Source organism: Myodes glareolus, chromosome X, assembly GCF_982192425.1.
Source record: "Myodes glareolus chromosome X, mMyoGla1.1, whole genome shotgun sequence".
Taxonomy (NCBI): domain Eukaryota; kingdom Metazoa; phylum Chordata; class Mammalia; order Rodentia; family Cricetidae; genus Myodes; species Myodes glareolus.
This window is the reverse complement of record NC_142053.1, coordinates 60,270,026-60,342,114: the sequence shown is the minus strand read 5'-3', so window position 1 is coordinate 60,342,114 and position 72,089 is coordinate 60,270,026. Positions and strand designations below refer to the sequence as shown.

General features: G+C 36.9%; 2 pseudogenes; both read left to right on the top strand.

Moving 5' to 3' along the window:
- The first annotated feature begins 19,508 nt into the window (after nt 1–19,508).
- LOC125389474 (6-pyruvoyl tetrahydrobiopterin synthase pseudogene) lies at nt 19,509–19,880 on the top strand (annotated as a pseudogene).
- An 18,579-nt stretch (nt 19,881–38,459) lies between these two features.
- LOC125389260 (SH2B adapter protein 1 pseudogene) lies at nt 38,460–57,717 on the top strand (annotated as a pseudogene).
- Nucleotides 57,718–72,089: the final 14,372 nt, after the last annotated feature.

Below are 72,089 nucleotides of genomic sequence, written 5' to 3'. Positions count from 1 at the left end.
TCCACTTTTAGCCTGGTGATCTAGCTGTAGTCTTTGTTAAACCTTTGGAATGGTAATTTCCCACCTGCCCAGAAGAGTTCCCACGGCGCCTAATCCCCTCTCAACTGTTTGTGCTGCCCTCTGCCCACCACCTCCTACCTGAGAGGAATTTCTCACACAGCGCCAGACTGTTCATGCCTGGCTTCCCCATCTGGCTGGGAGGGGTCCTCCTTTACTGGGGCAAAGTATATTAACCTTGCAGAAGCTAAATAAAATTGGCATTCGGCTCTTGGCGAATGACCCAGGTTTCTTTGTATGTATGTCTCTGTTCAATCCCCAAGCCTTCACCCAAGCTCGTGGGAGGTACGGAAGGCGCACAATCCGTACCGGGAGAGGGAGGTACAGATTCGGGTGAAACAAGGAAGCACAGCTAACTCAGGAAATTAAGGTATTTCAGAAAAGGCTGAAGTGCTGTAAGGTGAAGGATTCCTTATGTGTTCCATTAGCCCCATCTGCTTATAATGAGGATTGGGGAAAAAGGGAGTCATGTTGGGGACTAACAGATGACTGGGAGGCTGAAGAGGGCTCAGAAAGAAGAGGAGGTGTCTGTTTTTAGTCCTGGCACACAGTTGCTCTGGTTATAGAGGTGCCTGATCTTAACAATCCAGGACAGATGCAGAGACAACATGTGACCTTGAGCTTTAAGAAGATGAAGCAATTGAAAGAGGCCATGGCAGCATACGGCTCTCAGGCCCTGTTTACTCTTGCCACAGTAGAGTCTTTTGCAGCATTGAATCTTACACCTAGCAATTGGCAGCAGCTATGCCATGTGGTACTATCGGGAAGAGATTACTTATTGCGGAGGGGAGAATAGCAAAAAAATTGTTTACAAATGGCTAGGTTAAATGCACAAGCAGGACAGGCACTGCAAAATCTAGACATGCTAACTGGAGCAGGAGCTTATGCTGACTTGGTCAATCAAATTGTGCTTGATCCTGCCATATATCTCCAAATGGTGGCTGCAGCTACCAAAGCTTGAAAAGCCCTGCCAAACAAGGCCACAGGGGATAAGCTGTCAAAAGTTTTACAAGGGCCTTCAGAACCATTTCAGAACTATGTGGATACGATATTGCAGTTGGCAGGAAGAATGTTTGGTGATGTGACCACAGCTTTGCCCATAGTTAAGCAGCTGGCATTTGAGAATGCAAATAAATACAATAAGGAAACCTTGCAGCCACATAAGGCAAAAAGCTTAAATGAATGCATCTGGATCTACCAGGATATTGACAGGCACTTCATTCAGGGCCAGGTGATTGCTGCTGCCATCAGGCCTGGGTGAGGATCCTGGACAACTGGGAATAAAACCTTCTTTAACTGTGGTGCTCCTGGACATTTTAAAAAGGAATGTCCACAACTCACTCGGGGAACTACTGCCAGACCAGGAAAGTGCCCACGATGAAAAATGGGGGCCCATTGGGCAAATGATTGCAGATCTAAGACAAATATAGATGGAAGGCCTCTGCCTATCCAAGGCCAACAGCAGAGAAACTGGCGGAGGGCCCCACTCCAGGGCCCCAAATCCTCAGTGTATGGAGCAATGACACCAGGAGTCAGGGGTGGTCCCACCCGGGCAGTGGCCGTATCCAGTTTGTTCCACAGAGCAATCCTTTTGCATTGCAGACCTTACCCATGCCACCCCAGGAAGTGTAGGACTGAACCTCAGTACCTCTTCCCGAGCAGTCTTGACAGCCCAAATGGGGGTTCAAGCTTTACCCACTAACGTTTTTGGGCCACTCCCTAGAGGGACCTTGGGGTTTATCTTAGGAAGAAGCAGTACCATCTTGAGGGGAATTCAAATTCATGCTGGGGTTGTTGATGCAGATTATCAAGGAGAAATAAAAATTATGACATCAGTTACTAAAGGAGTTACAGTAATTCCTCAGGGGGATCATATTGTCCAATTGGTCTTGGTACCCTTAGTTAACACCTCCAACCCCATGGCCAGGTCGAGTTAGGGTACTAAGGGTTTTGGGTCATCTTGCACTGCAGCCTTTTGGATAGCTCATATGAAAGAAAGGCCGCGATTGGGATTGATTATTGATGGGAAGTCATTTAATGGGATTTTAGACTCTGGAGCTGACATCTCTGTCCTGTCCTTAGAATTCTGTCGTAAGAAGTAGCCATTAGAAAGTAGTACTGCCTCCCTTCAAGGAATAGGTCAAGCAAATTCCAAGAAGAGTGTAAAATTATCAAAATGGCAGGATAATGAAAGCCATGAGGGTTACTTTCAGCCATATGTCCTCCCAGGACTATCTGTTTATCTCTGGAAAAGAGATGTCCTGAGTGAGATGGGAGATATCTTGACCACTCAGCCCACACCACCATCACCAGTGTCCCAAATTATACAGCAACTGGGATGAAGACCAGGACAGGGGCTGGGAAAAAATCTGCAGGGCCAGTTGTAACCAATGACACCAGATAAACAAATTACCAGACTGCTGAGAGACCAAAGCAGTCTAGGCCATTTTTAGTTAGGTTTACTGTTCCCAAGCCTGCCCCAATTCCTACAACTTGGAAATCTGACGATCTAGTTTGGGTGGAGCAGTAGCCTTTGACTCAAGAGAAATTGCATTCTGCTCATTTCTTGGTCCAAGATCAGCTGCAGGCTGGGCAAATTGTCCCCTTTTTCCCCTTGGAATACACCAATATTTATCATTAAAAAAATCTGGAAATGGAGACTATTACAGGACCTCAGGGCTGTCAATGAGGTGATGCAGCCTATGGGTCCTCTTCAGCAGGAATTGCCCTTCCCTTCAGCCATACACCAGGCTGACATATAATTATAGTACATTTAAAGGATTGCTTTTTTACTATTCCTCTATCCAAACAGGATAGCCCTCGTTTTGCTTTTAGCCTCTCTTCAGTTAATTTTAAGGAACCATTAAGGATTCCATTGGATTGTACTCCCACAGGAAATGGCAAATAGTCCTACCATATGTCAAATTTTTGTTGCTGCTGCCTTGGAGCCTATCTGCTGTCAGTTTCCATAGTTATATATTGTTCATTATATGGATGATTTATTAATAGCAGGGCCTGATAAAGATCAACTGCTCAAGGTTTATACTCAAATGTGACAGGATTTAGAGAAGGTGGGGCTGATCATAGTTCCTGAGAAGGTCCTAATGCAAGCCTCATATTCCTACCTTGAGTACCAATTGGCCTTGGATAGAATTAAACAAAGAAAAATTAACTATTGACACCTCTCAACTTAAAACCTTACATGATTGGCAGCAGTTACTTGGAGACGTACAGTGGATACGACCCTCCCTTGCAATCAAAACAGGTTACTTTGGAAAGCTAAGAAGGTTGCTGCCCAGATTTTTGGGAAGTATGCTGACAAGATTATAACACCTTATACTAAAGACCAGCTAGCACATTTACAGTAGTACCATGATGAGTGGACCCTTTCTCTCACCTCCTTTTCTGGAAGTTTTGATTTTCATTATACTCAACATCCATTAATGGTCCTATTAAAAAATCATCTTGTTCTATTCCTTCGAGTGATTATAGGATCTTCCATACCCTCAGCTCATGCTGTCTCTACAGATGCTTCCCCTAAAAGTAATGCAGTAGTGTTTTCTGGAGGAAAAGTATGGAAACATCCTGTGTGGGATGTATCCAACAAAGCTGCAGAGGTAACAGCCTGCCTCATTGCACTCCAGCTCTTCCCTGGGGAACCTGTAAACTTGTAAACTGATAGTCTGTATATGACCCACATCTTTAAGCCATTGGAGACATACGCATATATATCACCTACTTCTAAGGTTCATCATTTGCTCAGCTGTGTTCAGCATTTGATTTGGCAACAGACTAAGCTTTTGTTTGTTGGACATACACACAGTCCTATTGGGCTGCCTGGGCCATTGTCAGCAAGTAATGATTTAGCTGATAAATATACATATGTTTGCTTTACTTCTGATCACGCCCAAGAAATACTGACCAATTTTACCTTAATGTGCACTCCCTTCGGCATCATACTCCATGCACACGAGAAGGAGCACAAGCCATTACTTCTTCTTGTCCTCAGTGTGCTCCTTTCCTAAGCAGCCCAAATTTAAGAGTTAACCCACAAGGGTTATGACCAAATCATTTATGGCAGATGGATATTACACACCTGCATGCCGCAGGGAATCTTAAGTTTGTCTGTGTATCAGTAGACACCTTTTCAGGAGTAATTTTCACATCCTTGCATTCAGGAGAATGAGCAAAAGATGCCATTGCACACTGCCAATCTGATTTGCCTATATGGGCAAACCTGAGGTTATTAAGACATATAATGGCCCAGCATATATCAGGAAAAATTTTTATCCTTTTGTTCATTCTATGTAATTTCCCAGAAAACAGGCATCCCATACAACCCAATGGGTCAAGCAATTGTGGAAAGAGTCAGTGAGACCCTGAAGCAATATTTTTCAAAAAAATACAAAGGATGGGAGTTCATATTCTCCCAGCAACTCAATTATCCACTATACTCTTTATTTTAAATTTTTTGACTATGGATGCTGAAGGGCACTTGCCTATGGAGCACCATACACAAGTAAGGGCTCAGAGCCTAGGATGGGTTCATTTGAAAGATCTGCAAACAAGAAGATGGATGGAACCAGCCCCCTTGTTGGCAAAGGTGAGGAAGGCTGTATGTGTTTTTCCCTCAGGAGTTGATAAACCAATTTGGGTTCCAGAGTGGTGCATAAGTTCAGTGACCCAGGATGAAGACTGCAACATTCCTTCTGCTTTAGTTGATGACTTTGATAACAACAACAGAATTATGAGTGATGGGGAGTCTGGTGAGAAACCTCCCACTTTTAATGCCAGTTAGTATTGCATAATACCTGTGGTCCCAAACCTGTTCCTCAGTGTTGGGATGCTGATAGAGATTTTAATCTCCACCCCCACAGTTATGTGGGGAGAATGTATCACTCAAGAGCCTGATTTGTTATACTGCTGGATGCAATATGACTATTCAATCCTCCATGTGCGTTCCTGCCCCATTTTTCTTTGTATTGTGGAATGGCACTTTGTAGGGTGATATTCTTAATTGATTTTCCAGGATCTGCAAGCTGAATAATTGCTGGTACGGTTCTGATGGAGATTTTATCATTCAAGTGCCTGCTGTGATTCCTGTGCCGGTGATGGTATCGCAAGAACATCAGGAGATTATCCTTTATCAACAGCGGGTGAACAGCTGCAATTCTTGCTGCTATTGCTGTTGCTGCCACTGCAGCTACAGTTGCTGGAGTTGCAAATTCACAGACAGCTGTGACTACAGAGACTGTGGATCAGCTGTCTGGAAGAGTTAGCGAGTCCCTGCAAACACAGAGTGCTCTGGACTCTCATATTGGACTTGGACTTTTAAATTTAAATCAAGAAGCTGAACTTTTGCAAGAATATGTAGATTCCATTTGACTCTTGCAACAACTGTCTTGTATGTTACACCTGCTAATGTTGTAAATGCTTCTGATGTGGTTGAACAGTTGAATGCATGTTTGGATGGCCCTTGGAATTCCTCCTTTTTGAATTTCACCCTGCAGACAGCTCATCATATTGTTAATGTTAACAGCATATGGGTCCCTCCTGTGTCTGGATCCAGTCAGTAGAATGCCATGGCCCAGCTTGGGGGCTGGGTCCAGCGATTGTCTAGAATGCTCACTTGTACTGATATTGCTATTGGGGTTATCTGGTTTTGGATTCTCTGCCACTTTATGTGGCAATCCCACATACAGCACACTGTCACTCAACAAATATTGCTCGGGCTGTCTTCCAATAATCAGGAAGTATCCCCAAATCTGGCTGCAGATGCTGCAGAAGTCATGAGGGATCCCTAAGATGGGCAACTGTCCTAGTATAGAGAGTTCACCTAAGACAGAGATTAAGGCCTCCCGTAGACAGGTAAGAGCCTCTATCAAGGAGTCTGCTAAGACTGGGGCTCTCATGCTTTTAAAATAAAAAGGGTGGAATTGTTGGGTCCATAGAGGATAGGCCTTCACACCCCCACTAGATCTGTTTTGTATTTATGCACTTGGTTGAAAACAGGAACAATCTGTTGTTTTCAGCAATGTTCCTAAGGATGTCTACCCCTAAACCATTGAGTTACGGTGATGAGCTTCCTGCTTTTGCTGTCTTGGCCTCTCCTGTTGAGGGTCATATATACTGTGTGAGAAAGTGGAATAAAGGCTTGTCTGCAGAACCTGAAGTTGTGTTGTGTGTTAATCCCGACGTCCCTCACTCAGAAGAATGACAGTTGCATGCTGGCATGGCAATTAGGGTAACTGTACCATCATCAAAAGCATTTGACAATGTTCCTTCTGTTTCTATTGTGTGAAACAATTTGAAGAATACTGCTATAGCTTTTGTTTAAAATTCTGGTAGAATTCTGCACTAAAACAATCCTGCCCTGTGTTCTTTTTTTTTTAGACTGCCTGGAGGTTTTAATGACTGCTTCTATTTCCTTAGTGGTTATAGGGCTATTTAAATTGTTAATCTGGCCTTGATTTAATTTTGGCATGTGTTACATATCAAGAACCTTGTCCATTTATTTTAGATTTTCCAATCTTGTGGAGTACAGGTTTTTGAGGTATAATTTAATGATTCTCTGGATTTCCTCAGTGTCTGTTATATCCCCATTTTGTTTATGATTTTGTTAATTTGGATATTTTCTTTCTGTCTTTTAGTTAGTTTGAATAAGAGTTGCTCTCTTTTGTTGATTTTCTCAAAGAACTAACTCTGTTTCATTGATTCTTTGAATTTTTCTCTTTGTATTATTTTATTCCTTCCAGCCTGAGTTGATTATTTCCTTCTATCTTCTCCTCCTGAATGTGTTTGCTTTTTTTAATTCTAGAGCTTTCAGGTGTGCTGTTAAGTTACTAGTGTGAGATTTCCCCGAATGCTTTATATAGACACTTAGTGTTATGATCTTTTCTCTTAGCATTGCTTCCATTTTGTCCCATAATTCTGGGTATATTATATATTCATTTTCATTGAATTTTAGAAAGTCTCTAATTTCCTTATTTCTTCCTTGATCCAGTGACAATTCAGTTGAGAATTGTTCAGTTTCCATGAGTTTGTAGTCTTTCTGTAGTTTGTGGTTTTGTTGAACTCTAACTTTAACCCTTCATGATCCAATAAGATACATTTGTATCTGTTGAGATTTGCATTGTGATGGAATATGTAGTCAATTTTAGAAAAGGTTCCATGAGGTTCTGAGAATGTATTTTCTTTTGTGTTTGTAAGAAATGTTATAGGGATGTCTGTTAATTCCATTTGAGTCATAACATCTGTTAATTCTCTAATTCTTTGATTAGTTTCTGTCTAGCAGGCCTGTACATTGGTGAGAGTGGGGTGTTGAAGTCTCCCACTGTTGATGTATGGGGTTTTATGTGCGATTTACAATTTAGTGATGTTTCTTTTACAAATGTGGATGCCCTTTCAACTTGATAGGTTTTTTCTTTCATAAATAGGAAATATCCTTCTCCTTCTTTTTTTAGTTAAGTTTAGCTTGAAATCTATTTTGTTAGGTATTAGGATAGCTATACCCGCTTGTTTCTTAGGTCAATTTGATTGAAAAATCTCTTCCCAACTCTTTACTATGAGGTAATGTCTGTTTTTGTGTATATTCTGTTAACCTGTGTCATTATTGGTGAGATGAATCCACTGATATTAAGAAATATTAATGACTAGTGCTTGTTAATTCTTGCTATTTTGGGGTTTTGGTGATGGTGGTCATAGTGTGTGTGTGTGTGTGTGTGTGTGTGTGTGTGTGTGTTTCCCTTCTTTAGGTTTTGTTGTTGTGAGATTATTTATTGACTCTGTTTTTGTGGAACAGCTAACTTCCTTGTCTTGGAATTTTTGTTCTAGCGTTTTCTGTAGGGCTTGATTTGCGGATAAGTGTTGTTTAAATATGGTTTTATCACAAAATAAATTGTTTCCTCCATTTATGATGATTGAAATTTTGCTGGGTATTGTAATTGTCAGTGTGGGCTGACATCCGTGGTCTGAAAAATATTTGTCCTGGTTCTTCTAGCTTTTAGAGTCTCCATTGAGATATCAGGTGTAATTTTGACAGGTCTACCTTTATATGTTACTTGGATTTTCTCCTTTGTATCTCTTAATATTCTTTCTTTATTTTGTATGTTTAGTGTTTTGGTTATCAGGTGGCAAGGGGATTTTTCTCATTTTTGGTCCAACCTACTTAGTGCTTTGTAAGTTTCTTGTATCTTTATAGGTATGTCCTTCTTTAGATTGGGAATGTTTTTTCTATGGTTTTGTTAAATACATTTTCTATGACTTTAAGCTAGAATTCTTCTCTTCCTATTCCTATTATTGTTAGGTTCAGATTTTTCATGGTGTTTCAGATTTCCTAGATGCTATATGTTAGAAAATTTTTTGAGTTGAACATTTTCTTTGACCACTGAATTTATTTTCTCTATTGTATCTTTAATGCCTGAGATTCTCTCTTCCATCTTTTGTATTCTATGGGTCATGTTTTCATCTGTTGTTCCTGTTCACTTACCAGGATTTTTCATTTCCAGATTTTTTTTGGTTTGTGTTTTCTTTATTGCTTCTATTTCAGTTTTTAAGTCCTGAACAATTCCCTTCACTTGTTTGATTTTTTTTCTTGACTTTCTTGGTTTTCTTTAATTGATTTATTGATTTTTTTCAATTTTTTTCACTTGTTTTTCTTCGATTTCTTGAAAAGAATTTTTCATTAGGGTTTTACTCAGTGGTAAAAAACAATGACATCTTGAATTTTGCATGCAAATGGATGGCAATAGAAAACGCTTTACTGAGTGAGGTAACCCAGACACAAAAAGAGGAATATGGTATATACTTACTCATAAGTGGATTCTAGCCATAATTAAAGGTCTTTGAGCCTATTATTCGTGATCCTAGAGAAGCTAAATAAGAAGGTGAACATGAAGAAAATTACGTAGTTATCCTCCTGGATATTGGAAGTAGACAAGAGTGCCAGGAAACCTTGGGTGCATGGGGTTGGGGGGTGGGGGAGTGGATGAAAGGGGAGAGGGTTAGAGAGAAGGGAGTAGGGGAAGATTGGGGAAAGCTTGGGGAATTGGGATGGGGATGGGATGAAGGATGGATATGGGAGCAGGGATGTATATATTTAAACTAAGGGGGCCATTTTAGGGTTTAGAAGAGACTTGATTCTAGAGGGGTTCCCTGGTCCAAGGAGATATCCCCAGATTGTTCCCTGGACAGCAGAGGAGAGGGTGCCTGAACTGGCCTTGGCCCATAACCATACTGATAAATATTTTGCATATCACCTTAGAACCTTCATCTGACGATGGATGGAGATAGAGACAGAGACCCACATTAGAACACTGGACTTAACTCCCTAGGTCCAAACGAGAAGCAGAAGGAGAGAGAACATGAGCAAGGAAGGCAGGATCAGAGGGAACCTTCACCTGACAATGGATGGAGATTGAGACAGAGAACCACATTGGAGCACTGGACTGAGCCCCTATGGTCCAAATGAGGAGCAGACGGAGGGAGAACATGACCAAGGAAGGCAGGACTGTGAGGAGTGCGTTCACCCAGTGATACAAGGGTATAACATGAGGGGCTAGCTTGTTGGGGTTTCCATCCTGCCCAGTACCTCACAACTGGCAAATCCCAAAGAAAATGACACAAAGTCTACATTATGTTATAAACTGATTGACCGAATGCCTGAGAAAGCTTGGGAAAGAATAGAATAAAGCATGTTTTCATGGTAGCAGAAATTTCTCGGGTATGCTCTGCTTGCTAGAGGCAAGCAAATGCACTCATCTAAGAGAGGCTTCCTGACTCAGCTTTAGTTGCAAAACTTTGCAGCTCTTTTAAGAGGTCCTGCCACGAAACACTTAAACGGTGTTGATGAAAAGCTGAATTCTTGCTTTTTGGTTTTCAGCCTTAGCAGGAAAAAAGCTGCGCTGTTTCAAAATGGCGGCTTTCTGGGCTGTCCTGCCAGGGCAAACTCTGACTCTTTCAGGCAGGCAGTCTGACTGAGTCTAGTCTGTGAGCAGAATGATGCAGCTTGCTTGCTGGCAGAGACCTTGAAACACTGTAGAGTTGTGACAATAACAATGGCTCCAATAGTACCTCTGCCATGAGGCTGGAAAGCTAAGGAATGGGCTAGATCCAGTCATCAAAGCTACGGTTTTAGACTCCTGTAGTCAGAAAAAGAGAAATATACAGTAAAGAGAGATTCAAAGAGGAAGAAAACCTCTAAATGGTTTACAGTGTGTTAAAAATATATGCAGGCTAAAGGTTGAAGTCATTAAAAATAAAAAAGGAAGAAAGAGAGTAGTTGGGTGTGGTGGTACACACCTTTAATCCCAATGCCTGGGAGGCAGAGGTAGATTGACATCTGTGACGTCAAGATGTGGTAGCACATGCCTTTAATCTCAGTGCCTGGGGGGAAGAGACAGACAGATCTCTGTGAGTTCAAGGTATGGTAGCAAACACCTTTAATCCCAGCACTGTGGAAGCAGAGACAGAGGGATCTCTGTGAGTTCTAGGACAGCCTGGTCTACAGAGTTATTCCAGGACAAAGATATACAGAGATCCTGTCTCAAAAAGTACAAGTAAAAATAAAAGAAACCACGTAAAATAAAAGTGCCACGAAAAGATGGAAAATGCACATAGAATCTTGATACTGTATGCTATTATGCCCTCTTTGAATTGTTTGAATGCTGAGGAAGGAGCAACAGCTGCTAATGGACTTTTGTTTATAAATGCTGCTGAACTAACCCAAGATAGGTATTTTGAAAATAACTTGACTTCAAAACTGAAGTAAAAATGTATGTTACTTTGGAGAAGAGATTTTGCTTTTATTTCCAGAGAAAATGAGAGGCTGTGGATTCATTCTGAGTTAAGAAAAATCAGGTTCGATAAAGGAAGACCACCTGAGAAATCTCCGATAGGAACAGATGGACCAGATGACAGAGTTCTTCCTCCAGAACAGGTTCAAGACTGTTGCCTGAGATGATCAAGACTCACAGGATACTCCGGTCAGAACATGATTATAACTTTAAATTTTCTTTAGGTCCCCATAAGATCTTCAGTGCTCCCAACCAGCAGGAAGTAGCCTGGAATTCAACTCCCACATTCCCAAAAACTGGACTATGGATATTTTCCTTTTTTTTTTCTTAAAAAGAAGGGGAAGTGGTGTGGGAGAATTATCTGTATTCTGTCAATCATGAATTTTAATAAAATGCTGATTGGTCAGGCAGGAAGTATAGGTGGGTCAACCAGAGAGAAGGTAGAGGCGGGACGATGAGAACAGGAATATTCTGGAAAGCAGGAAGTTCCCTCTCCATTACTGCCCAGACCACCAAAGAGGCAACATTTGAGCTGACAGCTGAAAAAGGTCCCAAGCCATATGGCTAACATAGATTAGAATAATGGGTTAAGATAAGTCATAAGAACTAATAAGTAGCCTGACTTAATGGGTCAATCAGTTTATAACCTAAAAAAAAATACATTTAAATAGCCCTCATGATGAAATGGTATGAATTTCTGTTATCAGCATAACATCCCAGAAGAATTATAAAGAAGAAATAGTCAATAGAAATAGAGATGTGTAAATTCATTTTGAATTATGTTTCTAAAATGTTTTTGATGTTTGTTTATTTTAAAATCTTTAAAAAGTATTCACTAAAATTCAGTTTTACTTTTTATTATCCTTATTTTTTAATTTTTTTGATTCTTTGTGAATTTCATATTATGTACCCCAATCCCACTCATCTCTCCATCCTTCCATATCTGCTTTTTGTGCTTGCAACCTCACCAACAAAGAAAATAAAAATAAAAATGACAAAAATATAAAATAAAAATTAAAAATGAAGAAAACAAAGCAAAATATCATCATGGAAGCTGCGGTATGTCATGTTGTGCCAACCAGTTAACCTCTTTTTCCCAAACGGCTTTACTTCCAAATGTTCTCAGTAATAAGTCATTGGTCTGGAATAGCTTGTTATTTATGTATTTATTTATTTATTTTTCCATTCAAAAATTTACACTTCCTCCCTTCATCCCATTCCCCTTCTGCTCCCCCACTCCCCCTCCTCACTCCCCCTCCCTCCTTAAGAGCAGACAGGGAACCCTGTCCCATGGGAAGTCCAAGGCCCTCCCCCCTACATTCAGGCCAAGGAAGCCTTACATCCAAATATACTAGGGTCCTAAAAAGCCAGTACATGTGGTAGAAACAAGTCTCAGTGTCTTTATCAATGGCTTCTCCCTCCTCCTGCTCGTCAACTGGACCTTGGGTGCTCAGTTCGTTGCCCTGATGAGGGTCTCTGTCTCTATCTCCATCCATTGCCAGACAAAGATTCTATGGTGATATTCGAGATAATCATCAGTGTGGTAGTGGGGCAAGGCCAGTTCAGGCACCCTCTACTCTGATGCCCAAGAACCTAGTTGGGGACATCCCATGGACACCTGGGAACCCCTCTAGAGGCAAGTCTCTTGCTAGCCTTAAAATGGATCGCTTAATGTAGATATCTTCTTCCCTTCTCTTAAATTCACCCTTCCTCCTTCTCCACCCTCCCACTCTCCCACCCAAGCTCTCTCTAGTTTTTCCTTTCTTCCTTCTCTCTCCCCCCTCTCCCTTTCCCCCAGCCCCATGCTCCCAACTTTTGCCTGGCAATCTTCTTTGCTTCCAATTTCTAAGAGGATCTATATATGTTTTTCTTTGGCTTCACCTTGTTATTTGGCTTCTCTAGGCTTGGGAACTATAGGCTTAATGTCCTTGGTTTATGGCTAGAGTCCACTAATGAGTAAGTACATACCATATTCATTTTTTGGGTCTGGGTTATCTCACTCAGATAGTGTTTTCTATTTCCATCCGTTTGCATGCAAAACTCAAAATGTCATTATTTTTACCGCTGAGTAGTACTCTAATGTGTATATATTCCACACTTTCTTTATCCATTCTTCCATTGAGGGGCTTCTCGGTTGTTTCCAGGTTCTGGCAATTACAAATAATGCTGCTATGAACACAGTTGAACAAATGCTTTTGTAATATGATTGGGCATCTCTTGGGTGTATTCCCAAGAGTGGTATTGCTGGATCCTGAGGTAGATTGATTCCCAATTTCCTGAGAAACCACCACACTGATTTCCAAAGTGGTTGTACAAGTTTGCATTCCCACCAGCAATGGATGAGAGTTCCACTTACTCCACATCCTCTCCAGCATAGGCTATCATTGGTGCTTTTGATTTTAGCCATTCTGATAGATGTAAGATGGTATCTCAAAGTTGTTTTGATTTGCATTTTCCTGATCGCTAAGGAGTTTGAACATGACCTTAAGGGATAGCTTTTTTTTGCCCTGTGTCGTGAAGATCCTGCAACTCTGGTTCTGCAGGAGTGTCCTCTGTCTCTTCATTTGCTCCAGCATTTCTTCAATAGGATAGATGCTGGAGTGGGTCATCTCAAAGCCCTGGATCTGGGCCTGGGTGGTTGATAAGTTGATCAGCTTGCTCTCCTTCCTATATCTATGCCATCAGGGCCAACTCTCCCACTTTGCTCAGGTGAGGGGTAGGACCAAGTCTCCTGCCTGCAAATTTACTTTTTAATAAACCATCATGTGTATGTTATTTTGACATTTATGTTCTGTAAAGTTCTATATATAAGAGCAAAAATCTTTTTAACTCAGGAATGCATAATATAATTTTTAATATATGATCTTAACCTGAGGAGAAATCTACATATGTTCTGAACAGCTTATCATTGTTATTGTCATTGTTGCATGTAAAACATGCAATAGAGCTCCCATGAAAAGTATAGACTAAAGAGCCAAAGGGATAAAGCTGAGTTTGTTTTCTAATTATGAATAAGCTATAAAAATTTCCTTGTGTGCACAGACACAAATCATGCATCTAGAATTTATAAGCTACAAGGCCTGCACAAATCAAAATATTCAGGGAATCACAGAGATACAACATGGGTCATCTGGATATCAATGCACATTGTTAGCATAGTTTCTGTCATGTGCTGGATCTATAGATGTTTCATTGTGTTCTTCCCTACATTTGTCTGTTCCTATAATTTTTATAAAAACTTATATTTAACTGATCCTTCGCCATTGATCACTTTTGATATTCCATTTATTTCCAAATAAATTTTTATCCTGAAAATTCTTTTTCCCTTTCTTTTTTTCAGTTAGAGGGCCTCTGGTTTCTCTGTTTTTAAAGTAAGATGATGACATAGAGACCAATCTTTGGTGTTTCAGTAATGAGTACTATATTCCTTGCTATTTTATTAAGCCACAGGGCAAGATATTTCATGAGAAAAACATGGTGATAAAAAGCAGCAAATCCTGGCTATAATATTTATAGCATTTTTAGAAATATGTAACAAATTCTGAAATCTAATGTCTCAATTTTCCATGTAAATGATTTCATCAATTTCATTAACAATACTGTCTGATCCAGAACAACATATTATAATTAATTTGTTTTTATTTTATTGTGTGTTATGATCCTTTATATTTTTCCTAACTTATTAGATTCATTTATGTGTGTGTGTATATATATATATATATATAGAGAGAGAGAGAGAGAGAGAGAGAGAGAGATTCAGTGAAAAATTAAAATTTATCTTCCTTGTGCTTATCTTTCTATTTAAAAATAACTTTCTAGTAACTAACTTGACCAAATCCAGGAAGATTATTTTCCCATGCTTACTTTATAAGTGACAATAATGATTCACTTTACTGAGAGTCTGCATTTTATTTCTTTCATTTTTGGCATCATTGTCCTAATGCTAGCACTCTGTCATACTTTTAGCAATTTTCCCCTCCATTAACCCAAATCTTTCCTTGATGATACACTTGGTGCTTAGTAACTTGAAATATATATATATATATATATATATATATATATATATATATATATATATATATAATTTCTCTCCTCCAACTTTTTTAAAAATAAGATTTCAGTATGTATTCCAGGCTGTTCTTGAAATATCTATAGCAATAATTTCTAATTTTTCTTCTGTACAGAACGCAGAAAAGCGGTTTCTGTTGCTTATGGTTGTTGATTTTAGTAGCGTCACAGTTTAATATGAAAAGGGAATGAAACCAGAAGGTAATAGTTCACATATTGTATAAATGCTAATAATATAAACTCAATTTATTAATGATCTATTATGTTTATTGAATTCTCATTAAAGGCCCAAATAGGTTCAGTCTTTTTCATGTTTTCCACCTAGTGAGAAAGTGAATCTATTTTTTATACCTTAGCAATTCAAAACAAAAGAAATATCTATTACCAGAATGTCCATAGCCTCAAAAATCCATGCCTTCTAAAATAGCCAAGAATAATAAGCATGTTATTGATTTTTTTAAAAAAGATTCATTTATGTAGGGCTGAAGAGATGCTTTGGTGATTAAGAGTGCTTTCTACTTTTCCAGAGGACTTGGGTTTGATTTCTTGTATCCACACTGTGTGACTCACAACTGCCCATAAACAGCTCCAGGCAGATCTGATGCTTCTGGCTTCCCAGGGCACCTGCACACACATGCACACGTCTTATTTGGTTTCTCTTGTAGCAATGGCTACCGTGATGAAAAGAAATTAGGGAGGAGGTGTTTATTTCATTTTACAACTTGTAGTCCATCATCTAGGGAAGCCAAAGCAGGAAATCTGGGCAAGAAAATGGAGCCTCTGCAAGATGTGCTCTTAATCATTGATCTATCTCTCTAGCTCCTAATATACCCAACATTTTTGAGACATCTATATGTTCAAAACTATAGTACAAACACCCCAGTAATTGCCTGATCTCTTCTCTTTCTGTAAAAATGCATGGCATATGGAAACAAGTATGGAGTTGATATATGGTCAGCATCATACACCCTTGATGTAGGAAGTATTTTTGTATATGTGCTGCATTTATTGGTTAATGAATAAAAAAATATGCATTGGCCTGTGAGAGTACATAGTAGAGCTAGGTGGGGAATACTAAACTGAATGTTGGGATAAAGAAGGTGGAGTCAGGAGATGCCATGGAGCCCCAGAGGAGAAAGATGCAAGCTGTTAGCAGGAACCTTGCTGGTAGGCCACGAGCCTCATGGTAAAATATAAAATAATGGAAAAGAGTTAAATTAAGAGATAAGAGTGAGCAAGAAATATGCATAAGCTAATAGGTCAAACAGTGATTTAAGTAGTGTAGTTTTTGAGTGATTATTTCCGGTCTGGGCAGCCGGGAATGAACAAGGAGCCGCCTTCAACAGATTGGCATCACTACACACCTTTTTGTATGTAAACAATCTCATGTCCATATTTTACTCTAGGTCTTAAAAAATAACACATTCAGAGAACTAACACAGTGGCAGCTTGTTGCTATTATTTCCGAGACAGTTACAATGACAATTAAGTATTTAAGTTGTACCTCAGTAAATCTATGCAAAAAAAAATGTGTTCCCCTTTATTCTCTTGCCTTCTGCTTCCAGCTACATGTTATGTCATTGAATTCATTCACTGTCATGATTGCCCTAGTGGAGTCTGTGAAAACATAAAACTTAAGAACTCATTTGAGGCACTTTGGAAATCTTCAGCTGTAAATGAAATCAAAGTGTGAAATTGTTCTCTTTCTCTACATTTAAAATTCACATTGTGCTGAAAACATGTATTTTTGAAAAGACTGCCCTCTATATTGTTTTTCTTCACATCTACCTTCCTAAAGAATTTTCTGTTTGGGCAGATTCAGGTCACAACTAAGCCGGATACTTCTCTGATTATTCACAAATAAATCATTCTCAAAATAAGGAAGAAAGTCACACAATCGTCCTCCAGCATTAAATTTCCAATCACACCAGTCAAGTAATAAAGTTCAGGATTAAAAGTTCCCACAGTAACCCCACTCTTTTCCTACTGCTTGTACCTTACAACACTACCTTTATATTTAAAGTGCTCTTCCTATAACACATTCAAACTCTTATCACAAACATTTTGCAAGATCTATCTGATTAAATATTCACCTTACAATATGAACAATGATGTAATCACTTTTAAATATAATGAAAATTAAATAGATCAAAGGTGCCAATAGACACTGTAGTTTAAAGAAAATAAGGCTCACATTGCAACCCATTTTATACTCTAATTTGTATTTCCCCATTTAGCCACCTGTTGTCATCCGCTCTTGAGGAATCATCACTGGAGGGTAGGGGGAGCAAGCAAACCCATAATCCAATGAAAATGTATTTTTTTCATATTTGAAATATTTTGTGACATCAGAAAATCAACCTAAATGGTCTGAATTTTTCCTCCCTTTCTAGAACGCAGACAGGCTGTGTATGGCATTTTTCAATCTTCATTTTGGTCATATTCAATGATCATATTAGGTAAAGCAATGTAACTAGTTTGTTAAATGCAGAGAATATGTAACTAATTTACAAGCATAGTTTTATAATTTGAAAAGACTTACTTTAGTGAGTTATCTATGATTGTTAGACAGTCAATAGCACAGTGCCCTACAATTTGTTATTTAAGTTTTTAATTCTCTACACATAATTTGACTATATAAATTCAACTCACTCTGTAATGTGATGAATTTATACAAGCAGTTTACCTCCCCACACTAAAACCTAAGTTTTTGCCCTTAGTCTTTTGCAATGACTTTTACAAACCAACAATAAAATAATCCAATTAGGATTTCATGTACCATCATTCATCCTCCTCCTCACAAATTATAAGGTTCGTGGATTTACCGTTTTCTCAGTAACCAACAGTTCACTTTATTTATCATCATATACTTAGATCATTATAGTATACCCATCACTAGAATTTATCTAATCTGGAAATAATGAAAATCTACCCTGTGTGTTATTACTTGATAAAATCTGAGGCATTATATTTGAAATATAAAACATAAGTGATTTTTGTTCATGTCATGCTTTCAATATTAGAAGAGGTTGTATTTATACTATAAGTTATTCTTTACATAAAATTTAAGTTTATATTAGAGTCATTTATTTATATCTGTTAAGCCTGACAATTCAGTGAGCCAGGAATTGATACCCATAATACCACAAATGGTAAGTGATGGTTCTTCCTACAGAAATTCACAGAGCAGTGATAAATTCAGAGGGAACTGAGGAAGTAGACACTTGTTAAGTGATATGAGAACTATCCAATTTTTTATGACCTTTCCAGCTCATAAGTAAAAACTGATAGTGTCATGAGCTTACTGTACACAAAAGTTGTGAAGGAAGTATGTAATTATGTAGATTTTGCAATTAGAGAAGCTCTAGAAAATATGATGTACTAAATAAAATTTTCCAATCTCCTTTCTAGATATCTTCTTTGACAATGCAAATATTTTTGGTTAATACTTTATTTACATGAAATATTGTGTTTATCAGAAGGATAACATAGTGTATATTTAAAGGAAGGTATTTTATCAGGTATTTTACCATTAGATCAATAAATCAGGAAAGCAGTAAAGCCTGGGAAAATAGGGGACAGGGTCCATGGGTCAAGAAATAGGGATGATGGAGGGAAGAACATTTAGGAAAATAAAGAGATGATGAAGTCAAGGAGGACTGAACTAAGCACAGTACAAACTGCACCAAGCCATAGATGCATCTAAACTGTGGTACCGTCATAAAGTAAGATCCAAAATCCTTTATTGAAGCCTCTGTAACCCTATCATCTAGAATAGAATCTCAAATCTATCTCTTTTATATAATGAAAATAATATTAGCACCTAGCAAATAGGGTTGGATGACTGAAATTGCCTGCCAGATATAAAACATTATTAGCAATGCCTGGAACATTATATGTGTTAATAGATTTGCTTTTGTGAAAATTACCAAGTAAAGCTTATATGTGTGTGATATATATATATCACATATTATATACAACATATTACATATTATATATATATATAATTTTAATGATTAAAACAGCTTATATAGTCCCTTTGTTGAGAGAAAAGAATAATGACAGAGGAGCTATGTGTTCCCCATATCATCTTAGATCATTTCATTCCCCAATCCCCAGGTCCCATCGCTTAGCATGTGTACTTGGGTAAAGTTTCCTCAGCTAGTTCCCTATTAATAGTTCTAAAGACAATAATTCAGCATTATTAAAACTACAATGAAAACTCCTTAAATGAATCCGTTAGAAAACACATTCTATAGCCAGATTGATGTGTTGGGACAATGCTGTAATTCCAGTATAGTGAAGGCTGAGGCAAGACGGCTGAAAAAATGAAGTTAGTCTATGCGAGAGAGCTAGTTTAAGTGCAGCCTCAGATAATATAGCAAAATTATATCACTAAAACACGAAAAACACCCATACACGACATACTGTAACTATAGATGTACAAAGGAAAGACTGAAAAGATGGTGCTATGTACTTGTGAACTCACAACAGCTGTGATTAACATTATAAAACCTACAAAAGGCTCCGGGGTCTAGGACATGAAGACCATGAGTGCGGCAGGTCGGCGCGACTGTCACGCCTCGTGTCTTTCAATGCGAGCCACCATCTGCACAGCCCATCTCTGAGCGATGAAGAGAACTTGAAAGTGTTTGGGAAATGCAACAATCCCAATGGTCACGGGCACAACTATAAAGTTGTGGTGACAGTATATGGAGAGATCCTGTTACAGGAATGGTTATGAATTTGACTGACCTCAAAGAATACATGGAGGAGGCCATCATGAAGCCCCTTGATTACAAGAACCTGGACCTGGATGTGCCGCACTTTGCAGATGTAAGCACAACAAAAAATGTAGCTGTCTATATCTGGGAAAATCTCCAGAAACTTCTTCCTAGAGGAATACTTTATAAAGTAAAAGTATATGAGACTGACAACATTTTAGTATATAAAGGAGAATAGATACTAGAGTTGAAGTATAGAAAGTCTGATTGCTTTTCTTATTTGAAAAAGCTCTTTATCCCTTTAGACTATCCAGCAGTCACCATATACTTGTGTCTCTACATTGTGTTCTGAACTGCCTGAGCATTCAAATGACTGTAAGGTCCACATTTAAATGTATTTAAATATCAAACTTTCAATATATACTGAATATATTTTTAGTGAGGAAGCAGGGAAGAGCTGAGGATTGAACCAGGGCCTCACCCACACCAAACATGCTGAGCTGCATCCAGTCCAATCCTCTCTGTGCCATTAGAGATCTGTTGTCTAGAATAAAAATTATTTCATTCTCAGCAAAAATAAATAAATAGATAAATAAATAAATAATAAATAAATAAAATTTACAAAAATAGGTCTGACAAGAATCTGCCAAATATTCAGGATGACCTCATAAGACCCCATCCCTCCTGGCATAGCTATAAACAGTTAATGGCTGCTGAGAATTGGAGAGATCTTTTCTTTCCTATAGTAGCAATTGGTAAGTTGTTCATGCTCCTGTAAATCAAATATCACCATATCCATGCATGTAACCTGAATTAAATGCAATTGTGTCACCACCACCCTAAAAATCATGAAAGTAAAAGGATGTCTAGTTGGGGAGAGAAAGAGTACCAGCATCAGAGAGAAGAGAAAAAAAAAGAGGGCACCAGAGTCAGATGTGGAATAATATGGTCTCTTATATGCTGATTTTCAGTAAATAAAAACACCTATCTGGATCCTTTTGATACCAGAACCTTACATTCCACTCATGCACTGTATTCTGACTCTATCAACATTACCTGATGTATAGTCTTTTGTTCATTGGTGTTCCTCCTACTGCTTTTACTATATTATATACACATGAGAAACTGCCTGCAGGAGACACATTCAAAGCCATTGTGCAAACATGAATATATGTGAAAATTAAATGCAAAGAAAAGAAAGGAAAGACAAACACATCATTATATGTTCTTTTGATTACTGCCCTACTCAGTAAAAGTCTCATGACTTATATTCATAGTTGTATAAAAAAAGAAACAGAAACAGCATAACATGTTTTTAATTTTTAAAACACTTCATTTTTGTGCACATCATGCTTTTCTTTGGGGGTCATCTTGACATTTTGGTTTTTACAACTTAAGTTTAAATGCTAAAACATTGACTATTACGATATACATCTATCATAATTGTCCTTGGCAAAGAGATTTCAGAAAGCAATAATCTTTTTCAAAAATAGAATGAACTTCAGATGAACATTGCTTCCTGCTTGAGAGATTGGATGTTTTATACAGAGAGCAATCAAGCAGTTCATTCTTTAAAAGAACTTGTACTTCTGCTTGAATTATCATTGGTATGGCAACAGCTCACGAAGAATTTTAAGAAAATATAAATTAAGTATCTTAACTTGCCACAATCTCAGGATGAGGGCCATCAGCATGGCAGCTGTAATATTTCAGGAAAAATGCCCATCAGACTTTACTTCCTAATTCCCTGATGTGTCGATAGAGAAGCTTGTGTCTTGGGTAGAACTATCTCTGGCTAAATAAAGAATTGCAAGGAAGGCACAAACTGATTTTCTGCTCAATGGACATCTTGGATCTACATCCATAGCATAGCCATATTTCATCAGCTTACTGGTTCATAAAAATGACATGAATACCTATTCCTCGGTTGTATTTGGAGGTTAGTTTTCTGGGATGCTTTATTTAAAAAAGAAAACAGGAAATAAAAGTATTATAATTTCCAATTTTCATTCTATAGAATGATGCCTTATGGTAAGCTATTAACTCTCCAATTTAGTAATGATAATATGCCTCCCAAGTTGCCACAAGAGAGATATGAATTTGAAAAAGATTCAAAATCATAACAAATTTTTTGTCATAAAAAACGTAACTTTATTCTATTTTACCATCTACCTCCCTTTTATCTAAGCCTTATTATCTTTCTGTTCTCCCAAAGACAAGATTTTTCTGCATCTTATGCCCATGTTGCCCTTGTGATTATCTACCATTTATCAAAAATACAAAGCTGGTTGTAAATTAGCTATAAAATTTTGCAGTATAATTGTCTCCTACATAATTTGGCATCTCTCTGGAACTCTATATTCTCACTATTTTTGGTGGATTCTATCTACCGATCTTTCTTAATACCAACTTACACGGTTTGATAGATCCTTAAGTACCACATCAGTAAAATTCCAATGTATCCAGAAGTTGCAAGTTCTAGAAATCTTACAAGTCTAAAATTGCTTCAGTAAAAAAGGCCAATTTGCACATTGTCACTGAACATCCATCATGGATTATTGGAAATCTACTTTATGGGCACTGTTTTATCTAAAAGGAATACATATATCTTTTTTGACTTTTTAATTAATTTATAAAAATTTCTACTTCCTCCCAATACCCTTCCACTCCCCCCACTCCCTCTCCTCCTCCCTCTCCAGTCCTAAGAGCAGTCAGGGTATCTTTAAAGAGAACACCAGTTAGTAATAGACAGCTAAAGCTGCCCATACTATCAACTAAGCATATTGTAATAAAACAAGACATAAACAGTCACTTGTATGTCACTTGAATTTTAAAATATCAAATAACATACAAAAAATCAGTACATTCTAATCTTTGTTGATTTCTTAAGAAAAGGCAGTGAGTTCATGACCTTGGGTCTCATTATTTAACTGGACTTTCTCAAAGTATTTATCCAGACAATCTCAACCTAGATTTATCTAGACAATCTCAAACTTTCCTAAAGCAAGTTAAAAGTGAGTGTCTTGAGGGGATCAAGAGTTTTACTACTTATATAACTTTTTCATTTCTGGAATCAAATTTCTGACAAGAAGTAACTTAAAGAAAAAAGGGTCTGTTTGGGCTTACAGTTTGAGGCAATACAATCTACTATGAAAAGGAAAGCATGATGATGGAAGAGTGATATAGTTGGTTACAATATTTCGAATCAAGAAGCAGAATGCAGACAGGAACTATGTTGCGCTATAAAATTTTAAGTGATCCACTTGAGACTTCTTCTTGCAGAGCTCTACCTCTTCAAGGTTCCACAACCTTCCAAATCTGTAAATTCTCTAGGAATAAACTTAAGAGTCTGTGGGGGACATTTAACTGTCGAACTCCAACACTACTTCTCTAAACTTCCAGTTAATTCTCTTTTATCTCTTTACTAAAATTTATTCTACTGCTGCAATAATTTGCTTAATTTTTTTCTACTTTAGTATATAAATTACTATATGTCCATTTACTTTATAGCTTCCAAAAATGTTTGTCTATATGTGTTATTCTGATTTTTCCCTCTACTGTTTTATCTGTCCTTGTGGTTTTATACCTTTTTGATTTTTTAAAAAACTAATTTATGGACTTTAAGGAAGTGCTCAGATAAACATACGTATTTATCCAAATGTTCCTGGAAGTATTTTAGTTATGGGGATAATCTGAATAGACATGTATTTAATAGCATATAACTCAAGCAGTAGTGAGGACAGAATGATTTTGAGAAAAATAATACTGGAAACCAACTGAAGAGCTTGCTGTGATGAATAGAGACTAAACTAAAGCTGAGGTAGTAAAGTCAAATATCAAAAGTGCTGAGGAGATCAAGACATCAATAAGTGGTTTCAAATTGAATATAAATATATTCAATTAAAAATAAAATATTAAAAATTTCTACCACAGGCAGAACTAGCAAAGAAAGGAGCTTAGATAAGGAAATATACAAAACAGAAATTATATGGAGTGACCTAGGCAAAAAATGCAGATTTGAGAAACATGCATATAGATATACTACAACTTGTCATAAAGTGTTTCCTTTAAATTAATACTAAAATATATTATTTGTTATAAATAACAATATTATAGCTCTTTCTAGTCACTTTAGAAGTATCTGAAATGGGACTATTTGTACATATTTGAGTGTGTCAAACATATATGCTTCCATTACTATAGAAAATAGTAATAGAGAAAATAGTTCTCTCAAGTATGTACAAATTCATTATGCATATCATAATTTTATGTGTGAATAATATTCATATCTTAATAGTCATTGGATTTTGTGTGATATGCTTTGCTTTTGAGACAGGATCTCACTTTGCAGCCCTGACTGGCCTGGAACTTGTAGGATAGGCTGTCCCTAAACTCACACATATACCTGCCTTTGTGTCCCTTGTTCTGGGATTAAAAGCATTTACCACCACAACCAATATATCATTGAATTTTCTGATATAAGTGAATCATAAGGAATTTTTCATTCTAGACACTGAGAATCAGGGCTAATTCTGGTTGTCTAGCTTTCTAGGTACAATATATGAATCCTTCAAGAATATGTGCTCACTCAAATAAATAATTTAGTTGAAAATTTATTTATAATTATTTGGCAATATCTATATCAGCAAAATAATTGCATAGTCCTACTGTTTTTTTTCTCTTATATTATCTGGAAATATGATGAAAAGAATGTATCTCTTACATTATTTAAATTCTGGTTTATCTCACATAAATAAAAATTATTTTTCTTTAACTTAAAACAATAAGCAAGTTTCATATATTTTAGGGGTGCAGACTGCTGAATTTAAATAGCTATTGTTATTTTAAAAAATCATAGGCTCAAAGAAAGATCATTACAAATAAGATAATGTCTTTAAGAAAGAAAGGAATTTATAAACTATATAATTAAGAAATCGCACAGAACCTCTACTAATCTCCAAATTATAAAGTATTATCTCTAAAATCCCCCAGATTGCTCTCTGGACAGAGGAGAGGGTGCCTGAATCGGCCGTGGCCCATGACCATACTGATGTATATTTTGCTTATCACCATAGATCCTTCGTCTGTCGAAGGACGGCTATGCAGTCGGAGGCCCACATTGGAGCAACGGATTGAGCCCCCCGAGGTCCGGAGGGGGAGCAGAAGGAGGAGGAACATGAAAGACGAAATCAGTACTGCGAGGGATGCTATCACCCACTGATACAAGGGAACGGATCTGATGAGAATTTACCAGGGCCAGTCGGACTGGGACTGAACGAGGACGTGATCTAGCCAGATTCTCGGAATTTGGCCGGATTCTCTGACTGTGGCTGGCCCGGGGTCTTTCTGAAAAGCCATTGACTATGACACTGGGACCTGTTTCCTCTGCATATGCTGGATTTTGGGGATCCAGTCTGTTTGGATGCTCGCCTTCCTGGACCTGGAGGGAGGGGGAGGGAGCTGGAGCTTCCCACAGGGCAGGAAACCCTGACTGCCCTGGGGGACAGAGGGGAAGGAGGGGGGGAGTGGGGGGAGTGGGAGGGTGTTGGGAGGGGGGGCGGAAATGGAAACTTTTATAATTTAATAAAATTTACTAAAAAAAAATAAATAAATAAATAAAAAAAAGTATTATCTCTAAGCATAACATACTTCCTGGAAAAATTAAGTAAAATTTATTCATCTCACATTGTTGTCTTTCTTCTCAAAACAATGTTTTTTTAAATAACATTTAAAATACAAACTGGTTTAATTCCAAATGAAAGATAGTATGTTCATTCTATTTTGATTATCACAGTAGTTAAACATCATGTCAGGAGCCCCGCATTTAGCTCCTTAAATCACGTCTCCCTCTGAGATTCAATGCACTAGAGATAAAGTATTGTAATTCATTATCTTTTCTGGCTCAACAGTTGAAAAATGTCTCAAATTCTTAGACTGCATTTTTCTGCCAATATTTCAGGATAAAAATAAGGATGGTGTTGCATATTTCTATAGGTTTAAGATAAAAAAATATTCCTAATGATCATTAGTTTACTGTATATTTTAGACTCAAAGCATCATTTCTCCCAATTCCAAGAAACTACGGCATGGTGGTATATGACGATTCATATACAAGATACAAGGTACCTGAAAACTATTATTATCAGACTGACACTGTCTTAGTCATTGTTCTTCGGTGGTGATGTGACAACATGCTTAACTCAACTCTTATAAGAGAAAATATTTAATTGGGGCCTTGGTTATATTTTCAGAGCTAAGTGCATTATCATTGCAGGGAGCGTGACAACAGATCAGGCAGGAATGGTGCTGGAGAAATAGTTGAGAGTTGCATCCTGACACAAGGGCAAAAACATAGAAAGAGAAAGAGAAACAGAGACAGAGAGAGACACAGAGACAGAGAAAGAGAAATGGACTTGTCAAACCTCCAAGTCCACCACCAGTGCTATATTTCCTCCAACAGTACCACAACTTCTAATCATTCTATTAAACAGTTCAATATATGTGCCTATAGGGGTCATTCTTATTCAGACCATCTCAAACATATTTGTAATTTGGGGGAAATCATTTGTTCTTTTATCAAAATATACTTTTTACACTGGCTGCACAAGTTTGCATTCCCACCAACAATGGATGAGTGTTCCCCTCACTCCACATCCCCTCCAGCATAGGCTATCATTGGTGTTTTTGAGTTTAGCTATTCTGACAGGTGTAAGATGGTATCTCCAAGTGGTTTTGATTTGCATTTCCCAGACCACTAAGGAGGTTGAGCATGTCCTTAAGTGTCTTCTGGTCATTCGAAGGTCATCTGTTGTGAATTCTCTGTTCAGTTCAGTACCCCATTTTTTAATTGGGTTAATTAGAGATTTAGTGTCTAGTTTCTTGAGTTCTTTGTATATTTTGGAGATCAGACCTTTGTCTGATGAGGGGTTGGTAAAGATCTCCTCCCAGTCCGAAGGTAGCCTTTTTGTCTTACTGACAGTGTCCTTTGCTTTACAGAAGCTTCTCAGTTTCAGCAGGTCCCATTTATTCATTGTTTCTCTTATTGTCTGTGCTACTGGGGTTCTACTTAGGAAGTGGTCTCCAGTGCCTATATCTTGTAGAGTACTTCCCAATTTCTCTTCTATCAGGTTCAAAGTGGACAGATTAATGTTGATGTCTTTAATCCATTTGGACTTGAGTTTTGTGCATGGTGATAGATATGGATCTACTTTCATTCTTCTACATGTTGACATCCAGTTATGCCAGCACCATTTGTTAAAGATGCTTTCCTTCTTCCACTGTATACCTCTAGCTCCATTGTCCAAAATTAGGTGTTCATAGGTTTGTGGGTTAATATCCAGGTCTTCTATTCAATTCTATAGGTAGACTTCTCTGTTCTTATGCCAATACCAAGCTGTTTTCAATACTGTAGCTCTGTAATAGAGTTTGAAGTCAGGGATGGTAATGCCTCCAGAAGTTCCTTTATTGTATAAGATTGTTTTGGCTATCCTGGGTTTTTTGTTTTGCCATATAAACTTGATTATTGTTCTCTCAAGGTCTGTGAAGAAGTTTGATGGGATTTTGATGGAGATTGCATTGAATCTATAGATTGCTTTTGGTAGAATTGTCATTTTTACTATGTTGATTCTCCCAATCCAAGAGCAGGGGAGGTCTTTCCATTTTCTGGTATCCTCCTCAATTTCTTTCTTCAAAGACTTAAAGTTCTTGTCAAATAGGTCTTTCACTTCCTTGGTTAGTGTAACCCCAGATATTTTATGCTATTTGCGGCTATCGTGAAAGGTGATGTTTCTCTGATTTCCCTCTCTGCTTCTTTATCCTTTGTGTATAGGAGGGCAACTGATTTTTTGGAGTTGATCTTGTATCCTGCCACATTACTAAAGGTGTATATCAGCTGTAGGAGTTCTTTGGTAGAGTTTTTAGGGTCGCTTATGTACACTATCATATCGTCAGCAAATAACGAAAGTTTAACTTCATCCTTTCCAATTCGAATCCCATCAGCCACTGTGGAAATCAGTGTGGTGGTTTCTCAGGAAACTGGGAGTCAACCTCCCTCAGGACCCAGCAATTCCACTCTTGGGAATATACCCAAGAGATGCCCTATCATACTACAAAAGTATTTGTTCAACTATGTTCATAGCTGCACTATTTGTAATAGCCAGAACATGGAAACAACCTAGGTGCCCCTCAATAGAAGAATGGTTAAAAAAGATGTGGAACATATACACATTAGAGTTTTACTCAGCGGTAAAAAACAATGACATCTTGAACTTTGCATGCAAATGGATGGAAATAGAAAACGCTTTACTGAGTGAGGTAACCCAGACCCAAAAAGAGGAATATGGTATGTACTCACTCATAAGTGGATTCTAGCCATAGTTAAAGGTCTTTGAGTCTATAATTTGTGATCCTAGAGAAGCTAAATAAGAAGGTGAACCTGAAGAAAATCATATAGTTATCCTCCTGGATATTAGAACTAGGCAACATTGCCAGGCAAACTCGGGTGCATGGGAGGTGCGGGGTGGAAGTAGGGGAAGATGGTTAGGGAGAGGGGAGAGGGGAAGGATTGGGAGTGGCTTGGGGGAAAGGGAGGGGGGAGGGAGGAAGGATGGTTATGGGAGCAGGGAAGTTTATATCTCAACTAAGGGAGCCATTTTAGGGTATGCAAGAGACTTGATTCTGGAAGGGTTCCCAGGCCCAAGGAGAGGTCCCCAGATTGTACTCTGGGCAGCCCAGACATGGATAACTGAATCCACAAAAAGCTTGAGAAAGCTTGGGAAAGAATAGAGTAAATCATGGTTTCTTGGTAGCAGCAATTTCTTGGATCTGCTCTGCTTGTTAGAGGCAAGCAAATGCTCTCATCTAAGAGAGGCTTCCTGACTCAGCTTTAGCTGCAAAACCCTGCAGCTCATTAAGAGGTCCTGCCACAAAACACTTAAATGGTGTTGATGAAAAGCTGAATGCATGCTTTTCGGTTTTTAGCCATAGCAGGAAAAAAGCTGTGCTGTTTTAAAATGCCAGCTTTCTGGGCCATCCTGCCAGCCCAAACTCTGACTCTTTCAGGCAGGCAGTCTGACTGAGTGTGGTCTGTGACCAGAATGCTGCAGCTTGCTTTTTTGGCAGGGACCTTGAAACACTGTAGAGTTCTGAGGATAAAAATGGCTCCAGTGGTACCTTTATCATGAGTCTGGAAAGCTAAGCAATGGGCTGGAACTAGCCATCAAAGTCACAGCTCTCCATATTGCTTAGTAAATTAAAGGCTCATGTGGTCAGAAAAAGAGAGATATATGGTAAAGAGAGATTCAAAGATGAAAAAACCTCTAAATGTTTTACAGTGTGTTAAAAATATATGCATGCTAAAAGTTAAAGTTCTTAAAGTTAAAAAGAAAGAGAGTAGTTGGGTGTGGTAGTACACACCTTTAATCCCAATGCCTAGGAGGCAGAGGTATATTGACCTCTGAAACTTTAAGGGGCAGAGGTAGTTGACCTCTGTGACTTCAAGGTGTGGGAGCACACACCTTTAATCCCAATGCCTGGGAGGCAGGGACAGAAGCATCTCTGAGTTCAAGGTGTGGTAGCACATGCCTTTAATCCCAGCACTTCGGAGGCAGAGACAGACAGATTTCTGTGAGTTCAAGGACAGCCTGGTCTACAGACTTATTCCAGGACAAAGATATACAGAGAACCTGTGTCAAAAAGTAAAAGTAAAAATAAAAGAAATAGAGGTTAAAAATAAAGCTGCATAAAGATGGAAAATACACAGAGAATCTTGATACTGTATGCTATTATGCTCTCTTTGAATTGCTTGAATGCTGAGGAAGGAGCAACAGCTGCTAAAAGATATTTGTTTATAAATGCTGCTGAACTAATCCAAGATAGATATGTTGAAAATACCTTGACTTCTGAATTTGGATCTAAGGATATGATACTTTGGAAAGGACGTTCTTCTTTTGTTTTCACAGAGGATGAGACCCTGTGGATTTCTTCTATCCCAATATGGTATGATAGACCATGCCCTCCTGAAAGGTTTCTGTGAACACCCTCAAAAAATTACTTCACTCAACTGCCGACTGAGATGAACCTGGCAGACAGGTTATACCATGAAAGACCTGATTAACTGAGCCCCTATACAGCAGGAAGAAGTTTGGAGAGAAATAACTACGTCCATATTCCCAAATATTGTTTATAAATGTTCTTTTACATTTAAAGGGGGATATGATATAGATATGAATAATTTCATTGGTATGGATTTTAAGGTCAATTTTGTTATATGTATATATATTTCTGATCTTGATTGATGTATTGTGATTGTATAGTTCATTTAAAAATGCAATGTATAATTAAAAATATAGGTTGTTTATGGATAATCATTGATAATAGTCAAGCTTGTAGTAATGTTAGTTTGATTTTCTAGATGTGCATAGATATATTTCAGAGAGACATTCTTCATATCTTTCAAAGGCTACAGAACATGGCATTTAATGTTTTAATAACTTAGGACAATGAAACACGTCTGCTCCTGGCAGCACCAATCTACTTCAAGAGGAAGATGGGCATCGAAGAGGCTCCTTATGGAGTTGGTTAGCCATTTGGGCAAGAAACTGCTCTTGCCTGGATTGTTGTATAAACTGGACATAGAAAACCCGCAGAGAGAGGACTGCTGAACTTGCCTAAAGGTGAGATGATCTTTCGAGGTTCTTGATTCATGAAAGAGTCTGCGAGACATTCTGCAGGACACAGCTGATAGTGACTGAACTGCCTTTGAAATTTCCTGCTTAATGGATATTATGGGCCTGAAGGCCGAAGATGGATGCCCCAATGATACAAAGGATCTTTGGGTGACTGTCCAGGCAGCGAGATGTCTCTGTCATTTCTAGAGTTTTGGAAGTTGCTTATTTCTTGTTTACTTAGATAAACAAGATATAAATATTATATCCTTCTGGAGTCTTTGATGGAGTTGAAGAATGATTAGTTATAGTTATAGTTTTCTATTATTATGATAAAGATAAAATAGATAAAAATATTGTAACTGTAATCCTTACTGTTTTGTTATATGTAATTTTACTATGTTAAAGTTAAAGCCTTCCTTTTTGTTTAAACAGAAAAGGGGAAATGATGTGGAAGGGTCTTCTATCTATTGTTATTTTCATTGGTTAATAAAGAGACTGCCTTGGCCCTCTGATAGGACAGAAAATTAGGTAGGCAGAGTAAACAGAACAGAATGCTGGGAAGAGAGCAATGAGGCAGATGCCATGGAGCCAGCCACCAGGTCAGACATGCTGAATCTTTCCCGGTAAGCCACACCTCGTGGTGCTATACAGATTATTAGAAATGGGTTAATCAAGATGTGAGAGTTAGCCAGTAACTAACTCTCTAGAGATAATGGGCTAGGCAGTATTTAAATGAATACAACTTATGTGTTATTATTTCTGGGGCTAAACTAGCCGTGCAGAAGCTGGGCAGGATGAAAAGCAGGCCTGCCTGCAGTGCATTACTACAATAAGTGGATTCTAGCCATAGTTAAAGGTCTTTGAGTCTATAATTTGTGATCCTAGAGAAGCTAAATAAGAAGGTGAACCTGAAGAAAATCATATAGTTATCCTCCTGGATATTAGAACTAGGCAAGATTGCCAGGCAAACTCGGGTGCATGGGGGGTGGGGGGTGGAAGTAGGGGAAGATGGTTAGGGAGAGGGGAGAGGAGGAGGATTGGGGATGGCTTGGGGGAATGGGAGGGGGGAGGGAGGAAGGATGGTTATGGGATCAGGGAAGTTTATATCTCAACTAAGGGAGCCATTTTAGGGTATGCAAGAGACTTGATTCTGGAGGGGTTCCCAGGCCCAAGGAGAGGTCCCCAGATTGTACTCTGGGCAGCAGAGGAGAGTGTGCCTGAACTGGCCTTGGCCCATAACCATACTGATGAATATTTTGCATGTCACCACAGAACCTTCATATGGCGATGGATGGAGATAGAGACAGAGACACATATTGGAACACTGGACTTAACTCCCTAGGCCCAAATGAGAAGCAGGGGGAGGGAGATCATGAGCAAGGAAAGCAAAATCAGAGGGGGCCTTCATCCTACGATGGATGGAGATAGAGACGGAGACCTACATTGGAGCACTGGAAGTCAGGACCACGAAGGGTGCGTTCACTCACTGATACAAGGGGACTGATCAAATGAGAGCTCACCAAGGCCAGTTGGACTGGGACTAAATGAGCATTTGATCAAACCGGATTCTCTGAATGTGGCTGACATGGGGGCTGACTGAGCCCCCGAGGTCCAAATGAAGACTGAGAAGCCATTGACAATGGTACTGGGTCTTGTTTCGTCTGCATGGACTGGCTTTTTGGGATCCTGGCCTGTTTGGATGCTCACCTTCCTAGACCTGGAGGGAGTGGGAAGGACCTTGGATTTCCCACAGGACAGGAAACCCTGACTGCCCTTGGGAATGGTGAGGGAGGAGGAGAGGGAGTTGGGGGAGTGGGGGGAGTGGGAGGGTATTGGGAGGAGGGGAGGAAGTGGAAAGAGTGTTTTCAGATACTTGAATAAAGTCTAACGGAAAAAAAAATATGTTTTTTACAGCTTAAAACCAATATGTTCCACTGGGAAATTTGTATGCTCATTCACTTTCAGATTTCCTCTTTTTTTTTTTAAAGATTTATCTATTTATTGTATTCACAGTATTCAGCCTCCATGTATGCCTGCACACCAGAAGAGGGAACCAGATCTCATTAAAGATGGTTGTAAGCCACCATGTGGTTACTGGGAATTGAACTCAGGACCTCTGGAAGAACAGTTAGTGTTCTTAACCTCTGAGCCATCTCTCCAGCCCCTCAGACTTCTTCTTTCTTTCACCTCACAATCTACCTGCTTATAATGTCCTTTTTGTTCAGCTAATGGAGACTTTAATTGCACAAAAATACCAATTCATCTTTATGTTCCAATTTAAAAAATGAATTTAAAACTACACATGATTGAGTAAATCTACTAAGCTGATTTATTTGAAAGCAAATTATTAAAATCATCTTCAAATGATTGCCAAACTCAGTTGTCATCATTGGCTTCTCAGAAAAAAAAATGTACTTCCTTGTCCTAACATAGTATTCACTCAAAGATAGTATTCGTTTGTTAATAACAGCTTCAGAATTATAATCTTTCCCATCAAAGGGATGTCACATTCATGCACATAAATAGAAAATGTGCTTTGCATAATTCACAATATACTCATGTTTAAGGAATTATGCTTATATAACTCATTTAAAAAGTAATATATAATATAAAATTATAGATTAATGTATAGTCATTTGTAATAGTCAAACTTATAGTCATGCTAGGTTTTATAGATGTGTATATATATATATATATATATATATATATATATTTCAAATGGATAGGTATTCTTCGAAACTTTCAAAGACTAACAGAATATGACATTTAAAATTATTTAAGAAATTAGATTTTTCTAGACAATGAGACATGTCTTCATCTGGCAGCATCAATCTACTTCCAGAAGATGATGGGCATAGAAGAGGCTCCTTATGGAGTTTGCTAACCATTTGGACAAGAAACTTCTTGCTTGGACTGCCCAATGGTATGCTGTATGAACTGGACATGCATGACCCACAGAAAAGTGACTGTTAAACTTTACAAAAGATGGAATGGTCCTTCAGGGTTCCTGCTTCACAGAGGAAACTGCAAGACATTCTGCAGGACAAAGAAGAAAGCAACTGAGAAACTTTACCACTGCAAGACATAAGAGATCTTCAAATTTCCTACTTCACTGAAAAGTTTGCCAAATATTACAGGCCTGTAGGCTAAAGATGGATACCCCAATGTTACAGAAGAACTTTGGGTGACTTCCAAGACAGCCAGATGTCTTTGTCAATTCTACAGTTTTGGAAGTTGCTTATGATACACTTCCTGTTTATCTAGGTAATATTATATCCTTCTGGGGTCTTCGAAAAGTTGATGACAAATAGCTATAGTTATAGCTTCACTTAGTTATGATAAAAGATAAGATATGAAACTTTAGACTCACAAAGAAATATTTTAACTGTAATTCTTGTTTGATACCTGTTTTGTTATATGTAATTTTACTATATTAAAATTAAAACTTTCCTTTTTATTTAGACAGAAAAGGCAAGATTATGTGGTATGTCCTTCTGTATTTTTACGGCTTTTATTAGATAATGAATAAAGTTATTTTGGCCAATGGCTTAGTAAAGTAAAGCCAGGTAGAAAATCCAAACAGAGATATATAGAGAAAGTAGGAAGAGTCAAGAAAGGAGTTGCCACATAGCTACCAAAGGAGAGAGATACCAAAATTCTATTGGTAGGCCACAGCTTCCTGGTGATACACAGATTAATAAAAATGGGTTAATTTAAGGCATAAGTATTAGCTAATAAGAAGCTTGAGCTAATAGGTCAGACATTGTTGTAATTAATACAGTTTCTGTGTGATTATTCTGGTCTGCGCAATCGGGAACCAAAATGCAGTCTCCTCTTACAAAAATGTTTTATTTTTATGATTAATTATGTAGAGTTGGGATGGGGTGGGGTAATGCGCATGGGAATGAAGCTTTTTACAGAATCCAGAGTAGAGCATCAGATCTCCTAAAGCTGGAGTTACATTCAGTTGAGAACAAACCAACATAGGTGCTTGGAAATAAACTCTGGTCTCCTGCAAAAGGAGTACATACTATTAGCCATTGTACTATCTTTCCAGTCTTCAATGGACCCTAAAATAATAGTTGGAAGTATAGACATAGCTGACCTTTAGCAAAACTGTAAAGAATATAAGCCTTACTTTTAATATAATAACAAAATAAATATAAATATACTTCACTCAATGGTTGGTGCATAGTAATCACTTGATAAAATATAGCTTACTCTCTTTGTTCTTCTTTCAGTATCTTCTCCTGAATCTTAGATATTTTTGCACTATTACTTGGGTATTCTCACAGCAACTTTGTGCTGGATGGCCGCACCCATTTATACTATTCAAACTTACTGACATTCACATTCCTGTTTCCATGAATTTCTTGTCCTGTTTCTTGAAAAATCTGTCTCAAGTAACTTTTTTGTTTTCTGGAAAGGATCTAATCAATTAATTCTCACTTAAAGATTAGCTTAATATATTATTCCCTTCAAAGATATTAATAGCTTATAGGGGACCATCAGAGTCTCAAGGTAAAGAATTATTAATGATTTTCACAAATATAAGAAAAGATATTCTGAGAGATACAATTCTGTTCCTGGAAAGAGGATCATATGCAGTTCCTCAATATATATTCATGTACAGATAAAAGGTTGCTTTTCCAACAGTAAACATGCATCATAGGGTACAATGAAAGACCAGAGTAACTAACATTCACAAATATATTCAAACAGTAAAATATGCCATATAAGGTGAACAGTATTAGTCTTTAATTGTGTCTATTCTCCAACTACTCTCCCTCATCAGAAAGTGAAAGTGTTACTAACAGTAATCTTGTTAATAGCTGATACTGTAGCTAATAGGTTTCCTTATTTAGGATATGTGAAAAACTTTGCCAACTTCATGGTTTGAGGAATTCTCTCAAAGCTGAAGTGACTAAAATTTCCATTGACCTTACTGTCACACAAGACCTGCTAGTTTCACAGCAGTCTAATTAACACTCATACCATTTCCTGAGAAAACTGATTGTACTTCCAACATAATCAGGCTTCTGGCAATAGGAATGGTACACATAAAAAGTAATATCTAAAATCTGATTTTTCTAAGAGCTTCTTTCTCTTCCTTGGAAATTGTCTAAATGAGACAGAGAGTGTAATGCTGCCGTGTTTAATCTGGTTTGAGCAGCACATTTTTGATACATGATTATTCCTTTGTTTCTGTTGTTCCTCCTATCTTCAAAGCCTTCTTTCTCATACCACTTATTGAATTTAGCCTGATGAGATACCTTATGACAATGGAAATGATAGGTTACACACACTAGCATTTCATGTTCTATATACTATGTTCTCAGATAAGCTGAAGGGCCATTTATTAATGCTCATACTATACTGTGTTTCCCATTTCTTTCTTATAGCAACCTAGAAGTTACAGAAAATTATTCTTAATTTACTCAGATGAAATGCAAAGTAGCCAAAGTATTGACCGGAGTAATACAACAAATAACAAACACAACCCAGATTAAAATCTGGAATTATTTGCCTCTGTCCAATGATAGTACCTATAAAAATGTACCATTTCTTACTACATGTCCTCTCCTCTAATAGCTAATCCCACATTTTTAGATGTCTCCATCATTTTCAAGCGCTAATTTTCACATAAAGCAGCCAAATCTTGGCCTACCTGAATTTAGCAGTAACGTAATGAAGGTCCTATTCCTTCATCATTCCATGTAAATTATCAAATATTTAAAAGAACCACACACAAGGAAAATGGGCTACAAGCACTGTGGCAAGCAGCCTCACTCATTACTTTTTAAAGTAAGATAGAGATGTGAGGCGGTACCAATAAACAGTAGATACACCAATGGTCCAATAGCCTCTGAAGCCAGGGGGAGACTTATGGAAGACAGCACCATCAAATAAATGGATATGATGTTAAATAAGTCAAACACTCTGGATAATGTGTTAAAATGTAATTTTTTGTACTAAATTATCTCTACAACCAACAAATTTATGTTCAAAGAAAAGAGGACAAAATGACTATTATTGAAAGTAAAAAGGTAGTATCCACCATTTACTTATTGACAAGTAAACTAAGACATGTGGCAGTAAGATTAAGAAGAAAATGAGCCTACATTAACAATATTCATCTTTCTTTGTATCTTTTATTTTTGCCACACTGATTTTAACAATTATTCTCAGAATCCATTGTTTTCTATTTTCAGAGAATTTTCCTAGGAAACCTGAACAAGTGTTCATGTGTTTGTGATTACTAATGCATTCACTGTGATGAGGTTTGAATGTAAAATGTCCCTCACAGCCTCACTGGAGGAAAAGGGTCATTTTAGAGTCGGCCTTGAAGATTTTATAGCTTAGCTCTACTACTTGTTAACGATCTACTCCTTATTGCAAATGCAATATGGTCACCCAACCTCCTACTTCTGCCTCCATGCATTCTCCAACATAATGAATTATATTCTCTAAACTCTAAGCCAGAATAAATTCTTCCTTCATTAAATAACTTTAGGTTATTAACATTTTATCACAGCAATAAGAAAAGTTAGAGAGCCACTTAGCGTGTAGTCTTCATGACTAACTAAATGTCATTTTGAACCAGCATGATAGCTCATCTGGTAAAGGTATCTGCCACTGAGGCTGAAAACCTGAATTTAGTCTCTAGGTCCAGAGTGGTGGAGTGGTGGATGGAGAGAATATACTTTGACTTGGTTGTCCTGTGAAACACACACACACACACACACACACACACACACACACACACACGTGCACACACACAATGATGATGAAAACAAAGGTTTTGTTGTTGTTGTTGTTGTTTATAACAAGGAATGAAAACTTTTTGGGGCTGGAGAAACGGCAGCACATTTAAGAGCACATGCCATTCTTGCAGAAGACCAGAGATTTGGTGGCCAGCTCCCACATTTAATATCCAACAACTGTCTGTAACTCCAGCTTCAATGAATGTAATACCTTCTACTGGACTCTGTAACACCTGCGCTCAGACATGCACAGACTCACATACACACATAATTTAAAAGCAAATCTTCTGAAGCAATTGTTTAGATATTTGCATTCCAGACATATGCACACTACCTGTCAAATATAGGAGAGCAACCTAAAGTTTATCCACTTTTAAAAACATTTACATCACTTACTATTCTGAAAGGATTGTTTAATTTAAAAAAAGAGATGTAACAGAGAATTCCCAAAGTAAAATAGGTTCTTTGACCCTTTGTCAGTCTCTTTATTTGTTTCAAGGAGCCTAGAATGTCATCTGATACCAGAGGCACATGTCTATTGTAGACATTTAATACAACATTTAATTTTTATGGAATCATTAACTCAGAGAAGCATGAAGATATGAGAAACATACCCATTCATTATAGTTTATCTCTCATCTGTATGTAGGATGAACACTAATTCTTGATTGGACTATTTACTTTTCTTCATGAAATAAAATTTTATTTCTTTCTTCTTTGCTTCTGAACCTCAAGATAAAGGTTCTCTTATTAGCATGCTTTGACTCTTTTTGAGCAGATCATCAGAACCTGTAGTCAGATTATTTCTCTTTTTGTACTAAATCTTAAAAGTAAAATATGGTATATTACTATACATTGAAAATATAAAGAGAAGAATGAAGCAGATTTATTGGTAAAAAAAGTAGAGTAAGGAAATTGACATTGTGCTTTCAAAAATGGCAGGTTATTTGAAGAGAGATAAATAAAATTCATTTGGCTTTTTTCAATCAATATCTTAGTCAACAAGATTTTCTCTCAACTCTTCTAATTATTGCTTCATTTTAGTATCAGTTTCTTCATATAGATACTAACTCATATACATAAGTGTCTAAATGTTTCATGAAAAACTATTTTCCATGAATCCAATTCAATAAGCACATTTTTATTATGTTCATGATAAGTATGGTATAATAGTTAACACTGTTGTTTCATCATATATACCAGTCAAATGTATATACAATTAAGAGGCCATTTTCATTCAGTTCACACAAGCAACTAAATTTGCGTGGCTTAAGAAACAGTAGGAAAGTGGCATATTTTCTGTCTTAATATATACCTGTATAGTCCTTGTACAGTTAGTATACCTGAAGAATAATTGTTAAAGTAGCATAAATACCTCCATTAACCATGTACAAAGAAAGGTAAGTAGTTCGGAAATAAAAAATTTAAAAAGCAGATGTTCAAAGACATTATGTAACTGGGAAAATGTCATATGACTTGCATAAGGTCCTAAGAAATTCTTGACTGAGAATTAGGGAAATTACCTGCTTCAAACACATATATCTCACACTCATAAAAATCTGTCACCACATTTTGTAATTTAGTTACCCTTTCTTAGCTCCTTTTCTTTCCATGAAACATATTTTTAAACTTTGGACAAATGATTTAAGAGATTGGTTTTATTAAATGCAAACATAAATTAATGAGTTTTTCTAAATGAAAACCAATGTAATATATTATTCCCTCATTTAATTTCATCATAATACAGATTAGTATAATATTTAATGGAAATGATTAAACACAATAGCAGAACCATCTATCATAGGCAGCCTGCCTCAGAAAACATTTAGTTATAGTGGAAATCCAGAGATGTTATTAAAATTCTCCACAAAAAGGTAGAAAGAGGGAAAGGTCCGGAAAAAGAATAAACTAGTGTTAATAAGATCTCAACTGCATAAAATAGTGATGGGAAGTTGATTCTGGCAAATCCTGATTGGAAAATCAAAACTGTTCTTTTGTTTCTCATTTAAAATTAAAACCCTGAAAATTTTGACTTCTGCTCATAAGTTGTGTAAAAAAAAATCTACTCTGTGATTACTCAAAAACTGTTGTATACACATACAAACACACACACATACACACAAGAAACATAAAAAACCTAAAAATATTTTACTTGGATAAATCAGTACTAGTTCCCTGTTTCAATTATTTTCACATATATTTAAATACAAATTTTAATAATCTTTGTTACAGTGGAGAAAATACTATAAAATTGAATAAGACATCTAAATATAGGTTACATCTTACGGCATGACACCAAATATTCTACATTATATTATCGATAACAAAGTAAATGGGATTATAAATTTTCAGTATGTGGTTTCAAAAAATATGTCAACATTATTAAAATTAGTTCATTAGTGCCTAGGTATCGAGTAGTGCCATGAGCAAACAAGCTGAGCTAGGTATAGAAAGGAATGCTATTTAAGGTGAATGAATTACTGTCTGCTTTCAAAGATCTCTGAGTTAAATTAAGCAAGGTAAAAAATAAGACACACATGTAAATTATATATTAGTAATTCAATCAGGATAAACAGCCAAGAAATGCTGCAAACAATAAATGTCAAAAATCTAGTGTACAACTGCTAAAATCACCATATACCTTAGTTACATGACATAGAGAAATCAACACCACAACATTGAAAGTAGAATGGGGATCCCTCTTCTCTGAAGATGTATACATAACTAATGTTTGGTTGGGAGAAAGGGTGATGTGACTACTGGTAAGATACACATTCCCCTACAAACAATCCTAAAAAAATCCAATGAGTCAAAAACAGATACGTAAGTAGAATAGTGGTTAGTAGAGAAGAAAAAGGAGATTAGAGAAAATGAAAAGGAGAACAGAGAGAATAACTGAGACTGAATATGATTTAAAAATATATTAAATATATACATGAAAACATCACAATGAAACCCATTATTATGTATGATTAATAAGTACTAATAAATTTATTAAAAGAAAGAAAATAGTGATTTGGTATACTGACATATGTTAAAATGTATTACTGTTATTGGATAGGTATTCTCTTAGTAGTATTTGTTTTATTCACTGAAACTCAAATAGGACTTGACTAAAATAGTTTATGGGGGCTGGAGAGATGGCTCAGTGGTTAAGAGCATTGCCTGCTCTTCCGAAGGCCCTGAGTTCAAATCCCAGCAACCACATGGTGGCTCACAACCATCTCTAATGGGGTCTGGTGCCCTCTTCTGGTCTGAAGGCATACACGTGGACAGGATATTGCATGCATAATAAATAAATGAATTTTTTTTAAAAAAGATAGTTTCTGGTTATTAGTTTCATGGACATTAATTAATATTTCTTAAACTTCTTCAGGTTGGTTCTAAATCAGCTAACACAGACTTGGACTAACTGAAGTATGCTTGCTGTGGAAGCCAGAGATCAATAACAGTTGTTGACCTCTACCCCTCTCTATTTGATTTTTGAGACAGGATCTCTCACTAAAACAGGAGTTTATCGATTTATAAGAGTAGGTAACCAATGAGTTCCAGAGATCTTCGTATCTTTGTTATCTCAAAATTAGATTATAAGGGTATGCTAACAAGTCAACCCCCATATACACAAAACTTGTGTGGATGCTGGAAATCTGAACTCAAATCCACATACTTGCATAACAAGCAGTTTATCTATCATCCCCAAATACATAATACTATTACTGGGAAAATTAATATTCTGAATATTTATTTTATCACATATATAATACAGTTTCATGGGCAAAAAATTGATAAGCATATCAGTGAAAAAGAATTGACAAGCCAGAATAAGACAATGGATTAACAAATTTATGTTTAGCAACATTTATATATACAAGAGAGAAAAATGAAGTTTAAGCAAAAAGCTTTGGGAATTCTTGCTAACTATTCATAATGATCAAGTTACTTAATTACCACGAATAATAATCAAATAAATTCAAAGAGTTTTAAAGATGAAATATTAAAAAGGAAACTTCTTGAATAAAATGTCAGAAGATATAGTACTGATCTTGAAAAAAGAAAAGTATTTTCTTAGTCTCAAAGAAATAAGATAATAAATTCAAAAATGAAAGTAAAATGTACCCTACTAGTAAAAAATTGAAGGAAAGACAGACATAAAAAAATTTCAAGCCACATTAAAAGAAAAAAGATAAGATCTTCATAATCATATTAATTGATACAGACTTAACCATTAAAGGAAAAATGAATAAATTGAACTTCATCAAGACTAAAATATCTTATACAAAAAAATACCATAAAGAATGTAATATGGCATCCCACAAAACAGGAGAAAATATTTGAAAATGATGCATCTTCAAAAGTATTAACGTGCAAATTGAAAAATAGGCAAATGACTTGAGAGGACATATCTCTAAACTGTAAGCACATATATCCAGTAAGAACATGTGAGACACTCAATATCACCAGGTCTATAAGAAACAAAAATTTAAAACCCAAATTAAATGTCCCTAATGTTTAGTTCAGTAGATTTCATCTTTTTTATAGAAACAAAATAAATGGAGATGATGATAATTTTCAACACTTTTATGTCACTAGTGGAAGTGGAACATGCAAACATATAGTACAATAGCTTTGTGGAACTCAAAACGTTGAGTATAATGTTATCAGGTAACTTAATAATTCCACAGTTAAATTTATAACCAAGGGACTGGTACAGTATTTTTATAGTAGTGTTAATTGCAATTTAAGAAGTGAACTAGTCCATCAACAGTGAATGCACAAGAAAAATCACAATGCATGCACACACATACACCGTGGAAAATTTATAAAATATTATTTAAATAATAACTGTTGGATTTTTGATTCCTCTGCTTATTTTAATAAGAAATAATTAATTCATTAATACATTTGGAATAATGACTAAAAGATACTTCTCAAAATCAAAACAGAGTCATTATTCCATAGGGATTTTCCTCTTAGTTTATGTCCTGGCTTAAACCTTTTAAGGACCATTATACCTGAGTTTTTCTTCTTATTTTCCAATTAAATATAAGTATACTATTTCAATAATCAGCTTTGTGAAGATTGTGAGAGAAACAGAATAAAAACAGAAACAAAACCCATACACAAATATTTATACACATATAAATGCAAGAAATCTGTGTTAAAATACAAGTTAATGTTTCTTACATGTATACATATAAATGAATATATACACATATAAATGTATGTACAGAGAAAGGGGGGAGAATTTATCAGATAGTATTGATTCACATGACTTAGGAATCTTGGAATTGCAAAGAACTACATTTAACAAGTTGGAGACCCAGATGAGCAAATAATATATGCTTCGAGTTAAAGTTCAAAGGCTTAAAAACCAAGTCTTGAGACTCAAAGAAACACTATGTTTCAATGTGAATCAAAAGGTAGGAAAAAAATTCCTATCTTAACTTAAAAAGTCAGGCAGAGGGAATCCACCATTTCTTATCAGAAATCAGCATTCTTTTATCCTATTCAGATATTCAGCTGTAGATTACAAGAGGTCCAACAAATTGGGAATGGCAGCCTGCTCTACTTAGTCTAACAACCCATTCATCCTCACATACACACACAACATGGTGAACACCTATCCAGGCATTCCATAGGTCAGTCATTTTGGTACTTGGAATTAACCATCATAAACAAAAAACATCATTTTAAAGAGGACAAAGGAGTAGAGAACAAATGGAAAAATTCGATTTAGTACTTATAAAATACTGTGCATTTCAAACTAGTTAAATAAGAACTTTTTCTCTAGGGTTATAAACACTATAAATTTTATCTTTATTTTCTTTTAGGATATTGCACTTAAGTAATCATTGAGGCCTAAGATCTCAATATTCTTCTTACTAAAATGCCTTCTTTTTAAAAAGAAACATTCCTCACAGTCTGGCCCTTTAGTTCAGTGTTAGAGCATAAGTTTACTAAGCATAAGCTAGACCCTCGGTTCTATGCTGAGTACCAGGAAATAAATAAATAAAATAAAAAGAGAAAGTTTCATTCCCCCAAACTGTATCCATCTTTAATGGCCTTTATCGCAATCATTGTCACTAAGAGGCAAGCATAACAAGTTAAAAGTTTCAGAAAAGAGAGATGAAAGAAGAAAGAGTTGGGAACTCAGCTATAATCTTCCAGTAGGACACAATTTTGTCTGAATCATATATTCTCCTCGAAATGCAATTTTCTACCAGAGAACTTACTCTGTACACTTCCAAAATGTTTTCTATGGTTTGCTCTACAAATACCCAGTAGGCCATTTAAAAGTGGACAATCCTAATACTTTTAAAAGAGGGCAAAGTTAAATAGCAAGTAAAAAATGAAAGTCTATGTTTCAATTACACATGAGCAAAAATATTATATACAAAATAAACAACATATCAATAACTTGAATTTCATTTCATTGAATTTCTCCTTCAATTAAATGAATAATTGTCTAGACAAAACAAATTACCAAAATTGACTGATGAAAAATAGAAAGTGTGAATGAATCAATAACTATTAAATAAATTATAGTGGTAATTAAAATCTTCACTAAAATAGGACAATAGCTCCTGGTGGTTTCCGCATGCAATGTTTATCAAAATGAAAGGAACTAGAATTCCTAATTATAGTGAAATACTGAGAGGAAAATGAAAGAAACAACACCATGCTACTAAATGATAGAGTTGTAGAATAATGAAGCATTAATACTCCACTGATAGAAATTGCAATAATTTTACACATATTACTTAGAAATAAAACTGTCAATAATATCATACTTGAAGATGGAACATATCATCCTAGTATAATTGATTTAGCCTGGTTATACCAGTCTTAAGTATAGAACTGGACAAATTCTCATACATAGTATAAGAATGTCTCTCTAATCTTATTTTCTTAGAGAGCAATGGTACATAAAAAAATTGAAAGTTTATTAGTGACAGACTGCAACTGCAAAGAGCATACCAAGAGGTGAGTGACCACCTCTACAGTTAGACAGCCCAGTCTCTAGGCCCTAGGCCGCAGGGCAAAACTGTGAACCCTTCCCCCACCTACCTCAGCTTTATTAACCAGCCAGCAGGCAAGCCACCTGCAGGCAAGCTATTCCAACAGTTGCCACTGATTGGACCCTGTAACCTACAAGTCCCACTCCACCTTCAAACTCACCCATCACCTGTGACCTCAGTGGCTCTCTGAGGCACAGACTGCAACTTCAAATAGCAGATCAAGAGGGGATTACCAGCTCCATAGCTAGATAGCTATAGATATCTCCATAGCTAGATAATCTAGGCTCTATGCAACAAGGCAGAACCCAGGACCCTCCCCCACCCACCTCAACTTCACTAGCAGACCATTAGACAAGGCACCTTCAGGCAGATGCTTCAATACGTCCACATCCATCAGACTCTGTAAGCTACAAGTTCTACTTTACCTTCAAACCTATTCATGCCTGGAGACATCAGCAGCTCTCTGAGACACAAACAGCAACTCCAAGGATTGGACCAAGAGACAAAGACACTGTCTGCCCAAAATTAGGTGAGAAAATGGGGAGGTACCAATGCAGGAATACACTCAACAACCTAAAAAGCAATGTGGCAACAGCAGAACTCAATGGTCATACAAAAAGAATTAAACATCCCGACCCAGATGAAGAGGAAGAAAACAACCCCAAATATAACTTTGAGAAGATGATAGAAACTCTTAAAAAGGAAATGAAAAATTCCATTAAATAAATAGAGAAAAAGACAAACAAAAATCTGAAGGAATCAACAAATCTCTTAAAGCCAAGAAAACCAAGAAAAAACAATCAAAGATGAAGCAAACAGTTCAAACAATTAAAAACTTGAAAACTGAAATAGAGGCAATAAAGAAACAAACTGAGGAAATTCTGGAAATGGAAACTTTGAGCAAATGAACAGGAGCTACAAATGGAAGCATAACCAAAAGAATACAAGAGAAGGATGAATCTCAGGCCTTAAAGATATGATAGAGGAAATAAATTCATCAATCAAATAAAATGTTAAATCCAACAAATTCTTAAAACAAAACATTCATGAAATCTGAGACACCATGAAAAGAGAAAGCCTAAGAAAAATAGGGATAGAAAGAACTCGAGTTCAAAGGCACAAAAAACATACTATCGCCCACCATGACTTGCCTCAGTATCTCTTAGCAGCTAGCAGGAGAGGTTCCTGCAGATAGACTGCTCCATTACCTCCATCCCAACCATCAGACCCTGCAAGCTACAAATCCCACCACACCCCACCACACCCCATCCCACCCTCAAACTTGCCTATATCCCCTCCCCACTGCAACCTCAGCAGAACTCTGAAACACAGTCTGCAACTACATAGAGAGGACCAAGTGGTGAGTGACCAGTCATTCACTGTGATACCCAACTCTCTATGCTCTCCATACTGAGTCAAAACCCCAGGCACCTTCTCCACCTGCCTCGGCTTCTTTTTCTTTTCCTTTTTTTATTTATTTATTAAAAATTTCCACATCCTCCACACCTCCCATTTACCTCCCCCTCCCCCTACTTTCCCTCCTCCTCCTTCTCCATTCTTAAGAGTAGTCTGGGTTCCCTGCCCCGTGGGAAGTCCAAGGTCCTCCCACCTCCATCCAGGTCTAGAAAGGTGAGCATCCAAACAAACCAGGCTCCCACAAAGCCAGTCCATGCAGTAGAATCAAAACCCAGTGCCATGGTCCTTGACTTCTCAGTCAGCCCTCATTAACAGCCACATTCAGAGAAAAGGGTTTGATCACATGCTTCATCAGTCCCAGTCCAGCTGGTCTTTGTGAGCTTCCATTAAATCAGTCCCACCATCTCAGTGGGTAGACGCACCCCTCATGGTCCTGACTTCCTTACTCATGTTCTCCCTCCTTCTGCTCCTCATTTGGACCTTGGGAGCTCAGTCCAGTGCTCCAATGTGGGTCTCTGTCTCTATCTCCAAGCATCTCCCGATGAAGGTTCCATGGTGATATGCAAGATATTCATCAGTGTGGTTATGGGACAAGGCCAGTTCAGGCACCCTCTTGTCTGCTGTCCAAGGAACAAGCAGGGGACATTTCCTTGGACCTGGGAACCCCTCTAGAGTCAAGTCTCTTGCCAACCCTAAAATGGCTTCCTTATCTACTTCTCTGCTCTCATAACCACCCTTCCTTCATCCTAACCATCCCATTCCATTTCCCCAAGCTCTCCCCAATGCCCCCGTTCTCTCTTCTCCCTCCCCATCTCCCCTTACACTGACCTCACCCCCACCCCAGTGCATGCCTCTTTTGCCTGGAAATAGTTTCTACTTCCAATAACCAGGAGGATAACTATATGATTTTCTTTGGGTTCACCTTCTTATTTAGCTTCTCTAGGATCAAAAATTATAGGCTCAATGTCCTTTATTTATGTCTAGAATCCACTTATGAGTGAGTATATACCAAGACATTAAAACTCTAATTAACCCAATTAAAAAATGGGGTGCTGAACTGAACAGAGAATTCTCAACAGAAGAAATTCAAATGATCAAACAACACTTAAGGTCATGCTCAACCTCCTTAGCGATCAGGGAAAAGCAAATCAAAACAACTTTGAGATACCATCTTACACCTGTCAGAATAGCTAAAATCAAAAACCACCAATAATAGCCTATGCTGTAGAGGATGTGGAGTAAGGGGAACACTCATCCTTTGTTGGTGGAAATGCAAACTTTTGCAACCACTTTGGAAATCAGTGTGGTGGTTTCTCAGGAAACTGGGAGTCAACGTACCTCAGGACCCAGCAATTCCACTCTTGGGAATATACCCAAGAGATGACCAATCATACTACAAAAGCATTTGTTCAACTATATTCATAGCAGCACTATTTGTAACAGCCAGAACCTGGAAACAACCTAGGTGCCACTCAATAGAAGAATAAATAAAAAAGGTGTGGATCATATACACTTTAGAGTTTTACTCAGCGGTAAAAAACAATGACACCTTGAATTTTGCATGCCTCAGCTTCTTTAGCTAGCCAGAAAGAGACTTTCCTGCAGTCAGGCTGCTCCAATACCCCCAACATATTCGTTGGATCCTGCATGCTACAAATCTCAACCTGCCCCCAAACTTGCCTATCCCTCTGCCCTCCCCCACAACTTCAGTGGAACTCTGAAATACAGCCTGCTACTACACAGAGAAGACCAAGAGGTATGCTTTTCCAAAACCCCTGATACACAGAGAGTAACAATGCAGAGCAGACCAAGGATAATTCCCAAGACACGGACAGTCACTGCAAAGATTGGAACAAGATGCAAAGATACTGCTGGCCTCATTTGAGGAAGAGATGGGTAGACACCAATGCAAGAATTCATCCATCAACCTAAAAAACAACCTTGTAACACTAGAGCCCAACGGTCATGCAACAGGAAGATTTGATCATACAAACCCAGAAGAAGCAGAAGAAAATGATTTTAAACATAACTTGATAAACATGTTGGAGACCTTTAAAGAGGAAATGAAAACTCCCTTAAAAGAATGAAAGAAAAGACAAAAATGGAAGAAAATAATAAATCTCTCAAAGAAACACAAGAAAATCAAGAAAAAAAAAACAATCAAACCGGTGAAGCAAACAGTTTAAGAATTGATTTCTGAAATAGAGGCAATAAAAGCACAAACCTAGGGAATTCTGGATATGGAGAATCTGGGTAAATGAATGAGAACTACAGGGGCAACCAGAACCAAAAGAATACACGAGATGGAAGAGAGATTCTCAGGGGTTGAAGATACTATAGAAGAAATAGATTCATTGGTCAAAGAAAAGTAAATCCTAAAATATCTTAACTAAAAACATGCAGGAAATCTAGGAAACCATGAAAAGGCCCAACCTAAATATAATAGGGATAGAAGAAAGATAAGAACTCCAGCTCAAATGCACAGAAAATATATTTGACAAAATCATAGAAGAAAATTTTCCTAACATAAACAAGGATATCCCTATGAAGGTACAAGAAGCTTACAGAACAACAAGTAGACTGGATCAAAAAAAATCCCCCACATAATATAATAATCATAATGCAAAACATAAGGAATAAAGAATATTAGGAGCTGCAAAGGAAATAGTCAAGTAACATATAAAGGTAGACATATCAGAATTATATCTGACTTCTCAGTGGAAACCATGAATGCCAGAAGGTCCTGGGCAGATGTACTGTAGACACAAAGAGACTACACATGCAAGCCCAGACTACTATACCCAGCAAAGCTTTCAATCACCATAGATGAAGAAAACAAAATATTGCACAACAAAACCAGATTTAAACAATACCTGTTCACAAATCCAGTCCCACATAAAGTACTAGAAGGAAAACTCCAACCAATAAAGGCTAAAGCACCCACAAAAACAAAGGTAACAGATAATCTCGCACCAACAAAACCCAAAGAAAGAAAACACACACCACCACCACCAAAACTAACACGAATTAATAAATCAGTGGTCTTTAATATCTCTTAATAACAATGGTATCAATTCACCTATAAAAAGACACAGGCAAAGAGAATGAATAAGAAAACAGGATCCAGTCCTCTGTTGAATATAAGAAACACACCTCAACCTCAAAGACAGACATTACCTCAGAGTAAATGATTTTCCAATCAGATAGACCTAAGAAACAAGCAGGTGTAGCTATCCTAATATCTAACAAAAAGTCTTCATGCTAAAATCCATCAAAGGAGATGAAGAAGGATACATTATATGTATAACAGGAACAATCCATCAAGATGCAATCTCAATCCTGAACATCAATTTCCCAAATACAAGAGCACCCACATATGTAAAAGAAACATTACTGAAGCTTAAATGGCACATCAAACCCCACACACTAATAGTAGTATGATATGGGATTCCCCTCTGTATGCTGTGATTACCATTAATTAATAAAAAAACTGCTTTGGGCCTATACCAGGGCAGAACAGAGGTAAGTGGAGAAAATTAAACTGAATGCTGGGAAAAGAAGATAGAGTTGGGAGAAGCCATGTAGTTCCCCCAGAGACAGATGTCATAAGAACCCTGATGATAAGGCACAGCAATGTGGTAATATATAGATTGATATAAATGGGTTAAATTAAAATGTAAAAGCTAGCCAATAAGAAACTAGAGCTAACAGGCCAAGCAATGATTTAATTAAAACAGTTTCTGTGTGGTTATTTCAAGTCTGGGAAGCCAAGGATGAACAAGCAGCCTCCTACAACAGTAGGAGACTTCAACACCCCACACTCCACTATGGACAGGTCAACCACACAGAAACCTAATAGAGAAATAAGAGAATTAACAGATATCATGACTCAAATGTAACTAACAGACAGATACAGAACAGTCCACACAAATACAAAAGATACCTTCTTCTCAGCACCTCATGGAACCTTATCTAAAATTGACCACATACTTGGTAACAAATCAAACCTCAACAGATACAAAAAATGAAGTTACCCCATGTATCTTATTGAATCACCATGGTTTAAAAGTAGAATTTAACAAGACAAATTTAAGAAAGCCCACAAACACATGGAAATTAAATAGCACGCAAATGAACCACCACAGGCTCAAGGAAGAAATAAGAAAGAAATTAAATACTTTCAAGAATTCACTGAAAATGACGACACAATATACCCAAACCTATAGGATATCATAAAATCAATGCTAATAAGAAAGTTCATATCACAAAGTATCTACATAAAGAAAAGTGGAGAATGCTCACACTAGGGACTTAATTGCACACCTGAAAGCTAATAAAAAAAGAAGCAGACTCACCCAGGAGGAGTAGAAGAATGGAAATAATCAAATTGAGGACTGAAACTAATAACATAACATAACATAACAACAGACACCAAGGAAATCCAGAGAATCACTAAGTCATACTACGAAAAGCTGTACTCCACAAAGTTGAAAAATGTAAAAGAAATGCACAATTTTCTGGATAGGTCCCACAAACCAAAATTATATCAAAACAGGTTGGAGAATGTAAACACACCTATAACTTTCAAGGAAATAGAAGCTCTCATCCAAATAACCCCCACAAAAAAACAAAAACAAGAACAAAACAAACCCAGGGCTGGAAGGTTTTAGTGCAGAATTCTACTAGAACTTCAAAGAAAAACTAATATCTATACTCCTCATAATAGAAACAGAAGAAAAATGGTCAAACTTTTTATGAGGTTAAGTTACCCTGATACCAAGACCACACAAAGAATCAAACAAGAAAGAAAATTACAGACCAGTCTCATTCATAAACATAGATGCAAAAATACTCAATAAAATACTGGCAAACAGAATCAAAGAACACATCAAAGAAATCATCCATCATGATCAAGTCAGTTTCATACTAGAGACACAGGGATGGTTCAACATACCAAAATCTATTAATGTAATCCACCATATAAATAAACTGATAGAAACAAATATGATCATCTCATAAGATGCTGAAAAAGCATTCAACAAAATCCAACACCTCTTAATGTTAAAGGACTTGGAGAGATCAGGGATACAAGGAACATATCTAAACATAATAAAAAAATATACAACAAACAGACAGTCAACGTCAAATGAATGGAGAAAAACTCAAAGTGATCCCACTAAAATCAGGACAAGACTGACCACTCTCTCCATATCTCTTCAACATAGTTTTTGAAGTTACAGTTAAAGCAATAAGACAACAAAAGGGGATCAAGATAATTCATATTGGAAAGGAAAAAGTTAAACTTTTGTTATTTGCAAATGATATGGTAATATACATAAGTGACCCCCAAAACCCTGCTAGGAAACTTCTACAGCTGATAAATACTTTCAGTAATGTGGAAGGATTCATGATCAACTAAAAAAAAAATAACTAGGCCAACTGTATAAAAATGATAAAGAAGCTGAGAAAGAAATCAGAAAAACACCACTCTTCACAATAGTCACAAATAACATAAAATATCTCGGGGTAACACTAGCCAAAAAAGTGAAATATCTGTTTGACAAGAACTTTAAGTCTTTGAAGAAAGAAATTGAAAAAGAGAGCAGAAAATGGAAAGATTTCCCATGCTCTTGGATAGGTAGAGTCAACACAATAAAAATGGCAATCCTATCAAAAGCAATCTATAGAGTCAATGAAATACCCATAAAAAATCAATACAATTCTTCACAGACCTCAAAAGAGCAATAATCAACTTCATATGGGAAAACAAAACAAAACAAAGAAAGAAAAAAAAACAGAATAGCCAAAACAATCCTGTACAATAAAGGACCTTCTGGAGGCATTACCATCCCTGACATCAAACTCTATTATAGAACCACAATAATGAAAACAGCTTATTATTGGCATAAAAACAGGAAGACTGACCAATGGAATTGAATTGAAGACCCAGATATTAATCCACACACCTATGAACACTGTATTTTTGACAAAGAAGCTAAAAATATACAATGGAAAAAATAAAGCTTTTTCAACAAATGGTGCTGTCATAACTGGGTGTCAACATGTAGAAGAATGAAAATAGAACCATATTTATCCCCATGCACAAAACTCAAGTCCAAATGAAATAAAATCTCAATATAAATCTGACCACACTGAACTTAATAGAAATTGGGAAGTATCCTGTAACATGAGGGGGCCTGCTTGTTGGGATATCTGTCCCACCCAGAACCCCACAGCTGGCAAGCCCCAAGGAAAATCGCACATAGTCTACATTAGGTTATAAACTGATTGGCCCATTATCTATGGCTTCTTGTTAACTAATTCTTACACCATACAGTAACCCATAATTCTTGTCTGTGTTAACCATATTGTTTGGTACCTTTTTCAACTATCAGCTCACATGCTGCTTCTTTGGTGATCTGGGCAAGAATGGTGGAGGGAGCTTCCTGCTTCCCAGAATTCTCCTGTTCTCATTGCATCACCTCTACTTCCTGCCTGGTTTTCCCACCTATTCTTCCTGCCTGGCCAATCAGCATTTATTTAAAATATGATTGACAGATTACAGACAATTCTCCCACACCATTTCCCCCTCTTTTTTTAAACAAAGGAAAATATCCATAGTCCATTTTTTTGTGGGGGTGGAATATGGGCATAGTTTTCCAGGCTACTTCCTGCTGATTGGGTCAGTGATAATCTTATGCGGACTTAAAGGAAATTTAGAGTTATAATCAAGTCCTAACTGGAGTATCCTGTGAGTCTCGATCATCTCAGGCAACAGTCTTGTATCAGTTCTGGATGTAAAACTCAGACATCCAGACCATTTTTCCCAAATGGGCCATCTGTTCCTACCGGGGATTTCTCAGGTGGTCTTCCTTGATCAAATCTAATTTTTCTTAGCTCAGAATGAAACCATAGCCTCTCATTTCCTGTGGAAACAAAAGCAAAATCTCTTCTCCAAAGTAGCATACCTTTTGACTTCAATTTTGAAGCCAAGGTATTTTCAAAATATCTATCTTGGGTTAGTTCAGCAGCATTTATAAACAAATATCTTTTAGCAGCTGTTGCTCCTTCCTCAGCATTCAAACAATTCAAAGAGAGCATAATAACACACAGTATCAAGATTCTCTGTGTATTTTCCATCTTTATGTGGCTTTATTTCAACGTCTATTTATTTTATTTTTACTTTTAACTTTTGGCTTTTTGAGACAGGTTCTCTCTATATATCTTTGTCCTGGAATAACTCTGTAGACCAAGCTGTCCTTGAACTCACAGAGATCCCTCTGTCTCTGCCTCCCCAGTGCTGGGCTCAAAGGTGTATGCTACCACACCTTGAACTCACAGAGACCAGTCTGTTCTGCCTCCCAGGCATTGAGATTAAAGGTGTGTGCTACCACACCTTGAAGTAACAGAGGTCAATCTACCTCTGCCCCTTGAAGTCACAGAGGTCAACCTACCTCTGCCTCCCAGGCATTGGGATTAAAGGTATGTACTACCACACCCAACAACTCTCTTTCTTTCTTTTTACTATAAGAACTTTAACTTTTATCCTGTATATATTTTTAACACACTGTAAATCATTTAGAGGTTTTTTCTTCTTTGAATCTCTCTTTATTGTATATCTCTCTTTTTCTGACTACATGAGTCTTTAAGGAGAGGATGAAAGCCGTGGCTTTGATGGCTAGATCCAGCCCATTCCTTAGCTTTCCAGCCTCATGGCAGAGGTACCACTGGAGTCATTTTTATTGCCACAACTCTATGGCATTTCAAGGTCCCTGCCAGCAAGCAAGCTGCAGCATTCAGCTCACAGACCACACTCAAATGTTTCGGGCTGCCTGCCTGAAAGAGTCAGTTTGCCCTGGCAGGATAGCCCAGAAAGCCGGCATTTTAAAACAGCGCAGCTTTTTTCTGCTACGGCTGAAAACCGAAAAGCATGTGTTCAGCTTTTCATCAACACCGTTTTAGTGTTTCGTGGCAGGACCTCTTAAAAGAGCTGCAGGGTTTTGCAGCTAAAGCTGAGTCAGGAAGCCTCTCTTAGATGAGAGCACTTGCTTGCCTCTTATAAGCAGAGCAGACCTGAGAAATTGCTGCTACCAAGAAAACATGCTTTACTCTATTTTTTCCCAAGCTTTCTCAGGCTTTCTGTGGATGAAGTTATCCACGTGGGCGCCATCTGCAACAGGAGAGTCAGCTGTGGGAATTTCTGTCCCCCCCCCAGTACTCCACAGCTGGCAAGTCCCAATTCTTCACAGATGTTGAAAGAACAATTATTAACTTCATATGGTAAAACAAAAAATCAAACACCTGGATATTAATCCACACACCTATGAAAACCTGGTTTTTGTTAAAGCTAAAATTATACAATGGAAAAAGCATCTTAAATGAATGGTGCTGGTATAACTGAATGTCAACATGTAGAAGAATCCCAATAGATACATATCTATTCCCATGCACAAATATCAAGTCCAAATGGATCAAAGACTCCAATATAAATACAGCCATACTGAACTGTTAGAAAAGGAAGTGGGAAGTAGCCTTCAATTCATGAGCACAAGAGGCCACTTTCTAAATATAACACCAGTAGCACAGACACTGAGAGCAAAAGTAAATAAATGGGACCTTCTGAAACTGAGAAGCTTCTGTAAGGTAAAGGACATGGTTTATAAGATGAAATGGCATCATACTGTATGGGAAAAGATTTTCATGAGTCCCACATCAGAGAGAGGGCTGATCCCCAAATATACATAAAGAACTCAACTAGACATCAAAATATCAAATAATCCATTAAAAATGGGATTCAGATATAAATAGAGAATTCTCAACAGAAGACTCACAAATGGCTGAAAGACACCTATGGAACTTGTTAGCATCCTTAGTCATCAGGGAAATGTAAATCAAAACATAAGGTATAAGATATCATCTTATACCTGTCAGAAAGGCTAAGAACAAAAGCACCGATGAGAGCTTAGGTTGGAGAGGATGCAGAGTAAGGGGAACACTCTTCCATCACTGGTGGGAGTGCAAACTTGTACAGCTACTTTGGAAATTAGTATAGTTGTTTCTCATAAAATTGGGAATCAACCTACCCTAAGACCTAACAATACCATTCATGGACATATTCCCAAAGTATACTCAATCATACTACAAGGACATTTGCTCAACTATGTTCGTAGTATCATTATTTGTAATAATCAGAACTTGGAAGCAACCTAGATGCCTCTCAACCGAAGAACAGATAAAGAAAATATGGTATTTATGCAATGGTGTACTACTCAGAGGTAAAATCAATGACCTTGAAACTTGCAGACAAATGGATGGAACTAGAAAAAAAAACATCCTGGGTGAGGTAACCCAGACTCAGAAAGATAAGCATGCTATGTGCTCACTCATTAGTGGATATCAGACATAAAATGAAGAATAAGCAGCCTATAGTCCATGATCCTAGAGAAACTAGCACGGAGAGCCCTAAGAGATACATACATGGATCTCTCTGGGAAAGAAAAATAGACAAAATGTCCGTAGAAAATAGGGGGCATGGGAGTGGGGAGAGAAAGGAGATTGGAAGAAGAGGAGGAGGAGAGAAGAGGAAGAAAGAGGAGAACATGAGGGAATGGGATGGTTGAAATGGGGAAAGAACAGAGAGGGTTAACATGGAAAGAGATATCTTGATTAAGTATGAAGCAATAGTGGAGTGGAGAGGGTGCTGAACTGGTCCTCCACTATAATTACATTGATGACTATCTTAATTGTCATCATAGAACCTTCAGCCAACAACTGATGGAAACAGATCCAGAGATCCACAGTGAAGAACTAGGTTGAGCTTCCAAAATCCAGCCAAAGAGAGAGAGGAGCACTAATATGAGCAGAGGGGTCAAGGTCACTGAAACAGCTTACCTGAGCTAATGGGAGCTCACTGACACTGGAGTGACTTCCTCTCTTAGTCTCTCTTCTCAACTAATCTGGTAATGTGACCGACCACCTGTTAAAGGCCATTAGGTGGTGGCCAGTCTCTTAATTCACAGAAAGGTTTTGACCATTTGACTGTGATTGAATTCCCTTTCCTTTTCTCTTTCAGGATTGGAATGTTCTCAGATGGCGGTACTTCCACTAGTTTCATCCTGGAGTTGAGCACAGTGACTGAGATGCAGTTGTTGTTACTCACCCCATGCCTTCTGGTTGCTTTTTTCTTTGGTACCCCTCCTCACAGGCTCCTCCTGGGGCCCATCATAAATGGTGCCCCTTCCCCAGAGAATGAGGCCTTCATTTCTTCACAGCTACTCCCACCACCAAGTTGTCAAGAGTTCTGTGAGTCCCATGTGAGGACAGCTGCCCTGGAACTTTCCCACCATTTTTGCCTCTACCTGGCCTCTTGCACGTAATATGCAGAGTCTGGAGCAAAAGCTGCCTTCTCTGGCCGTTTTGCTGAACTATTCCTGAAGCACTTTGAAGCTGAAGTGGCCCATGCCTTTGGCTCACTCTCCCCAACTCTTTTGTCCCTATTGAACTCTGATGTGGAGAGTGCACCACCACTTGACTTGTCTCTTGACAGCTGCAGGGTGGGTGGGCCCCTAGGAGTGATGGGTCCATCTCTATTTTCTAAGGATCTAGCTGGCCCCTTCTTTCCTCAGTCTCTTCCTCCTCTAAAATGTCCTCAAAATTGAAGTTCAAGAAATGCTTTTCCCTCCATTTAGTGGGTAGCTCAGTCAGAAGTTCTATATGAGGCATCCTGCCTTGGCGAGAGGTCATTGACACTTTTTCCCCAGTTGAGCCTCTGAAAACCACCTCATGCCTAGGTCCTAGGTGGAAATAGTAACTCCAACTCCTCTGGTGGTGCTGGGACAGTTGGTAAGGGTTTTCCTAGTGATGGCACATCCCCTGTGGAGAGATGGACTCACCACTTTGAGAGGGTGAGAGTAAGTCGTGGAGGGGGAACCTTGAAAGATGGAGCAGTAATGGTACAGAAAGAAGAGCTGCTCAGTTTTGTGGGGGATGAAATTTCCCCTGACCCAGCAGGAGTGGGTTATGGGAGAGGGGAGGCTGGGCTGACCTCAGGGGGAGGAAGACAGTTTCAGTGGCAGAAGTGTTGCCTATTGCTCCAAAGTGAAAAACAAGGGGTATGAAGAAGTCACTTGGAGTTCTTTGTACCACCCAAGACATCCTGGTCCTGACTCAACATTCCATGTTCTACTATCACAGATATCCACACAGCCATGGCCCTAGAGATTCTTTACAGGGAGAACACGTTTGTGGTTAAGGTAGAAGGCCCTTCAGAGTACGTTCTGGAGAAAACTAATGCACTTCATGTGAAGGCCTGGGTGTCTGACATCCAGAATTGCCTAAGTCCAGGACTCTGCCCTGCTATCAGTCCCTGTCCCATGACCCTTCCCCTGGCCCCTGGAATCTCCTTCCTCAGGCAGCAGGCAGCCTGGAGTTTCCCTGACTGAATCATTCAGAAAGTCTGCCCAGCCAGTATCTGCTGTTGGGACCCGACAAGACTAATGACCCCCTGTCACAGGGGGCTTATAGGGGCCTTTCCAACCAACCATCAGCATCCTTCTCCCCTAGTTCTGCCTCCATTGCCGGCTCCCATTTTGAGTCAATGGAACTGCTTCCTCTGCAATTGCTCCCTTATATCCCCATGAGTAGGGCAACCAGCAGGGACAGTTCATCTCCTCTTAAGCCCCCTATTCTCCCGTGGATACTCCAGAAGCATCCACAGGTTCATTCCTTTTCCAGAGGGAATCTGAGGGGGATCAGCCCCTCTCAGAATATTTTTGGTTCCATGGTATGTTTTCTCAACTCAAGGCTGTCCAATTAGTGCTTGAAGGAGGCACCGGCTCCCATGGTGTCTTCCTGGTACATCACAGTGAGACAATATGTGGTGAATATGTCCTCACTTTCAAAGCATCTGTATTTGTCACCGAATGGAGAGACTCAGTGCCAGGTCCAACATCTATGGTTCCAGTCCATTTTTGATAAACTTGAGCACTTCTAGATGCATCCCATCCTTGTGGAGTTTGGAGGCTCCAGTCATGTTGTCCTTGTCAGATATCTGTCCTCCCCCAATCACCTCCAGTGCAGGGAGTAGGCTGGGAGCCATGAAGGGGTGTGCAAGGGTGACCGATGCTACTCCGATTCTTCTTATTTTGGAGAAGTACTCAGACAATGGACCATGTAGCTTCAAAACCATTATGATTCATACTCCATGTTGAAGGCAGTCCTTGACCCCTCAGGGTTTCTCCAATTGTGCTCAGTTTATGATGGTGGAGCAGAGACTCAAGTCCATATAAATTTGTAGTTTGAACTTAATATTACAATATGCTTATTGGCCACGGGCAATACACTGATCCTGTCTCATAATCCATGATTGGCTTACATGCCTATTTCCCACAAGTGTCTGAGTTAGCCTTCAAGGCCCTCAAATTTTGTAAGCCCCATAACAGCATAGGCTATTTCTGTAATCTTGTCCAGCAGGTTGTGGAACAATTTTCTGAATTTTTGACCTGTGTCACCAATGGTGTTAAAAAACGCATCCCATCTGGCTCTACCAGGAATATCCTTATTATACTGCAAACCTGGGAGGAGCTCAACACAATTACCTGCAATGTCACCACACCTGCTAGAAATGAGAATATTCATAAGTGGGTCTTGGCTGCCCATGATATTGACACACAACAGGCCCATTTCTACCCTTCTGGCTTCCGTCAATGCCTTGATCAATGCCAAATTTGACAAGGACAGTAATTCTGCCCCAAGAGACTGTACTTGCTGGGAATGTGGACAGTCTGGCTATTTACATAGGGATTGTCCCAGGGCTCATCCAAACATCCAATGCCCTAATGCCAAAAGGATTATCATTGGGCATGAGAGTGTAGAATCTCCCAGCGGGTACTGATATGAATGATAGACTGTTCAAAGGCTTCATACTCCTGGTGTGTGAAGGTAAGTGGTGTGCCTTGGCTTGCAATGGTTAACATGAACTGGTTCTGATCCACTAGGCAGATGTCTTCAACTTCAGAAACATAGTAAATGTCATGTAAAAGCATGTAAAAAAATGGATTGACAAAATACTTTTGTTCTCTCTGTTGAGGTTAGTTGAACAGCAGTAGAGCCAATCTTAATAGAGACTTTGGTGTCTTTGTGAGCTAGCTTGAGAGTATTGTGAAACACCAGAACCAAGGTGGCAAGAGGAAGTTTCTTTTGCTCATGCTCTATGTGCTCAGCCAGCTTTCAGGAAAGTCTTTGAAAATAAGTCATTTGCTGCCCTTCAGGTCAGTCAGCAGCCGCTCATGGTACTTGGTGTACTCCCTGACCCAGGAGTTACAGCTAAAGATATAGCGTGCAGAGATATTGTCATAAGCAAAGCCAGGATAAACAACAATCCACTTAGAGAGGAAGTCTGTTTTAAAGTGATTACTAGGTCCAGTATGGGCACCCTGGATAATCAGTTCCCTCAGGACAGACGGCTTTCTGCCCTCCCCCCTTTAAAATTAAAGATAAAAAGTTATGACACACCATCAAAAAATGCCATCCCCCAGGTCGCTATAACCTTTACAGATGATTCCAGTAAAACTAATTTTGAGTTAATAATAATGGTAGTTAATCATAAGGAAAAGGCCTATACCCAACCAACTCCTAGATCAAAACAACTAGGGGAGTTATTGGAGGTCCTTAAGGTATTGGAAATGACCCAATCAGAACCCATAAATATTTTTTCAGATATCTGCTATGCCACACAAGCATGTAAAATACTATCTTTTGTGAAATTAAAGTCCCAGTGGGATTCCATCTCCAAAACCACGCAAACTATTCAAGACTTACTACAGTCCAGAAGGGACTACTGGCAATTACCATATCAGATCACATACAGTACTGGCAGGAATGCTAGCCATAGGTAACCATAGAGTAAATGGCCTAATTATGACTATGACATATGATAAGGTCCTTGCCTTTGCTGAAGCAGGCTAGGCTCCTCCATCAGCAATTTCATTTGTCCCCTCAAAATATGCACAAGCTTTTACTGGATTTTCCCTTGTCCAGCTATAAACATTTAACCAGAACCTATGGAACACAGGTCCATCCATTGGACTTATCTACTACATTCTTTGGTCAATTATGGGATCACATAAAATCCCTTCTAGACCCCTCTTAAACTTATTGCATGGTGCCTTATGGGAGGGATGGTGATGGCTCTCATATTTCTGCTTAAGTGTTTCCAACAGCTAAGATCCTGACAACAGCAAGTGAACAAGGCAACACTCCAGGTGTTAATGGCTATGGAATATACTGGACCAAAACTCTGAGGGGGGTGGTCCATGCTTGACTAACACATATACAGGAGGCCATTTAAATCCCTAGTACTCCTAAAATCCTCTGCTTCTAACTTCTTGGGAACTTCGGGAGACTCAACCCTTCAAGGACTGGTAGTTAAAGATGGGTAGGAGCCTGTCCAGCAGACCAGTCTAAGACAGGTACATCCCAAAATGCTGGGGGGTCCCCAATGTGGGGCTATAAAAATTCATAGCTCCCAATAGATCGCCCAATAAGAATAAAATTAAAAGAGTGAGATGAGGCAGAGCAATAGTGCAAGCACAAACACATGCAAACTCACAATGAATAAGCAAAATTGGCCAAAATAACCTGTGAGCAAACCTAAAGTACAGTAACTAATGGCATGAATTCCTAGCCAATCACAACACAACAGCAATGACCACCAGTTTTAAAGTGACCAACCAAAATGTTCTTGCAGCAGCTTAATTTCCCTAAAATCCCATAAAACCCAGAAAAACCCCTGATCTTTTTGCAATAAAGAGCTTCTGTATTAGAATCTCTCAGAGTCTGTGTTACTGCTTCTGTGTGTTCTCACCCCTGCCCCCCAGGAAACAGGGATTGCACAAAAAGCAGCAGAAATAAGCCTGCAATGAAGAGTTATAGCTGTTTAATCAATTTGACTCTAAATTGAAAAATGCAAAGAAATCATTAGTAAATGAAAATAGAATGTTACTATTTCTATTCAGATTACACAGAATTTGTTATTTTAAGATTTTGTTTTTAAATATATATAAAGATTTTTGTATGTGCACATGAGTGAGTACTTTCAGAGATCAATAAGAGGTGTCAGAAATCCTGGATCTGGAATTATAGGTGGTTGTCATTCACCTGTTATGGGTGCTGGAAACCTGACCCAGATCCTCTGCCAGAACAGTACGCACTAACTGAACAATCTCTCTAGTCCCTTATCCAGAATTTTAAAACATACAAAACAATATAGAAAATTGGAATACATAGATATTTTTGTATATAGGAATGTGTGTATATGTACAAAAATGTGAGAAATGAAGTACTTTGGGAAACAGTGAAATTAAAAGAAAGAGATAATGTATCTGCAGTACTTTATTTGATTTAAAAATTATCTGATCTTAACAGTAAGATTGAATAAATCCTAGTGGTAAGTACAAAGATGCTTATAATCTATTCTCATATAGCTCAGAATTTGAAAGAAGAAGGAAAACTGTAGTTGACAGAAATCACATACAGGTCAAAATAAAATGCCTAGCATATAGCCACTCAACATATTGAATGAATGAATGAATAAATAAATAGAATTTAACTTTGAAGGTCAGCCATATGAACTGAACTTTCTCTTATCTTAACTTTTTCATTCAAAGGCTTACCCTTCTGCTCCCCAATGGCCAGCAGACACAAGCAATGTCATTAGGAGACACTCTAATAATTGACAGTAGATGGAAACAAAAATGAATCCTTGGCTTTGTTACCTTAAGTAACAAGCATTTCAACCATAGCTTCCCTTTACTTCTAGATAAAATAATTCTTCGTTTGAAAATATGCTATTTTTTTGTCTATTCTCAGTTCTTTATTTGTTTGTTCTGACCACTTTGCCACAGAGTTACACACATCTCCAGTCAGTTTTTTCTGAAACTGACTCTCTAAATGAAAGCATTAATGATGCAAAAATATCTTAAACCTCTCTCTTGAAATACAGTCACACAATTGTATAGTATTTACTGAAGGGCATTCATATATCACAGGATAAAAAGATGAACTCATTCAATGAACTTCACTTTTGTCAATAAATTTTGTCAGCTTATTTATTGCTGCACTGCTAAAAAGCTGCAGGTTAAAGGAAGATATAGATATTATTGTACTTCAATGAGGAATTATTTCTCAAAATGGCATAAAAAATTATCCAGGGACTTTAAATGACTGCTAAAATTCTGTAATAGAAAATATTTTCCCAACAAGACTGAAAAATGGTGACTCATAATAAATGTTATTATCTGACAATGGTAACGTTAAAGTCAGAATTTACAGATACTTCTGGATAAAAGGGCAGTTAAACATTCTACATTTCTGTTTTCCGAAAATAATATGAAGCCCAAGGACAAGAAGTGACTTACCCTCAATCATCTATCTAGTTAGTGATGAAGCCAAGACCATAGAATTTGTTTCTTGATCCCTGGTTTGTTACACTTGTCCACAGACATTCCATTCATCATGACAGCAATTCATGATGATTCTGAAAATTCAGTGAATGAAGAAAGAAGCCAACAAATATCCACTAATGGAAATGGAACACTGTATTTCTTCCATTTGCCTTTAACATGATCCAAGACCCAGTTCAATCTTAACAGCATTGGACTGTCAATTTGAAATAATAAATTGACTTAGCTCACAAGATAGTTGTAACAAATTTAGGCAGTTTTACAGGCATTTCATGGAAGTAAGTACATTGAGAATATAGTGCAGAGTGGAAATTTTGACTCATTTCATAACTTTACAAGTACAATCAATCAATCCATGGTCATTTTGCTACCTACTTGTTGTTTTCCAATTGCACCAAGTCTATTTTGGTCTTGTAAAGAAAGAATCATTTTTTCTTATCAATCAATGAAGCACACTCACACACATGCAGGCAGGCAGAGACTGACAGACAGGCACACATTCACACAAATACATCACACATCTAGGGCTTCCATATCAGCTTCCTGACTTTGTATTAATAATGATTAATAAGACAGGTAGTTACATTACTAAGAAGTTGCTTTATATCAGTTTTATTTAGTAGAATTAGTGCATTAATCTTATGCCATAAAAGGCACAATACAAGTTGAAGGGGAAGCTTCATTACAATGGTATTTCCTGATAATAGTTTTAAAAGGTTCAGAAATCATTTTCACTTTGCTGCAGTGAAAAGCCTATATTGCTTTGCTTAGATGAAATGAGCCACTTACTCATGTTTTAGACCATACTGGAAATGTTGACTGGATGAAGCTTACTGAAGTAAACAGGAGCCACCTATAGTGTATAGGGCTGTTTCTCACCTCTAAAAATGTTTAAGAATCCTTCCTTCCTAAACAATCACATGAGAATGAGAAAGCAATAAAAATATATTGGTTTCTGTCCAAAAGGAAAATGTTAGAATTTAAGGCTTTTTAAATATGTATGTAACAATTATAATTCAACGAGAAAATACAATAAAGTTGAGAGGTACTTGCAGAGACATGGGAAGAGTTAGAGAGGAAATGTGAGGGTGAAAATGAGATAAGTCCAAAAAAAGAAGAAAAACTAATTTAGAAAACAAATGAATAAAAAGAAAAAAAAGGTCAGATTGTTGGAAAATTAAGTAATGCTATAGCTATCTTCCAATATAAGGATGAAGTTAAGCTTCATTTTTTAAAAACGGTATATTGTATCAAATATTGAACAATAGTCAAAAATTAGTATAAAAGATTAAACATTCTCTATTTACCATGATTGTTTATCATATACCCTTAGCAGGAAAAATACAGTAACCTGTCTATCCTAAGGTGACATAAACCTGGAGAAGCCAAGAGAAATCTTCATAACTTTAAGTACCGCATTACTGGAAATGAAATGAGCTTTCATCTTCAAGTTTCTTCAATATAATGTTTTTCTCCTTCATATAAAAGTAAACATTAAATTAAATGAGAAATACAAAAGAAATAGTATTTTGCCTGTGGAAAATATTTAGAGGACAAAAGATATGGCAAAATAAAGGATGACACAATTTTGACAAACTAAAATAAAGCATTCTGGTGCTGTTTGTAGTTATTTTCTCCAAACTGAGTTGGAGGAGGGGACTCTTTAAACCTCAGAAAACAAACAAAACCCAGAGGTCTGAACTGAAATTCGCAGGCTTCACAATGTTCCCACACAAAACGATACAAGCAATAACAATTGCAAAGGAAGGAGACTCTGATCACCAAAATATCTGTAGTGCTGTGGGAAGATCCAGGGACACAGCCTCTACGTTGTGTAGTGGGTTATGGCCCAGACTGGGGTGGACTTTCCCTGATGTAGTTGCCTTGATTCATGCTCCTGTAAGGAACCCTTCTCTTGGTCTTGTAGATGTAATCTGAATATACTCACTGATTCATTATGTCACACTTGGTTGGAATTGTTTCTTTATTCTGTCATTTTGCCTTAACTGGGAAAAAGGGACATTTGTTTATGTCTCTAAAGAAAGATTAACGCAAGGAGTGCGTATCAACCTTCAGCCACTCCAAGTATGCATAAATAAGGCACTTTTATCTTCATCTTTCAAGTAGTTGGACTTTCACAAACAATTCCAGCTAAGATTCAGATGAACCACCTAGAGAAAAAGCTGCAAAACACATAGATAATAGTTTAACTGCCACAACTTCATTCTAGGTAGCTCACTGCTTTTTTGAATGCTTTAATAAAATTGCTTAGTCACAATGTCAAAGAGAATTCATTAGCATAGAGATATGATTAGGGAAGAAAAGTTTTGGCTGTTTGTTCTCAATTTATACAGATGTTAAAGAATAACAAAAAGAAAACCTTAAGGACATAACTGACACTTATTCATCAAGTAGGGGTTTCCAACAGTTAACTCTAAAGGATCCATTACTACCTACACACTTTTAAAAATCTCATCATTGCCAAAAACTAACATTTCATCAGTACTTTGAGGAGCTTTTACCATTATTCATTCTCAACAATAGTACCACGATGATCTAGAATTTCCTATCTGTTATATGACTAGCCATAAACTAGATATTATAGTTTAGTGTGGAAGACAGTTTGGTTAATCAGAGTTCCTGGTATTCGTTATGTATTTACTAGCTGAACACTCCATCTCTCAGCAACATCATAACCAATGAGGATAAGAGGTCTTTTTTTATTAATGGAAAGTGATTTTTCAAAATAGCCATCCAGTAGATTTAGTAGGAATGTGGCACACACAACAAAACAAGATTTTAGTGTTGGCTTGGTACAGGACCCCCCTTAAAGTTTTCAGGAACTGGTCTAAGTACTGACAAGGAAATCCTAGCGTAATCTAGGGACAAAGGTAGGGAATGTCATGCTGTTTAAAAAGGGATTCTTTGGAATCGAACTGTGTGGGAAATTACAGAGCCACCGTTAAATAAATTAGTATGTTCCTAATGTCAGTATAGGCTGCCATGATTTGAGGAAGACTCTTCATTATTTCTATGTAAATGGAGCACTAGAAATATGATAATTCTTCTTATGTCTTCCTTAGAAGTTCCTTTCCTCTAATTTATTTAATCAGCAGGTGCAAATTTCCATTTAATCTAAATTCACATAAAATAAATTAGATTTTAAAATGAAAATAAATTTTAAAAGCAGAAACACAGCTCCTCTGGACTTATAAAGCATTTTTTTTCATTCTATATGACATGCATACCCAGTGCCCAAGGACGCCAGAAGAGGGTGGAAGAGAGTTTAGAATTGTAGTTAAATCTGTTTGTGACCCACTTGGTGGACAGTAAGAAATTAATTCATGTCCTCTGGAAGAACAATCAGTACCCTTAACCTGTGGGTCATTTCTCCAGCTTCAAGTTATAGGACATTTGCATGAACAGTTTAACAAGCATCCCTACGTCTCCTCCATCAGTAGAGCACATAGCCATAACCTAATGATGGAAGGATTCCACATGAGCTTCAGAAGGTCTATCATTATACGGAATTATACGGAATATTGTGAGTGCTTGCTTGTGTGTACACATATGCACGTGTACATGTGTGTGATGCAATGATCTCAGGAGCAAGTATACATATTTTATAAAATTTCCAGTGAGGTATATGAGGGGACAAAAGATTTGAAACCATTGATCTGTTAACAATTAGAGATCTAATCTTGCAAAATGTTTTAGTTTGTATTTTATCGCCCCAATGAATGTAATTAATAAGTTCAGAACATGAGTTAGAGAGTTACATAAACTTGATATCAAGATATTTACTTACTATTATGATAATGGGCAAATAGCATAAATTTATAGAACCTTGACTATGCTTGATATGTACATACTGTATATATCTTAAAAGTCATTGTGAGAAAAATGTATAGCTCTATAAAATCAATAAAACATGGCATGTGTTTTGGGGGAAATCAACAGTCTTTGATCAATGATATTAAATATCCTTGAGAAAAAAGTCATTCTAAGGGTTAAATAAAATAATATGATGTGGATGGCCCTAGGGACTGCATGTGCAGTGAGTGTTTAATAACAAGTGGAATAATACATTTGAGAAGATTTTGGGTGTCTAAAGACTTCAAATAGAACATGTTGTCCAGATGGTTTTAAGGTCAAAATCAAAACTGCTAGAGTTGTTACATCAGTATATTGTTCCCAGAGTTCAAACAAGCAGGTAAATTATAGAACAAAATTTGCATAAGCCACAACATCTAAAATAAAACATTTTCTTGTCATTTAACTTTACAACACAAGTATCATAGCAGGATTTTCTTATTAGTAATGCACATAACTGGCCTCAAAATTTAGAGCTATATCATTTGCTCCACTAGGAGTTGCTACTTTAATTTTTTTGTCTTTTAATTTTTGTTGAGATCTATGTTGCTGAGGGATAGCAATTCACTAAATGCATTACCATTTTTTTCCCAGCCTGCTGTATTTCAAAGCTATATACGAATTTTATTTGATTTTGGCAGGAAATGAGTTTTAAACTTTTACCTAGAAAAATCTGTGAAAAGTTCACTTATGACATTTGTAGTTACTTTCTTGTTTAAAATTAAGGACAGAATAAGAAATTTCCTTCTAATAATAATGCATTTTACTTTTGACATTTATAACATTATAACATTTTGAATTTATTTTTGTAAATGAAGTGAAATAGGAATATGTATGTATTTTCTCCATATGGATAACAAATTCTGCCAGCACATGTTGTGCATATTTGTACACTATGTGAATATATATTGGTGTGATTGGTGTAATGAAACCTGAATGGTTAATATCTAGGCAGGAGATATAGGTACAACTTACAGGGAGAGAAAGGAAGAGGAGGAGGTATCTAGGCATGCAGGAGAAGCCAAAGGACACAGAGAGGAAACATGAGGTGAAAGGTGGAAGAGACAATGCCATGTGATAGAACATAGATTAATGTGAATGGGTTAATTTAAATTATAAAATCTAGTTGGGAACAAGCCTAAGCTAAAGGTCAAATTATAATAATTAAAAAGAAGTCTCTGTGCCAATCTTTTGTGAGCTGGTGGTCCCCCCAAAATTCTGACTACAATCACGCTTACTTCTTTATTTCCAATTAAATTTAATTTTAAAATTGAAACTGAAATATAAACTCATAAAAATTATACAATGCAATGGGTTAAGGAAGTATTGCAAATCACATAGACATTATATTATATGAAAATGATGTTAAACATATATTCTCCATAAACATTTCTGACTGGTGAACACATTAAAATCCATCTAAAATTTTTATGCTTTGTGCAGTACATTATTGCATCTATAACCAGGTAACTTCTTTACTAAAAGCTAAAGAAAGAAAAAGCTCAGTATACATAATTATATTATTTAAAAATTAATTTACTGTTTTCAAGTATTAGATTTCTTCATATGTTAAGAGAATATATATATACATACATATATATATATATAATTTTGTCAGATAATACAATAATAAAAATCTCACTAATGAAATCATCAAAGCAGATTGATATACATGTATATCTACATATCATACATATATATCATGTTCTCTCTCCCCAGTTTTTTCCTCCTCTACCTTTGTTTTCTCAACTTAATCCTTGACAAGACTGAGCATTATTGAACATGAAAGGGAACTTATTCAAAGGAAGCTTATGGCTAAGAATAAGAGACACAAATAAGTAAACTCACGAATAAATATCTCAACCTTGATAGTTTGAGAGGCTACAGGAACAGGATGAAATAAATGAAGGGTAAGAATATCTTTATCTTCTATGAGAACAGCAGGGCTTTTTCTGGGAAAGCTAAACACTACTGATTTTGAGTTCTTTCATGCTTCTCTCCAGTCAATTTTCAATTCTTATAGTCCATGTGGATGAGGTTAAAATAAAGTGACAGGATATCAAGTAATCACTATGTCAATCATCTTAGATCCAGTTTGGTTTGAGTAACCCACCTAAGTCTTTAGTGGATGCAGCCTAATAGATGGTACAGTCTCTGCATTCAACCCATGTCTATAGTTATCCTTTTCTATTAAAATGGAGCCAAAAGTTGCTTATAAAATGGGGTCTCCTAGGGCAAAGCATAGCCTAAAAACAGCTTTATGTAGTATGAAGTTACTTACAGCAGAACGTAGTCTGATGTCAACATTTTAAATACAGAAAATAAGACAGACAGTTATTTCAGGATTTGATTGTGCCCTTCAGGCTCTATCAACATATCTATCCTTTTATTCTGTATAACCACAGTGTTATTCGAGTACCCTACTGGAGAATCACTTATCCATTTATTCTGACTGTTTGACATGTAGGATCTGTATTTTTACATTTGTACATTTATTCTGTATATGTGTTTGAAGTTATGATTTACATGCACCACATGTGTGCATTGTACTTGAACCGCTCCCGCAAGACCAAAAGAGAATGTCAGAACACCTGGAAATAAAGTTACAGACAGGTGTGTTGTACCATGTGGTACTCCGAACTAAACCTGATTCCATTAATTTTCTATTCTAGCTTCAACAATTTTATCTAGTTTCAAAAAAAGACATGTTAAAGATACTGTATTGGGTTTATGCTTTTTATTTTATATTTGTGAAGAAAATATAATTAACTAATATTTTCAACATTTTTTAATCAAGAACATATTAGGGCTGGAAATATAGCTTACTCATAGAATACCTTCTTAGCAAAAGCAATGTCCTGGGATTCATCTTCAACAATGCAAAAAAATAAATAAATAAAAACAAAACTAAGATCCAAAACATGGATTTTCTCTCTCCTATTTTAGAAACCCATTTTGATTAGTTCAAAAAATGTTAAAACTTTTCTCAAATTTTCTTTATTAAATATGATCTGAGGTATGATTTTTGTAATTACTGTATATACATTCTATTTTTATCTTATTACTATTTATTTCAAGCATATTATATTAAATATTTATGTTTCCTGTTATTGCTACCCATTAATTTGCCTTACAAATTCTCTATACTTGCTTGGATTTTATAGGTACATAATTGGATGAGCTCATATATATGTATAATTACAAAATTTTTAACACTTGCCTGTTGTTTTACAACATTAAGTTTTCAAATTATTTGCTATCATTCAAATGAACATATGAACATCATGGAAATGGATTTCTCATCCAAATAACCTCAGAGACTTCTTAGAAATGTTGTTTCACTAGCATCTATGCATTTACTAATAACTCCATGATTTCTGTACTTAAGCTCTTGGGAGTAACGAATAATGTTGATATATTTCCTAATGATGAGCTATCTTTATATCCTTATAAGAAAATCTACTCAAATATGGGGTAATACTACTTTAGGGAGCAACTTGTTTCAATTTGCTAGTATGGCATTGACAATTGGGTATGATAGAAATAAGCAATATTAGTTTATACTATTATAGTTACATTGGAAACAGTAAGTCCCATGCTGTTCCCCAAATCAAATAAATGCAAAACTCAGATAGGGCTTAGGTATGACTATTTTCCAAAAGTTTCCCACATAATTATATCATGCACAAAGGACTAAGAACTAGAAGTCTCTTTTTCTTTTGTGCTTATTTGGCTTTTATGTGTTTATACTATCTACAAAAATGAATTTCAGAAACTTTACAGTTTTGAGGTAACGAAGAAATTATTTGTTAAATGGCAAAAATTTTCACACTGTAGAGTAGCAAAGGACTTATTTGTAAAAATTTTATGGACCTCTTGAATTTTAAATAGAAACTCAAAGCAGCGAGTTCATGTGGGGAAAGTTGACCAATGTTATTAATACAATGTAAATAAAAAAGATAATACAACTTTCTTATACAGGACTGTGCAGCCAATGTACAGACAAGCACACGATCATGCATTGCTTGTATAAGAATTAGTATTAGTAAATATTGTGGACAATATTCTAGCTAAAACTATTATGAAAGGCTATGTGTATAAGCTTTTATTCAGAAAACTCCAAAGTAGATCAGTCTATTTTCATTTTATTAACATAATGTAATATACATTAGCTTTGGTCAAAAGTTTTCTGATGAAGCTGCAATTAATATCTTCTGTAAAGTTCTTATAGACTGTGCAGCCTAACATTCTCTTGATGGATTAATAAAATCCCTAGCTTCTAACAATCTAAATAAAATTGAGAACACTATAAAATAACATCTGTAACTTATACATGATATTTTCTCATTTTGCAGCAGCCTACTTAACTGATACTTTCACAAATGTAATTGGCAATGTATTGACTTATGACTTTCTGTTCTTAGGTGATTATAGAAGAACTTTTTGCAAAGAAGATCATGTGTGATTACATTCAAAAACAGGGTTATGTTCAAGTATTGAACTCCCAATACTCCCTCAGCTTTCAACGTTCTAGTATTATAAGTATTCATGCTATAATTTTTCTCTTCTTAAAGAATGTTGACTGAGACCCTTATGGCACCTAAGAAAGCCGTCAGACTTTTTCTTCCCTATAATTTCACATGTGTCTTCTAATTTCTTTTTTCCTTCTCTATGAGCAGATTGTTTAGAGAGTTTGCAAATTTGCTATTATATTGCCAAAATCAGCTGTTTGCTAAAAGTTTTGTATTTTTAGATTGAATCTAATCAAACATATGGACTTTGAATTTTATATTCTAGTTATAAAGTTATAACATATTTCAACATTCTAAATAATTAACTGGGCCTGGTTTTCCGTATTATCTCAAAATATATTTATCATTTTTGAATTATAAAAAAATTCTGGGTTTACTTAGTAATTTTTATGTATTCATTTTTCGTTTGTTTATGGGTTGCTTATAATCTAGTCACTTCTTGCCAGTTCTTCTCTAGGACTTACCCATGTTAATCACAGAAATTTAAAATATGAACTAGCACGCACAAGAAGTGCCCACTTACCTTATATCATGTTTACAAATAACTTCCATGGGAATTAAATATTTTGAAAGATTTCTGATAGCTAAGAATATTTTATTTCTTTTCTCTATATTATTAAAACAACTCACTGAAGGTTCTTCTAACTTCAAACAATTGGTTTTATTCAGTATAACATGTAACTAATATCCTATGGTAATTAGTCCTTTATATATTTAAAATATAAAAATGAATCTCTTTCAATTCAACTTTAATCTTATTTTCTTCTGCTTTATGTGTGTAAAGCCTTTGGGGGGACTTTTACTTTTATTTATTCTTGATCTATAGAACCAAAGTATAAAGGCTGATGTTTTAAATCATCATTTAAAAAATGTTTAAAGATAAGAATCTTTTAAATATTCTTGACCTCCAAATGTAACCTGTCCTGGAAGCTGTACTTAATTAGTACAGAACTGAGCAGTTGTGTAGGTTTACATATAAATAACATAAAGGTATCTAATAATCTAGTTAAATGAAAGGAATATAATCTCTTTTCATAAGTTTCATTCCTCCAAAAATAGATCATGGCAAATTATTCAACAAAAATACTAATATTAATGATTTTGTTATTAGAAAATGCAACTGGATTTCATTGTTTACATAGCATGCCTTATTTTATGTCTAAATTGTGTTATTGCCTTTTGTCATGCATATTTAGAAAAATTCTCATTGCTTAGTGATTAATCTTTTCATTGAATTTTTCTAAATTAAAAAATTATTCATATAACACAATCTAAAACATTGGAAATTCTCAGAGGCAATGCTGGTTCTCATCAGCATATATAAGGATTCTTTTATGAAAATGCTACAAGTAAGAATAAATAATGAACAATTTAGCATTTTATACCTTATCTTTGCAAGTACCAAATTTATAGCTATTGTTAATCAAAGTAAACAATTATACCACATTTTTTCCAAATGAAGAGAACATCATATGTTCTTAAATATCCTAAAAACTATTTTCAAGCATTCTAATTTATTCTATGCTTAATGAGCCATATTAGCAGTTATGATGTTTCCTTTCTTCTTTCTCTCCTTTCATCAAACCTATTTCCAATTCACAGGTGATTTCTCTTAACAAGATACATTAAAATGTTCTAGCCTTTGAGTATATGAATGGAAAGACTCAGAAAAATGCCTGTTGTTATATAAATGTTGTATCCAAGAAAAACTAGAAA